The sequence below is a fragment of the Oncorhynchus mykiss genome, chromosome 18 (assembly GCF_057628025.1).
Source record: "Oncorhynchus mykiss isolate SJ-2025 chromosome 18, ASM5762802v1, whole genome shotgun sequence".
In the NCBI taxonomy this organism is placed as follows: domain Eukaryota; kingdom Metazoa; phylum Chordata; class Actinopteri; order Salmoniformes; family Salmonidae; genus Oncorhynchus; species Oncorhynchus mykiss.
Window position 1 is genome coordinate 33,157,811 of NC_143039.1, and position 71,399 is coordinate 33,229,209.

General features: G+C 44.0%; 4 protein-coding genes and 1 long non-coding RNA gene across 12 annotated transcripts in view; 1 reads left to right on the plus strand and 4 right to left on the minus strand.

Moving 5' to 3' along the window:
* LOC110495911 (NGFI-A-binding protein 1) overlaps positions 1-4,276 on the minus strand; it is a 7,215-nt gene extending 2,939 nt beyond the window's left edge. For both annotated transcript variants that reach the window (XR_002469488.3, XM_021571431.3), the window contains exons 1-5: positions 3,819-4,276; positions 2,036-2,853; positions 1,639-1,772; positions 1,180-1,351; positions 542-710 (exon numbers count right to left, since the gene is read on the minus strand). Coding sequence is in view for 1 of the 2 variants with exons in the window: in XM_021571431.3 (XP_021427106.1) it covers positions 542-710; positions 1,180-1,351; positions 1,639-1,772; positions 2,036-2,851 (1,291 nt within the window). In the remaining variant the exon portion in view is untranslated. The remainder of the gene's footprint in view (positions 1-541; positions 711-1,179; positions 1,352-1,638; positions 1,773-2,035; positions 2,854-3,818) is intronic.
* Positions 4,277-10,427: 6,151 nt separating this feature from the next.
* Positions 10,428-27,716, minus strand: LOC110495912 (major facilitator superfamily domain-containing protein 6-A). Of its 6 annotated transcripts, XM_021571434.3 has the most exons (12): positions 27,400-27,716; positions 18,344-19,671; positions 18,152-18,222; positions 17,865-17,919; positions 17,412-17,734; positions 16,377-16,474; positions 12,402-12,563; positions 12,044-12,142; positions 11,774-11,853; positions 11,464-11,664; positions 11,209-11,259; positions 10,428-11,019 (listed from the first exon to the last, which is right to left on the minus strand). In XM_021571434.3, the coding sequence occupies exons 2-11, from the start codon at positions 19,667-19,669 to the stop codon at positions 11,257-11,259; spliced, it is 2,418 nt and encodes an 805-aa protein (XP_021427109.3). In that variant the 5' UTR covers positions 19,670-19,671; positions 27,400-27,716; the 3' UTR covers positions 10,428-11,019; positions 11,209-11,256. The 6 variants fall into 6 exon arrangements, 2 of the variants coding, with proteins under 2 accessions (XP_021427109.3, XP_021427107.3); XR_016488404.1 differs by lacking the exon at positions 16,377-16,474; XR_016488402.1 differs by lacking the exon at positions 11,209-11,259 and having other exon boundaries at positions 12,044-12,161.
* Positions 27,717-27,902: 186 nt separating this feature from the next.
* LOC149975476 (uncharacterized) lies at positions 27,903-30,033 on the minus strand. Its single transcript, XM_090208234.1, has 3 exons — positions 29,820-30,033; positions 29,058-29,480; positions 27,903-28,892 (listed from the first exon to the last, which is right to left on the minus strand). Exons 2-3 carry the CDS (start codon positions 29,120-29,122, stop codon positions 28,319-28,321), a joined length of 639 nt encoding a protein of 212 aa, XP_090064360.1. The 5' UTR covers positions 29,123-29,480; positions 29,820-30,033; the 3' UTR covers positions 27,903-28,318.
* Positions 30,034-52,162: 22,129 nt separating this feature from the next.
* The window catches only part of LOC110495916 (aryl hydrocarbon receptor), a 77,881-nt gene continuing 58,644 nt past the window's right edge, over positions 52,163-71,399 (minus strand). The window contains exons 1-6 of one of the 2 annotated variants that reach the window (XM_090208235.1): positions 70,545-70,816; positions 69,092-69,201; positions 61,545-61,686; positions 58,592-59,095; positions 57,132-58,368; positions 52,163-54,686 (exon numbers count right to left, since the gene is read on the minus strand). In XM_090208235.1, coding sequence (XP_090064361.1) covers positions 54,519-54,686; positions 57,132-58,368; positions 58,592-59,095; positions 61,545-61,686; positions 69,092-69,201; positions 70,545-70,627 — 2,244 coding nt within the window. In that variant the 5' untranslated portion in view covers positions 70,628-70,816 and the 3' untranslated portion in view covers positions 52,163-54,518. Of the gene's footprint in view, positions 54,687-57,131; positions 58,369-58,591; positions 59,096-61,544; positions 61,687-69,091; positions 69,202-70,544; positions 70,817-71,399 lie in introns of those variants that run through there. The other variant, XM_036952418.2, reaches the window with a different exon arrangement.
* LOC149975477 (uncharacterized) overlaps positions 69,720-71,399 on the plus strand; it is a 5,264-nt gene continuing 3,584 nt past the window's right edge. The window contains exon 1 of the long non-coding RNA XR_016488407.1: positions 69,720-69,958. This is a non-coding gene — a long non-coding RNA (uncharacterized LOC149975477). The remainder of the gene's footprint in view (positions 69,959-71,399) is intronic.

Genomic DNA, 71,399 nt, shown 5'->3' on the forward strand with positions numbered 1-71,399 from the left:
ACTTTTCTTCTCATTCAACTTGAATAAAGTTGCTTTTAATGGCTTATGAAGGAGAGACAGGATGAGAGAGGAGAGAGACAAAGAGAGAGAGAAAGAGAGCGAGAGAGAGAGGGAGATATGAGAGAGAGAGAGAGAGAGAGAGAGAGAGAGAGAAAGAGAGAGAGAGAGACGCCCCTGGGCAGCAACATGGCGGGGGAAGTAAACAGTCGTGGGAGAGTTAATGACAGGTGCAGAGAGGGGATAATTATGGGTAACATGAATATAATGAGCTGTCAGGAGTATGGGCCGTGCGAGAGAGAAAAGGATGAAGGCGGGATGAGTCCCCGAGGATTGGCTAACGGCTTAACACAGCTATGAGTCCGCCTGACTTTGACATGTGTGAAGAAAAAAAAAACAGATACAAAATGATTCCCTGACTTACAAAATAAGATTTGAAGGCTGGAAATGGTGATTCACAGAGCTGTGAATTTGGAGCACGAGGACGGCACTCATGTACGAGCGCACTCCGAAGAGAGACGCAGAAGACGGACAGTACCGTTACCTTGGTGCTCTGTGCTTTTATCTACCGACGTGCCGTTGGTGCCTGGAGCCTCGCTGTGGTACTTCAAAGCCCCTGCAGGTATCCTCCAGTCCAGAGCGTGTAACCTCTCCTGTACTGCGGCATCATGGAGAATCTCCATCTGTCTGGCTAACAGACGGTCCAGCTGCACCTGTTAAAACACAATGCATTTACAGTTCGTTAGCAACTGCTCCTACTCTTGTCAAAAAACATGGCTTCAGAAATGACAGTGTAAAATAAACGTGTCTTCTGTAATGTTTACTTTATTTCAAAAAAAATATATATAACCCCTTTTGCTCCCCAATGCGAGCCAGCCGCACCAATGTGTCAGAGGAAACACTGTTCACCTGACAGCCGAGGTCAGCCTGCAGGCGCCCGTCCCACCACAAGGAGTCGCTAGAGCGCGATGAGCCAAGTAAAGCCCTCCCCTAACCCGGACGACGCTGGGCCAATTGTGCGCCGCCCTATGGGACTCTCTATCACGGCCTGTTGTGATACAGCCCGGGATCGAACCCAGGTCTGTAATGACGCCTCTAGCACTGTGATGCAGTGCCTTAGATGGCTGCACCAATCGGGAGGCCCATGTTTACATTTTATAATCCACTTTTCAGGCATGTTACCTGAAGGTTTCTCCCAACTATCTCCTCTCCTTTGGACTTGGCGCAGGCTAGCTGTTCCCTCAGTATGCCCTGTCTCATGTGGATGGCCTGCAGAGCCTCCTGGATGTCAAAGAGGTTCTCTTCTGTTTTTATTCTTTTAGGAGACGGCTCATCTCTGTCGCCGCAGCGAGACCTAGTGTGGAACAGAAAATAAATTCAGTTTGTATGCGGAGAAACATTGAAAGATATGGAAAGCTTAGTCTGAACATGACATTAATCATAACTTGCGATCATTTACATAACTTAAAAATGTGTCTGTAAAATTTAACACATTACAGTAATTAGTTACATAGTAATAACCACGAGGAGAAAATGTATTTAGCAAGTAAATAAGTCACCCATGCTTCCCAGCTTCCCTTAGCATCGTTAACTCTAACGAGCAAGGTTGCGTGAGGTGCAGTGGAGGAGAGTGGCCCTTACTTGCTGGTCCTGTAGGTGTATTTGTAGGTGACCTCTCTGGAGATCTGCCTGGCCAGGCCAAACAGCTCGTCTCTACGGGTCAGTAGCACCACGTCTCTCATACACAGCTGGGCTGCTGCTTCGTTCACTGTCAGCTGAAAGACAGAACACAGGCGATAAGTCATGTTGTCAACTACAACCGCTGATACACAACTCTGTCAGTGAACGCTTCCGTTGTAACTTCCACTACTGCCGACCTACTTTTAGACGGCTGAAGCAAAGCATTTTCTTCAGATGATTTACCTTTTGCGGTTTTTCTACCCTTTTTTTGCGGAACTGAGGTTCGTCACTTTATTTTGCCCCGCCACTGAGCAGACTAGCCTAGTACCGCAAAAAGGATCCCATCTCTTATCCCTACCTCATGAAGCGTCAGTTGTTTGCCGTCCCTCCTCTTCGAGTCGAAGCGTCCGTAGATGGCGCTATACTTCCTGACCTCCTCCTCTCTCCTTGGATCATCATCACTCATATCAAAGATGTGGCTAATCATCTTGGCAAGTTTCTTATTGGTCTTCAGCTGCTCTTTGACCTCCGCGGGGTCGCTCTTGGCCAGGGCCGGGGTCATCCGGTCTACACACTCCAGGACAGACTGCAAAGCTGCAGCGTCAAGTGCCTCTAGACCCTCTCGGGGGGACGACGGAGACCCCCGGTCGGACGGAGAGAGGCTCTGTTCGCTGTCGTTGCTGTGACCCGACCAGAAGCGCCCCTCGCTGCCGCTCTGCAGCGGAGACCCCCCTGACACTCTGTCCCTGGCCACATCCAGCTTTCCTGGATCCAGACATGTCGCAGCCATGATTTTGGGCACTTTGACATGGGTCTCGCCACGGGCGCTGCTGTTACCCCCTCGCTCCGCACCGACCGGCGTGGGTGACCCCTCAGGTAACTTATAGACTGGTATACTACACACCGGTACAGATGTCAGGGGCTGATTAAACAACGTTGGATTGGTGACCCAGTCTCGCAGGGATTTCTGGAGCCTCCGGACGTGCAGGGGCTTGCTGGCCATGCCCACCAGAGCCATAATCTCTAGGAACTCCTCCTCCCCGGCCTCACAGAGCTGCTGCACGTCATCTCCTCCCTGCTGGATGAAGGCCTCGTAGTAGTACAACAGGTTGGCCCTCTGGAGGATTCGGTAGAGCTGCAGCTCCCCCAGAGTTCTGGGCAACGCCGCTGCCATGCCTGGGAGAGAGAACACAAGACGGGATGGGCAAGAGGTTCTGCCTGACAAGAGAGTGCTGGTGTATGTGTGTGTGTTTTGGGGAGTGGGGGTGTGTGTGTCTTTGTGTTTGTGTGCGACTGACTGGCTGGCTGACTGACAGAGAGGAAGAGGCACTCCCTCCACTCTGTCTGAGTTTCCTTTGTAAGTTCTGCAGTATTAGGGCTGTAGAAGGAAGAGTGGCGGTTAGCAGTTAGAGTCCTGTTAGTTGCTGATGGGACCACATGCCACAATCCTCCTTTGCAGCATGCGTAGGTGGCCTCTATCTCTCTCACACACATAGGCTCCACTCGCTTTAGCCAATGGATTGTTAGCTACGCATTTCTTGAAAGTTAGAGGACTATGTCACAAATAATTAGATATTGCTGATTGACCTTTAGTTAGGTGAATAAAATAATTTGATTGTTTATCATCAATGTGATTTCAGAGAGTGTTCGCCAACAACTGCACAACCACCACCTGCTAATTCACTATCCCTCAGTTCAAGACAGGTCTGCACTTGCAGTCCTACAACTACTTGTTGTCAGAACCTCTGGGGAAAAATGCAAAGCAACCTGATAAAACTCAACCTTCCACATAACAGAGAAAAAATCAAGAGGCACACAAGACATCACAGTCACACAGGCGAATCAAGACAATACGAGCATGGAATACTTGCACAAATCAATCGAGCTAAATAGAAAATAAAATAAATTCGTTTCTAAACACACAACGTAAAAAGGTAAACGCAAAATGCAGTAACCCAGCACCAGACTAAATGTAACTCAAAACCGGTCTTGCAAGTAAATCCACATCAGGACGACGAGTAAAAATACCATTGTCGGCAATAATAGAACAGTGCTGCAACATTGTATCAAGGCTACAACTTGTTACATTATTGTCATAGCCCAATAACATCTTCCAACTATGTATTTTAATTGCTACATACCTGGTGAACGTTGAACCACGTTCGTTTCCTTTATCTAGTTGTTTCAATGTATCAACTACAGTATAGCCTGAACTGCCATAAACTGTAACTGAATGAACTGGACAAAAATCGATGGATTCAAAAGACGCTCTTTAATTTCCTAGTAAGCGCGCTCTCTGGCCTGAAAAGTCCTCGCGTTCTTTGACAACGTTTACCTTCCCTCCTTCGCCTCCTTGAATAGAAATAAGATTGTGTTGAACGTCTCTAGACTAGATGAATGTGAGCTGCCTGCTTGCTACCCTACCCCCCTCCTCCTCGGCTATTGCAATTGGGATATTCCGCGGTTGCTACAGTGCTCACTCCCACGCGCCTGCGTGACGCAAATCCTGGCGTGGGCGGACAGGGGCGTGGGAGGCTTCTGCATGGAATACCAAGCACCACATCTCAGCAGTGGCAGAGGCAGGCAGCGCCGGTCAACTGGGACTGTGTGAGTTGAGAGTAGAGTAGACCCTAAAACGCCCTATAGGCTATATGACTGTACAGAAGTGAAACTGTTGACATTTCAGATAGACTAATAAGGATTGTCTCATATCATCAATGATGTAATTAGGTTATTTGATCATTTAATTTCTTGATTTACATGTTTTTTTTACTCCTTCGCTCTTTGGATAAAACATATTAGTATATGCAAATTTATGTTTCTATGCACACATTGATTTGGAGTTTCTTGCCATAACACTTCAGTGTCTCCTTGTGTTTTACCCATCAGAGTACTCTCAGAATTGAGGCAGTAAGTGGGAATATAGGCAGAGAGAGAAGGGGGACTTTGTCCTATGTGTGCATGGGAACCACAAACATTTCTCTAAGGACTTACACACACCCACACAAATCTTTGGCTGGCACCAGCCCCTTGTCCTCCCTTTCCAAATATACTCTCAGACTTGTGCATTGCCCATTTTACTTTGGGCGCGGACTGTCTACAATACACATAATCAACTCACAGAATGAGAAGTTCATTCTGTGTCCTTCACTGTCCTGTGAATATAAACTCATATTTTCACATTATTATCACAAATTATAGAAAGGAGGAAGGCTTGCTCTCTCTAGAGACACAACAGAAAGCTTCCTGCTTACTGTTATATTAACTCAATCTGCTTCTGTATCAATGAGCTATTTCTGGCAAGTAGGCCATGCAGCCACAGCACACAGTACAGCCTTGGGGAGATGATGAGGCTTTGTTTTTATCCTGAAAAATAGATCTAGAATATCTAGAATCTACACACGCTGCTACTGAACAAACTCTCAGCGCACATTTCTTGTACTCATGAGAAAAGAGACTCAGAAGCATGGTACACCTACTAACTACTGTCTATATTTGCAGAGCTACTTTTTTCAGCTGCTAATTCTTTTAATGAAAAAGTATAATTATGAGTATCTATTTACAGTGCTAGGCCACTACTTTAGCTGCTAGGTTTTTATTTTTTTAACAAGAAGATGAATTATCAGGATAATTGAGTAGAGGAGTATATACTGCATTTCCCATCCTTGTGAAGCTATGAGACCAGAGAACAGAGAAAAGAACCGACTAGCTACTATTTACAGTAGTTTACTACGTTATATTTTATGAAGAAGATTAATGATGAGGATAGGTAATTGAGTCAGAGTATGCGGCCCAAATGGCACCCTATTCCCTATATAGCGCACTACTTTTGACCAGAGCCCTATGGGGAATAGGGAATAGGTGGCCATTCGGGACATAGACAGAGTATAGGAGCAGCTGTTGTGTGGTTTTAAAGATGTGTTTTCCATACAGCCAGGCAGGGCGAGGGTAACAGGGAACAGGTAAGTTCAGCCCAGATAGTTTCCAGCAGCACACCCACTCTTTTAATCCTGTCTGTGGATGGCCTTGACCTGTCAGAGCCCACGCATGCACGCACACACACACACACACACACACACACACACACACACACACACCGGATTGGGGGGCCTTACATCAGAGACAGCAGGGCCACACAGACACTCTCCGAATACACCCGGCATTTCTGTCATGCACCCTATTACAGGGTTACATATAGGCTATATATTTTCCATTGAATACGTCCACTTTTAGAGATGAGATAACATATCTTCCATTGAATATGTCCACTTTTAGAGATGAGATAACATATCTTCCATTGAATATGTCCACTTTTAGAGATGAGATAACATATCTTCCATTGAATATGTCCACTTTTAGAGATGAGATAACATATCTTCCATTGAATACGTCCACTTTTAGAGATGAGAGAACATATATATTTTCCATTTGCCTCTGATTGTTTTATCGGTACTGTATTTCAGATTTACATACGTGCTCATTTTAAAAGTGCTCTGAACATTTTCACTGTTGTACCAATTACAAACACATTTCACCGACACGCACGCAAGTGTGCGCTTGTCATCCCCTCGCCTTACCCTGTGATAACAACCTCGCACACAACAAAGGAAGCTTCCTGGTCTCAAAATGGTTAAGATGCAGGACATGAATATAACACATCATTTAGAATAAGATCCATTCAATATTGACAGACATGAACACGTATGGATGTGTTAACACACGATTACATTAGGAAAGTGAATAGCTTACTTTCAATATTTTGTTATTAAGTGAAAAATAACATTTTGTCGGTGAACCCTAAGCAGTGTGTAACGTGTAACCCATTACTTTGTGTGTGTTTCTGTGTTCGATGCCATGAGCATCTTATGTCTTTGTCAACGTGTGTCTGCGAGCTAAGTGTGGGTGGAAGTGTGTATGCGGGCGGCAGAGTGTGCTGTGTGTGTGGGCGGAAGTGTGTGTGTGGGTGTTTTTTGTGTGGGTGGGGATTGTCTGAAAAAAATAATAATAGGTACTACAATCTTAGAAATTATGGGGTAGAATTACTACAAATACCTTCAGGACATTTTTAGATCAATGTTACTATGTTGATTGTGCATCTATAATGTTCATAAATGGAGCAGCTGAAAATTCAGTGAATTTTCCCAGTAAATAGCAATCTGTCTATACAAAACAGATACACCAAACTGGTACCTAATGACGAATACAGAGGCAGGCTAGGAATGATCGACCCACACTCAGGGTCCGTAGTGGGCTTCTCAGAGTCATAATGAAACGAGATTACATTTCTAAACCCCGGGGGATTTACCCATGTGGGTGGGCCTACGATCACGCAGGTTCCAGAGACCCCCCTTATCGCCCACCGCCTAGCCCAGCTAATGTGTGTCAGATTATCTTCCAATGTACTCCCTCACTCACTCACTTATCCCCATCATGACTGGGCTGGCTCATAGGGCAGCAACAAAGGCTCTCCACTTCTGCCAGTCTTCGGACATCTTCCCCACTGTACACCAGCTCTGATGGTGTTGGAGCTCAATCTGCTAACGCAGGGGGGGATATTTCTAACTATCGCCTCATGCAGATGCCAAGTCTAGACTCATAAATGACAGTTTAAATGTATCATTTATTTCAGGGACATTGTATTGTATCCTCAGTCTATCAAAGATAACCCAGTTCCCTTTATAAAAACTAGTAGAAAGTGATGAAACAAACTACACAAACAAGAAAAGGAGTAAAACTAATGTTGGTGTTCTCTTTGAAGCGAAAGCCAGACAATTTTGCATGATTATTGCCGTTAAGTTTTTGATCTCAACCCAACAGGCATGAAAAACAACAGCAGACGCTAGGGATTAGGATCCCCCCTACTCACACGCCCACCCGCAAAAACAAGTCCCTGACTCAATCACAAAACCTCAGCAACTTAGTCTGCCTCACATGTACTTTACAGTACTTATCATATGCACTTAAACCAAAGGGATGGGTCTGTTTCTCGCTCTCTTTCTCTGCACTTGATAAGAAACTGACATACTAATTATATAAGTGCAGAAATGTTTTAAGTCAAAGATCAACTGCTTAGACCTCAATGAACCACTACAGTACTTAGGCCTAAACGGATGTGAAGTCATTCGTCTCTTCCACGCTGCTCTTGCTCCTTGTATCCTATGGCTTTGCTGCCCAACAGGGTATTGGTGGGAGTAACCATGGCTCTGAGCTCCCCTGCTGTGCCTCCTGCAGGCCAAGGCTGGGGCTGCTGTGGGCTGTGGGCTGTACTGATCAGCCCACGGAGAGGCTGGCCCTGTGGGCGTTATGTATGGTTGTATTGACGACGGTAGAGACAAAGGCTCGCACTGTGTCACACAGGGCACTTTTTCCTCACTCTGCAGGACATCCTGGGTCATGCTTAATAGGGCACACAGACACCGTAGCAAAACTGTCTGCAACGGAGAGCAGTGATCTGTGCTCTAATTTGACACATTCAGCTAGTAGGCCTAGACTATCGCTTTCAATCTGTTTTAAAACGTTTTCCACCATCTTAATCCTGTTGACTGTATGAGCGCTCATGTGTAGAACTGCATCAGTTGCGTTGGAAATCAAAAAACAGGCATTTTAAATTTACTAGATGTTGTCAAAAGGTCCTAGGCCTACAATATACACAAAACACATAATACAAATAAACATTTTACTTGCACAGCGCTTTTCGTTAAATAAAATAATCTCAAAACGCATAAAAAGCAAAAGGAAACAAACACCACATTTAAAATTGATGGTAGAGATGGATATTGAATCTCTATTTGGCTTCGGATGAAAGGCTAGGAGTTGAGGCAGTTTGGATTGGAAAGGCAGTGTAGCTTCTGCGGAGGGAGAGGGCATCGATGGTACAGCCAGAGAGAAACCAACACAGTTGGAACGTTCCAATAATCAATTCACTGCCTCTCCGCTATAGCACATGTTGTACTATCCTGGAGTGTTTTTAAAAGATCGCCTAGGCCTACACCATATCACACCTATCATTCCAATGATCAGCATGACTATTGTGTAGCTATTTCATCAGTGCAGCATTATCAGTGTACTGTGTAAATAAAGGATGCTGCAACAGTCCCATGATGCCCTACTGAACATGGCAGCTGTTTGGTCCTATCACGTCCTAGCATGTTGGAGTGTCCACACCACAGGCATAAATAGGACCATTCCATGACTTAACACTTTCAGCAAAGCCATACGTACCCACAAGGCATTGCAGCGGACTAATGTATGTGCGAGTCCGTGTGGTCAAGAGTAAACAAATATTATACTGGTGCTTGCCTCAATAAGATCATTAAAGAACATGAGAATATCATTTTTTATTAGATTTTCAAATGAACTGATTCATAGAGCACTTTCAAATGAACTGATTCATGGGGTACCTTCAAATGAACTGATTCATGGGGTACCTTCAAATGAACTGATTCATGGGGTACCTTCAAATGAACTGATTCATGGGGTACCTTCAAATTAAATTGATTCATGGGGTACCTTCAAATGAACTGATTCATGGAGTACCTTCAAATGAACTGATTCATGGGGTACCTTCAAATGAACTGATTCATGGGGTACCTTCAAATGAACTGATTCATGGGGTACCTTCAAATGAACTGATTCATGGGGTACCTTCAAATGAACTGATTCATGGAGTACCTTCAAATGAACTGATTCATGGGGTACCTTCAAATGAACTGATTCATGGGGTACCTTCAAATGAACTGATTCATGGGGTACCTTCAAATGAACTGATTCATGGGGTACCTTCAAATGAACTGATTCATGGGGTACCTTCAAATGAACTGATTCATGGGGTAGCTTCAAATGAACTGATTCATGGGGTAGCTTCAAATGAACTGATTCATGGGGTAGCTTCAAATGAACTGATTCATGGGGTAGCTTCAAATGAACTGATTCATGGGGTAGCTTCAAATTAACTGATTCATGGGGTAGCTTCAAATGAACTGATTCATGGGGTAGCTTCAAATGAACTGATTGATTCATGGGGTAGCTTCAAATAAACTGATTGATTCATGGGGTAGCTTCAAATGAACTGATTCATGGGGTAGCTTCAAATGAACTGATTCATGGGGTAGCTTCAAATGAACTGATTCATGGGGTAGCTTCAAATGAACTGATTGATTCATGGGGTAGCTTCAAATAAACTGATTGATTCATGGGGTAGCTTCAAATGAACTGATTCATAGAGTGCAGCTGATGGAGAAATCTTAAGGTCAAATTTACAAATGATTAATTCCTTAGACAACATAACTATATTGGATAAGACAGCTGCCACGGTCAGTGTTGTCTCTTGAGACTGTTATAGTGTAATAACTATTTAGAGTACACTAATCATGATAATGAATTACATTATTTATTTCTGTGTGTTGAAAACAAAGACGATTTGGGGGAAACAATAAGTCCAATTAATTAAATCTCTTTTCCAACATCAATATTAGCTTATATTTTCTGCCGAGACAAGGGATGTTGCAGATGGCATTGTGGTGTATTTTCAGAAGAAAACACCATTACTGTCCTCCCACGCACTCCCATCAGCAGCAACAGCAAGCACACCCTGACCTCAACCTTCACACAACACGCACGCTTAGGGTTAGTACGTCAATACGGTACACTACTGCCACCAAGTGTCTACTCTTGGGCTTTTAAAAACATGGCGGAATACAGACAGCAAAAATATAATTGAGACACCAGAAAAAGCAGTGAAAGTTAAATGATTTATCTACAAAATACATTTTTATTGTATATACACATCATTTCATCCCAAGAGTCAAAATAATAACATGATTGTCAGAAGCTCGTGCAGGAAGACACAGAGGAAATAAATACATTGCATTCTAGAAGGCAACAATCCCTTTGGACCCTTTCGAGATCAAATTCTATTTACACCATGTCAGATGACACACGCACAGAAAACAATCATTCTGTACTTTTTTTTAGAGCACAGTCATCGATGTGGAGTACCTCTTCCCTGCTGTACATGTCGCAGGAACCAAAAGGAGGCCCGCGACAATATAAGTACCTGCTCCGTCTCTAAACTCAACTCAAGCCTTTAATCTACTGTCGGAAAGGGTTTGTACTAGACAGTTGATGTGAAGCCTCAAAATTACCAGGTAAAAAGGCAGGGTGCGCCACAGAGTTCCCCTGGTCTGGTAGGGGAGAGGGCTGGGATTCGGGGTGCTCTGCGGGGTGGGCCTTGCTAGATACACTGCTTGGGGAACCGTTATGGTGGTGTGGCGACTCCTGTTGCTCTGTGCTGTGTTCAGTCTCCACTGCCTGGTATTCAGAAGAGGTCTGATCATTTTGCTCCTGGCAACAGACAAGATAATAGAACATCACTGGCTGATCCATCGTGACAAAATGTTTTGGATACACTAAAGATATAACCAAACCATGCAATAAACCAAACACAGGCACATAGGACATTTGACCACATTCCCCACAGCACGTCACAAAGACAGTGTCGAATTCACCTCTACAGTGCACACACAGTCTCACCTTTCTTTAGTTCACATGAAGGCGTGGGGGGGGAAATCGTTCACATAGTCACTGTTAATCGTACGATATAAAAACAGAAAAATAAATCCCATTGAAATAAAATATTTTAAAAAAGGTTATTAAAAAAAAAAACAGCATGAATTGGCTTGAAATTCTTAAACTTTCGAGTTGCACATCCGAGGACAAGAGTTCTCATTGAGATGTGACACGTCTTTAAAAAAGGAAAAAAAAAAGGACTATCGGCCATCATCCTACCTGCAGTGGCTGTGTCTCCGAGGGTAGACTACTCTTAGCCATGCAGTACATCTCTCTGATCTGGCAGACAGCGAAGGCTATGGTGACCCAGGGGGATCCACTCAGTACCCAGGCCGGTCTGTTAACATCCTCCTGCTCCTCCTGGTGCTTGGTCTTCTTAGCCGGGGGTCTAGGGTCAGGGCGGGGCACCATAACACCAACCTGGTAGTTGTAGTAGTAATTAGTAGTATTACATATCATTGTCCCACAATGGGAAATTGCTTCGCTGAAAGAAGCAGTATATGAGTACAACAATTTGGAGAGTTCTGACCTGGCTCTGCATCAAATCTATGGTAGCGATGGGAACTGGACTGGAAGGAACCGGAATGTTCTCTGCTAGCATCCTGTCCTCTATTGAGGGGAATACAAATTTAGGTTATTATTGTATGGTACACTGTGAAAAATAAGGGTGGTTTGCAGTTGTATAAATATGTTAGTTTTAGTGCAATATATGAAGCAATCCATTAAACCATTCTATATATACACAGAACAGGGTCTGTAAAAAAAAAAATCTGAACTGAGGTTCTCTCCCCTCCCTCACCCTTTTCCTCATTCTGTCCAGTCAGACATTGAATGAAGGAGAAGATGAGGAGTATCACCAGGGAAGCCATTCCAATCCCTCTGAACGTCTCTGCAGCTCCTGGAAAAAGAAAGACGCACTTTACAGATACACAAAAAACATAAATGCCAACACTTAAGGTGTCATTTAATAGGGTTATGAATGGTTTATACATAGTTTATTAGTGGTTATTTAGTTTAGAAATATGTAATAAACCCATAACTCATTGGTTCTCAAACTCATGGTAAAATATAAAAACATGGCTGTATGGCAGGAGTTGCTAAATTTCACTACTCAAATGGAACTGTCAAAAAAGAGGCCGTTGTTGTCGCAGCCGTACCAAAATAGTTGACGAAGACGCCCCCCACCATGGCCCCACAGCCCCGTCCCAGCCCCAGGTGTAGACCCTGGAGGATACCCTGGGCAGAGGTCCTCAGAGCTGGGGGCACCGCGGCACTCAGGTAGGAGATACAGGCTGCCCAAACCGACGCATGGGTCACACCTACAGTACAAAGAGACAGACAGAAAGAAAGACAAAACAAAAGGTTAGAAAAGTGAAATACCGTGTGTGGCTCAGAGGTAGAGCATGGCGCTTGTAAAGCCAGGGTTGTAGGTTTGATTCCCATGGGGGGGAACAGTACAAAAATGTATCCACTCACGACTAAGTCACTCTGGATAAGAGTGTCTGCTTAATGACTCAAATGTCAATGATGCCAGAGGACAAACATTGATGGAGGTGTTAAACATTACACAGCTTATAGGATAAAAATGCTTCTTCAAAGAAGGGGCGGCAGGTAGCCTAGCAGTTAAGAGTGTTGGGCCAGTAACCGAAAGGTCGCTGGCTTGAATCCCAGAGCTGACTAAGTGAAAAATCTGTTGATGTGCCCTTGAGCAAGGCACTCAACCCTAATTGCTCCTCTAAGTCGCTCTCGATAAGAGTTGTCTGCTAAATATAAAATTTTATACATTAGTACTGAAATAATGACATACAGAAGAATAAAAAGCAGTCCGTCTTGTAGTATTAGGAAACCTCACCTCGACTTTATTTAGGTCCTATGGATAAGGAAGTGTTGACACCTACACATCCGTTCATCATCCGTCAGGCAGACGGACTTCTCATTACGTGACCACAGAATCAAAATGTCAGAAGGATACAGTTGAAGTTGGAAGTTTACATACACTTAGGTTGGAGTCATTAAAACTCGTTTTTCAACCACTCCACAAATTTCTTGTTAACAAAACTATAGGTTTTAGCAAGTTGGTTGGGACATCTACTGTGTGTATGACAAGTCATTTTTCCAACAACTGTTTACAGAGATTATTTCACGTATAATTCACTGTATCACAATTCCAGTCAGTTGGGAAGTTTACATACACTAAGTTGACCGTGCCTTTAAACAGCTTGGAAAATTCCAGAAAATTATGTCATGGCTTTATAAGCTTCTGACTGGCTATAATTTGAGTCAATTGGAGGTGTACCTGTGGATGTATTTCAAGGCCTACCTACAAACTCAGTGCCTCTTTGCTTGACATCATGGGAAAACCAAAAGAAAATCAGCCAAGACCTCATAATTTTTTTTTGTAGACTTCCACAAGTCTGGTTCATCCTTGGGAGCAATTCCCAAAATGCCTGAAGGTATCACGTTCATCTGTACAAACAATAGTATGCAAGTATAAACACCATGGGACCATGCAGCCATCATACCGCTCAGGAAGGAGACGCGCTCCGTTTCCTAGAGATGAACGTACTTTGGTGCGAAAAGTTCAAATCAATCCCAGAACAACAGCAAAGGACCTTGAGAAGATGCTGGAGAAAACAGGTACAAAGGTATCTATATCCACATAACCCGAAAGGCCGCTCAGCAAGGAAGAAGCCACTGCTCCAAAACGGCCATAAAAAAGCCAGACTACGGTTTGCAACTGCACATGGGGACAAAGATTGTACTTTTTGGAGAAATGTCCTCTGGTCTAAGGAAACAAAAATAGAACTGTTTGGCCATAATGACCATTGTTATATTTGGAGGAAAAAGGGGGAGGCTTGCAAGCCGAAGAACACCATCCCAACCGTGAAGCACAGGTTTGGCAGCATCATGTTGTGGAGGTGCTTTGCTGCAGGAGGGAATGGTGCACTTCACAAAATAGACGGCATCATGAGGAAGGGAAATGATGTGGATATATTGAAGAAACATCTCAAGACAGTCAGGATGTTAAAGCTTGGTCGCAAATGAGTCTTCCAAATGGACAATGAGCCCAAGCATACTTCCAAAGTTGTGGAAAATTGGCTTAAGGACAACAAAGTCAAGTAATTGGAGTGGCCATCAAAAGACCTCAAGCCTATAGAAAATGTGTGGGTAGAACTGAAAAAAAGTGTGTGCGAGCAAGGAGGCCTACAAACCTGACTCAGTTACACCAGCTTTGTCAGGAGGAATGGGCCAAAATTCACACAACTTATTGTGGGAAGCTTGTGGAAGGCTACCCAAAATGTTGGACCCAAGTTAAACAATTTAAAGGCAATGCTACCACATACTAATTGAGTGCATGTACACTTCTGACCCACTGGGAATGTGATGAAAGAAATACAAGCTAAAATAAATAATTATTTACTATTATTCTGACATTTCACATTCTTAAAATAAAAGTGGTGATCCTAACTGACCTAAGACAGGGAATGTTTACGAGGATTAAATGTCAGGAATTGTGAAAAACTGAGTTTAAATGTATTTGGCTAAGGTGTACGTAAACTTCCGACTTCAACTGTATATACACACACATTCTTATGCTGAAGTAATGGAATGGTCATCTTACTTTGCTTTGTGGGCTGGGGTTGCAAAACACTTCTCTAAGACACAAAGCTCAGGAAGAAGCAAACAGTGCCTATCACTTATGACCAGTAATAACAAGCTTATTCTTACTTATTGAGCGCATTATCAGTTATTAAAAAAAAAATTGTCATGAGGCGTAGGCCTATAGGACATTTTATCCACCACCATTCAAAACACAACGCCATAGTTAAATTCCTTGCAAGAATCATGGATGAGTACATTCACTTTATAAGTCGACCCCTGTCCTAGAGCTGGGGCTATTTCTTTTGGACCCCCCCCAACGCTTTTAGTAATTAGTTTTTTTTATATACACTACCTGACCAAAAGTATGTGGACACCTGCTCGTCAAACATCTCATTCCAAAATCATGGCCATTAATATGGAGTTGGTTCCCCTTTGTCGTTATAACAGCCGCCACTATTCTGGGAAGGCTTTCCTCTAAATGGTGGAACATTGCTGCGGGTACTTGTATCCATTCAGCAACAAAAGCATTACTGAGGTCAGGCACTGATGTTGGAAGATTAGGCCTGGCTTGCAGTCGGCGTTCCAATTCATCCCAGAGGTGTTCGATGGGGGTTGAGGTCAGGGCTCGGTGCAGGCCAGTCAAATTCTCCCAGACCGATCTCGACAAACCATTTTTGTATGGACATCGCTTTGTGCACGGGGGCATTGTCATGCTGAAACAGGAAAGCGCCTTTCCCAAACTGTTGCCACAAAGTTGGAAGCACAGAATCATCTAGAATGTTTTTAGCGTATGTTGTAGCGTTAAGAATTCCCTTCACTGGAACTAAGGGGCCTAGCCTGAACCACGAAAAACAACCCCAGAAGTGTAAAATCACCAGGAATTCAACTAAAAATGTGTTTCATTTAGTAAGTCTGTTCCCAAGTGTTCCCACATCCCAAAAAATCTAATACCTGATTGCGTCTCAAAATACAATCTCTTTATGGGCTTAGTTGTGGTCAATTTGCAGTGTACAAATTATAATTATTCTCTGGGTCCCGACCATTCTCTTCAACAAAATTCGGCCCACTCTGGATCTAGTTGCCTACCTCTGTCCTATTGGTTATTGTGTACCCAAGGTGTCTGAAAGAGGGAGTGGAAAAATATATTCTCCTGTCCAGTGTTTGACAAGACCCATCCAACCTGCTCTTAAATAATCTCTCATCTGTAACCACAGATAGACAAACAGGGGTAACATGGTGCCTATTCACAAGTCATATGACATTACCAGGATATCCTTATTGAATTTCCTTTTGTTGATACTGTCTTTTAATATGACAGTTTTTTGAAGTGATACTGTAACGGTCCTATATTAACATTAAAAAGGTGTTTTATAAGGCAGCGATTGCTTGAAATAACAGAGATTCCTGTCCTAAGATGTACTTTACTGAGGCTCAAAAATACAGCCCTTAACTACGGACTCAAATTTCAACCTTTCCTCAGTCAGATGTCAACAGGAAGTAATGTCAATATCGGACCTGCTCTCTCTTACCTTGCAAGACCTCCATAGGCAGAACTATCCATGCATTCTCCAAGTAAGAAATGTACAGGTAGCGTGCTGTGTTACATGCCAAGCCAATGTACAAGACCCTAAGTTAGGAAAACAGGGAGGAAAGAAAGAAATTAGTGATGAGATTTTCAGAGGTTGGGTACTCCGAGCAAAAGTTATTAAGAAGAAGAAAAACAGATCAAATAGGGTGATGTATGGAATGTATAGGCTTTTCAGACTTGGAGCGTCTTTTGTTGCGTTAATTTGGATCCCATCGCAGAACACTCATCCAAGGTTTAAACAGGGGTGGACAATCCCAGCCCTCCAGGGCCTGATTGGCGGCACAGTTTTGCCCCAGCTAACACACCTGACTCCAATAATCACCTAATCATGATCTTCAGTTAAGAATGCAATTGGATTAAATGAGCTGTTTGCTAGGGATGGAGAAAAAGTGTGACACCAAATCAGGCCCTCGAGGACTGGAGTTGCCCAACCCCTGGTTTAAAGAGATGCCCTACTAGTTATAGTTAGTATTACTCATTGTGCACAGTGCCCATTGAACTGGTGAGGCAAAAAGCACAACAATTCTTCTTGAGACCTTTGCACTAATAGGTAACTGTATGACTTGCGGGGTTATAACCACCCAGGATGTTAGAGAAGAACGCTTTAAAATGGTGCGTCAAAATGACATAGGTCGCACAGAGCTGCCAGATGGATGGGCCTCTCTCCTTAAACATAACACCACACTCTCAAATGTCCCTGCTCTGTGCTAGGTCAGTCTGTCTGACTATAGTATACGCACAAGGCCTGTGTGACGTTCAAGCAAGAGGCACTCTAAACTAACACGATCGTTGAGGTGAAACGAGATAGCAAATGTGGAAATCCTCAGTTTCAGAAAATACTGTGCGCTTTGGTTGTTGTTGTTGCTGCTGCTGCTGCTGTTTTTGGTCAAATATTTGGTTAAAAGAGATGGATAATGTGATATCCCTTCCTCCACTACCCTCCCAAAAACAAGAACACCAACAACCCCATCCTTACCTGATGTGTCCCACCAGCTCGATAAACTTATGACTGGTGAAGTAAGCAGCCAGCTCCGACACATGACTCAGAACCGAACACACACCAAACAGCGTGGTGGTCCCCTTCAGGTCCTCTAGATGCCAATACAGGAAGGTGAACACAAAGCCGTAACCGAAGCCCATGAACCAGGCAACGAACAGCACCGTGCTGTACTGAACACTACACAGTAGCCTGAGGAGGTCACTGTAATAGAAAGGCTGTTCGGTGGTGGTGGACTCTGGGGTGATGGGGGTCTGGTCCGAGGTGGAGCTCTCCTCTGGAGATGCCACGTTCCCATCTACCTGTGTGCAAGAAAATGGTGTAAAATGAATAAAATAACAATTTTGTATTTAAAGCAGTATTTGCTTCGGCTAAAGAAATTAGAAAGACTATTTCCACTTAGTGTTAGTTTTCATTTTCCAGTTGATTTACCTGTGGTATCTCTACCTCCTGGGCCCTCTGAGGCAACTCCTGTCTGTAGTCCCCACTGTCAAATCAAACTTCATTTCAAAAGACATTTAAAAATCACCACACACTTTACAGTAAAATAAATCAAATAGAAGATATTAAAAACAAACTGCAATTCTATAAAATAGATGAATAAAAGAACATAAAACAAAGTCTAAAATAACAATAAAATCATTGATTTAAGGAAAAGCTAAAAAAAAAAAAAAAAAAGTGGGGTTTCAAACCGTTTAAATTGGCTCCAACCCTATTACCTGTCGAAGTAGAATTGTGTTGCTACCACCAGGGCCAGACCCATCATCACTCCAAAGACTATGAAGGCCACCTGGGGAAGGAACGAGTGAAGAAATGAACACATTAACTACATTTTTTATTTACGTATCAACTATGTTGCCCTTAACGACCCATTGCTTATTATTTGTCACATTTTCAATGTCATACTTTACCTGGTAGTTCTTGTACTCGGGCAGGATACAGCCGACCACGCCGTCGATGAGCAGCGTAATGTGGGTGTGGTCTATCCAGATACCCACTAGCAGCATGGTCACGCCCCAGCCAAGGGACCCCCACATTCTCTGCAGGCCGTAACGGTCCCGGTGCTTCCCCAGGTACTGTAACGTCACTGTGTCCACAATGGTGACCGCCGGCGCGCTGAAAAACTCCCCCACGATGATGACCAAGAGGATCAGGAGAAAAATGCTCTCGACCTGATCTTCGTTGTACTCAATGATGTACTCTTTAGGTTGGGTGGGGGCAGGGGTGGTGGTAGTGGTTGCCATAGTGGTTGTTGTAGTATTTGGAGTCACTTGAGTGGTATTGCCCTGTTCGTGAGGCATCAATGTGGAATTGGTGGTGGTGGGGGCATGGGTGGGGTTTTTAGTGGTCAGTGGCATATTTGTGGTATTCGGTAAAAGCTGAGTGGTATTGGCTTGCTCATTAGGCACCACTCTGGGTTGGGCGCCGGTGGGGGTGTGAGTGGCTGTTGTCGTAGCTGTAGTAGCATTGTTCTGCTCGTAAGGCACCCCAGTGGATTGAGTGGTATTGCTATCAGCACCTCTCCTATGCCTGCGGCGTACACTATAGCCAGAATCAAGGCCATTCAAAACAAAAGGGAAGCTAGGAAAGTAACTTTGAAACAAATCCCGGCGACTTCTCGTGTGATTGGTGGAGGCGTCCGGTAGCGAGCCGTTAATTGGTGTCATAGTAGTCAAGGGCAGTATTGGTGGGGCCACAGTGGGGATGTCCACCTTCTCCTTACAGATCATGGCAGCTGGTTTGACAAAGCCGATGCCACAGTTGAACACCAACCAACACAGCACAGAGAACAGCAACAATGGCTTCCCTTTCTTAAAACGATCGGCCACAACTCCCCAGAATGGCGCACTGCAGAACTCTATAAAGTACCGGATCCCAACCAACAGTCCACTACGGCTTGGTGACATCCCTAGCTGTTTGTAGTAGACGGCTAGGAGTGGGTGCAGGGATCCGTATGCTGCATAGAAGAAGAAGTAGAAGATCTTGGAGATGAGGAGCTGGGAGTTGACTCTTAGGCACATCCTCTCAAAGCAGCCTAGGTCTTTCAGTGGTAAGGCCATGGGTGTCTCTGGAGCAGACTGTGTGTCTGATGCTGCAGCAGACACTGGAGTGGAGCCTGGCTCTCGGTCGATCTGAAGCTCCAGGGAAAGATTGTTGAAGGGTTCGTCCAGGACGTACTTCCTCTTTTGATCTTCTTCATCATCCGAAAGGATGACCACTTTATCGTCTGCGGCCATCTCTGGAAGACAGGAAGTTAGATTCATGTTTACTGTAACTTATACAATAGACTACATTGATTATCATAACCATACAGTCTATAACCATACAGTCTATGTGTAGCAATATTGATGTTATTCATATTGATGTTACACAGGAAACAGAAACTCACTGTCAACTGCGAAGATTTTCAGCAAACTTAACATGTGTAAATATTTGTATGAACAAAACAAGATTCAACAACTGAGACAAACTGAGGGGAGGGGGGTCAAAATCAAAAGTAAGGTAGTATCTTGTGTGGCCACCAGCTGCATTAGGTACTGCAGTGCATCTCCTCCTCATGGACTGCACCAGATTTGCCAGTTCTTGCTGTGAGATGTTACCCCACTCTTCCACCAAGGCACCTGCAAGTTCCTGGACATTTCTGGGGAGGAATGGCCCTAGCCCTCACCCTCCAATCCAACAGGTCAAATAACGTGCTCAATGTGATTGAGATCCGGGCTCTTCACTGGCCGTGGCAGAACACTGACATTCCTGTCTTGCAGGAAATCATGCACAGAACGAGCAATATGGCTGGTGGCATTGTAATGCTGGAGGGTCATGTCAGGATGAGCCTGCAGGAAGGGTACCTGATAAAATAACGTATATGTTGAAAGATAATGTTAACGTTTCAGAGTGCAATTATTTAAAATGTATGAAATTGATTAGAATCGTAAAATTATAATCTGATGATGTGTGTAGTTTTAGTCAGAATTAGGTTAAACAATGCATCTGTATAGTGGAAAAACACAGACTGTCTGAGCAAGGCGTAGTTTAGGATTTGAACTTGTATGTGTGTGCCGAAGGAAAAAAAACGGAGAACAGTTCAACTGTGTTTGGACCGACCTGGCTAGGCCTCTGAGGAACCTATGATAGCATACGGAGTGCTTCTCAAGGTTCCCCTAATCTCGGGGGAATGGAACTGTCGCCTGGGCAGTGATACACAGTGGTGAGAACTATGGAGAAGGATAAAACTCACCTGGAAGTATGTGCGTAGGATACCTACTGTTTGTGTGGAAGTATGTGCGCAGCTATAAAATGGATGTCTTTGTATAATGGACTTCAGAGCGTTCTCGTGAATAAACTGTACTCTTTTTGCATAAGCTGAGTCTGACTAATTATTATTAAACCCATGGTCTTACAGATCTCAGTGATTGGTCAGAGCTATTGATTGTCAGTTATCATTGGGATTGAAAATTCTCGTGACAGTACCACATGAGGGAGGAGGATGTCTTCCCTGTAACGCACAGCGTTAAGATTGCCTGCAATGACAACAAGCTCAGTCCGATGATGCTGTGACACACCACCTCCAAATCGATCCCGCTCCAGAGTACCGTCCTCGGTGTAATGCTCATTCCTTCGACGATAAACACGTATCCGATCATCACCTCTGGTGAGACAAAACCACGTCTCGTCAATGAAGAGCACTTTGCCAGTCCTGTCTGGTCCGGCAATGGTGGGTTTGTGCCCTTAGGCGACATTGTTACCGGTGATGTCTGGTGAGGACCTGCCTTACAACAGGCCTACAAGCCCTCAGTCCTACCTCAGCCTATTGCGGACAGTCTGAGCACTGATGGAAGGATTGTGCATTCCTGGTGTAACTCGGGCAGTTGTTGTTGCCATCCTGTACCTGTCCCGCAGGTGTGATGTTCAGGTCTACTGATCCTGTGCAGGTGTTGTTACACGTGGTCTGCCACTGCGAGGACGATCAGTTGTCCGTCCTGTCTCCCTGTTAGCGCCGTCTTAGGCGTCTCACAGTACGGACATTGCAATTTATTGCCCTGGCCACATATGCCTCCTTGCAGCAGGCCGAAGGCACGTTCACACTGATGAGCAAGGACCCTGGGTATCTTTCTTTTGGTATTTTTCAGTCAGTAGAAAGGCCTCTTTAGTGTCCTAGGTTTTCATAACTGTGACCTTAATTGCCTACCGTCTGTAAGCTGTTAGGGTCTTAACGACCATTCCACAGGTGCATGTTCATTAATTGTTTGTGGTTCATTGAACAAGCATGGGAAACAGTGTTTAAACCCTTTACAAGGAAGACCTGTGAAATTATTTGGATTTTTACAAATCATCTTTTTGTTGTGACTATAACACAAAGCATATTGAAACATGGTGGCAGTGAAAAAAAGCCTCCCAGGCGCCAGTTTGGAAAAGTTCTGCTTTTACAAGCTAGTCATCGTGCCGAACATCAATGCTAGCTGATTATAGAATGACTATACTAAAAGCTAACTGTCTATTGGACATAAGCAGATTTGTGAGTAGCTAACATTCCATTCTACAAAAAAAATTGACTTTGATGATTGTAATTTAGCACTTACCTGGAAAAGATGGAAAGAGGAATTCAATTTGTACCTAGCTCTTACAATGGGAGAAAAACCTGATGACTACAAAGTGAAGCTACTGTACTACCTAATTGGGGGGGAAAGGCAGAGGGATTTGTGAGACCCTTGGTGTGGGCAGTACAAGAGACAATCTCTTTGTTGAGAAAGTAATTACAGCACAAGATGCATGTTGTGATCCCAAGAAAAATGAAACAATTGAGAGATATACATTTTTGTCATGCGGAGTCAGGGCCAAGATGAGCGATTAGACAAATATCTCACTGAATTGAGGACTCTAGCGGCCACCTGCAACTTTGTAGTAATCACCGACTTATCAGGGACTGGATTATGTGCATACAGATTGGAAGAGCTGCGGAACTGTCCAGACAAGGAGCTAAAGTCAAAATGTGCAGTAACACAGGAAGAGAGACCGAGAGGAGACTAGAGAAAGGGAGCGCTGTTACAATGCAGATACTGTGGACGGACACGAGGGAAAAAATGAAAAAATAAAATACATTTGCATATGAACAAAAATGTAAATCCTGTGTGGAGAAAAAAAAAAAATCCCTTCTCTACGGTTTGAAAAAGTGCAGGGACCAGCAAAGAGAAACAGTCCTGGCAATGTGAAATGCATCAGCTGAAACTGGAGAGAAGTGAGGATGTTCTCTGCATCACACAGGCCAAAGTCAGAGAGAATCAACGTGGTACAGGAATAAAAAATACAAAATAACTGACCGCAATGCTGCTCTCTTTGCAACCATGCTGGTCAACAAAATTATTTTTTAGATAGATTTCAGTCAGATTTCAGCCTGATTGTGGTGCTAGTTGTAATGTTATCCCTGCAAACCTCATAAAAGACAGTCACCTAGAGCCCTGCAGTCAGGTATTGGTGATGTGTAACAAGAGTAGTCTGACGCCACTGGGGAAGTGCACGCTTAAAAAAAAAAAAAAAGGTGATCAATCCACGCAATAAGAAAACCTACAGAGGTGAGTTCATCGTAGTCAACAAGAACGTGCACAGGCTCCATTGTAGGCAGCAAGGCTAACCAGGCAATGGAGTTGCTTAGTGTGCAGCATCACAGCATCCTGGCCGTCAAGAAAACAGGAGTACGCTGATGTATTCCATGGAGAGGGATGCTTACCCGGCAAACTGAAGCTGGGAGTGGACGAGCGAGTGGAGCCTGTCCAGTAGCACTATATAAACCACTCATGCCAAAAGCAGTGGGGGGGGGGGGGGGGGGGGGAAGAAAGCACAGATTGGATTGGCAGCCTGATCGCAATGCATAAACCATCTGGAAAACGAAGAGTGTGTATCGATCCAAAACCTTTCAAGGCGCTCAAGTGGAGCCATTACCCACTTCCCACTATTGAAGACGTGCTCTGTTCAGGTCTGGCACCACATGTCTTCTCTTGTTTGTGATGGGAAAAAAACTAAAAAACAACTGACATGTGGAACTGGATGAGGAATCCAGCTCTCTCACCACGTTCTCGACTGCCATGGGACACGCTACAGGTGGCTGCGCATGCCAAATCGGAATCAGTTCAGCCCCAGAGATCTTTCAGAGGAAGTTGAAACAGGGAATGGAAGGTCTGCCGAGGAGTCCATAAATAAATAAAAATCACTGCAGATGGCATCCTGATTATGGGGGAAAGAAGACAACGATGAAGCAGCAATTCTGGACGATGACAAAAACGTGTGAATGCTCCTGGACAGATGCAGGAAGCTCAATATCAAGCTGAATCCAGATACGCTACAGCTCAGGCTGAAGGAAGTGCCCTACATTGGTCACCTAACATCAAAGGGGTTTGAAAGTGGTCCCGTGAAAAGCGACAGCCATCAGACAGATGCCTCGGCCTACAGATGTGCAGGGGGGAGGGGTGCAGCGCCTCCTGGGCATGGTAAACAACCTATCCAAGTTCTGCAGCCACGCCACGGAGCACTGCAAGCCCGCTGTGACACCTAACACACAAGGACTCGAGCTGGCTTTCAAGAAAAATCAGCTGACACCATTGCACAGACCCCTGTGGTCAGTCTCAGATTCCTGGAAAACATGTGGAAGCAGGGTGTGCCTCACAGAACAGGAGAACAGAGGCCCTGTGGAATCAATCAACATGATACACTTACCTGCCTGTGTCAAGCGAGAGACTAAAGGCCATCCAGAGAGCCACTGAAGCTCCAGACGCTGAAGAATGTGATCCTGCAGCGGTGGCCAGAAGTGAAAGAACATGTACCCTTGGAAGGAGCAATGTATTCTCACAACAAAGACGAGTTGAGTGTGCAAAGTGGAGTCATTGTGCTCGCTGCCCTCAAAAGAATCCATTCCTTACACATAGGAATCGAGGGATGTCTGAGAAGAGCTTGCGAGTGCGTCTACTGACCGGGCATGAATGCACAACTGAGAACATACATGGAACAATGTAGCACCTGCACTGCATGGGGTGTGAAGCAGCAGAAAGAGACGCTGAAGCCACACGAAGCACCAAAGCTTCCCTGGGAGAAAAAGATGGACCTGTTCGAGTTCAACAACAGACTCCATGGTCACAGTTGATTGAAAACTCTCAAACTTCTGGAAAGTGGACCATTTGGGGGAACACACAGTCAGAAACGGTCATTTGAAAACTGAAGACACACTTTGCACGGTACGGTATACCTGACATCATATATTCAGACAATGGCCCCCAGTACTCTTCAGGCGAGCTCCGAAGTTTCAGCAAGGCCTGGGACTTTAAACACTAAACATTGTCTCCAGTATACTCGCAAAGTATTGGGAAATTGGAATCCGCAGCGAAAACAGCCAAACGACTGATGGAAAAAGCAAAGAGAGCAGGTGCTGACCCATACCTAGTCATGCTAGATCACAGAAATACCCCGTCACAAGCAGACTGCAGCCCTGCAATGGCACTGATGGAAAGATGTACAAAGACAATAGTGCGAATGAATGAAAATCTGCTGAGACCAGGAATGACAAAATGAATGGTCAGCAGAGAAGTTCAAAGAAAGTCAGGAGAGACAGGCAAAGTACTACAATACCTCTAAGGATTTCACAGAGTTGCAATGAGATGACAGCGTGAGAGTTGAGCCACTCACAGGTAGGGCCATCCAAAGACCTACTGTATACAACTGAAAGACTGAATGTAAATCAAAGAAAGTAAAAACAAATATAGTACCAGTCAAAAGTTGACACACCCACTCATTCCAGGGATTTTCTTTATTTTGTACTATTTTCTACATTGTAGAATAAGACATCAAAACTATGAAGTTACACATATGGAACCATGGAGTAACCCATTTTTTTTTTTATATATATATATATATATATATATATTTGAGATTCTTCAAAGTAGCCACCCTTTGCCTTGATGACAGCTTTGCACACGCTTGGCATTCTCTCAACCAGCTTCACGAGGTAGTCACCTGGAATGCATTTCAGTTAACAGCTGTGCCTTGTTAAAAGTTCATTTGTGGAATTTCTTTCCTTCTTAATGCGTTTGAGCCAATCAGTTGTGTTGTGACAAGGTACATGTGGTATAGAGAAGATGGTCTTTTACCAAATAGGACTAAGTCCATATTATGGCAAGAACAGCTAAAATAAGCAAAGAGAAACGACAGTCCATCATTACTTTAAGACATGAAGGTCAGTCAATAATTTCAAGAACTTCAAGTGCAGTCACAAAAACCATCAAGCGCTATGATGAAACTGGCTCTCATGAGGACCGCCACAGGAAAGGAAGACCCAGAGTTACCTCTGCTGCAGAGGATAAGTTCATTAGAGTTAACTGCACCTCAGATTGCAGCCCAAATAAATGCTTCACAGAGGTCAAGTAACAGACACATTTCAACATCAACTGTTCAGAGGAGACTGCGTGAAATCAGGCCTTCACGGTCAAACTGCTGCAAAGAAACCACTATTAAAGAACACCAATAAGAAGAAGAGACTTGCTTGGGCCAAGAAGGATGAGCAATGGACATTTGACTGGTGGAAATCTGTCCTTTGATCTGATGGGTCCAAATTTGAGATTTTTGGTTCCAACCAGCGTGTCTTTGTGAGACACAGAATAGGTGAACGGATGATTTCTGCATGTGTGGTTCCCACCATGAAGCATGAAGGAGGAGGTGTGATGGTACTTTGCTGGTGACACTGTCGGTTATTTATTTAGAATTCAAGGCACACTTAACCAGCATGGCTACCACAGCATTCTGCAGCAATATGCCATCCCATCTGGTTTGCACTTTTTGGGACTATCATTTGTTTTCAACAGGACAATGACCCAACACACCTTCAGGCTGTGTAAGGGCTATTTGACCAAGACGGAGAGTGATGGAGTGCTGCATCAGATGACCTGGCCTCCACAATCACCCAACCTCAAGCCAATTGAGATGGTTTGTGATGAGTTGGATCGCAGAGCGAAGGAAATGCAGCCAACAAGCGCTCAACATGTGGGAACTCCTTCAAGACTGTCGTAAAAGCATTTCAGGTGAAGCTGGTTGAGAGAATGCCAAGAGTGTGCAAAGCTGTCATCAAGGCAAAGAGTGGTTACTTTGAAGAATCTCCAATATATTTTGATTTGTTTAACACTTTTTTGGTTACTACATGATTCCATGTGTTATTTCATAGCTTTGATGTCTTCACTATTATTCTACAATGTAAAACACAGTAAAAAATAAAGAAAAACCTTGAATGAGTAGGTATATCCAAACTTTTGACTGGTACTGTGTGTGTGTACAAATAGACAGTGAGAGACAAACAAACATTCAGTTCACATTAAAATGATTGCAGACATGGACTACATGCCAAAGTTAGGTGGAGTCTGCCTTTGTTGTAGAAAAAAAAGAGAACGTGTAGCAATATTCATGTTACTCATTTTGATGTTACACAGGAAACGGAACCACTTGTTTCTTACTGACTTCGTGTACTTGATGTGCTGGTTAACAACACGCATAGTAAAATTTGCTTAACTATATATCGTGATTACAACACAAAGCATATTGAAACACTATGTTATTCAGTAAACATGTTAATCATGGCTACAATAAAGATAAGGCTACCCACAAGTTGCACAATGGGTGTAAGAAATATAGTAACATTGTTACAACCTAAGAACTCATGTTGCTCGTGAGTGGGTGTCATATCAGAAGAACCGGTGAAACCGGTGAGAAAATACATTTCACCGTCCAATGCGGTAGTATGAACTAAATGCATGTTTCACTGTCAAATAATGAACACAACACCAAATTGAAGACGTAAAAAGTACGTTTACTTTAAGCAGTGCTAAACAGAGCACTTACATCAAAATATCGTAGATTCGCAATAAAATTACAAAATTAGCGCAGTTTCTCTTTAACATGGAAATATGAGCTTGGACGCCCGTGTTCTCATCAAGCTTACCTGACAAAGTCACCGGTCCGTATTCCTATTCTTTCAACTATGACTACGCAGGTTCGACGGTGGCAGTTGTGTCTCCCAGTCGTAAATCGAACGCTTCCTGCATTGCCTACAATTCAGTTTATTTCGTCGTTTTCCTATGCATGCATGATACAGATGAACGATAACACCGTAAATAATATATTTTAAGACTCATGCAAATACTCCGACCTACAACCACACCTTCGTTCAGGCCATTTCGCTCAGATGGGAACTCCGAACTCGATACGCCCAGAGGATGGGTTTCGTGTGACGTCTGTGCTATCTGTTAAAGTGAAACCAACCTCCCAAATATTGTCCCGCTGCCCTTCAACATACACCAACTACGGTAAATGCTTAAAAGCATGTTTATAACGAACTGTAAAGGCAACATGTGCAATTGTTATTGTTTCTAAAATCTATAACATCTATAAAATATATATTTCCTACATAATAAAGAAAATATATAGAATAGAATGCAGCTTGTGCACCTTTCAATTTCGTTTAATTTAATATTTTCCACACCTGTAGTATTGTTCATATTGCAACAACCCAGGGTTTATAAGCGCGGATCATTCGACTCTGCCGCTTGAGCATGCTTTTGCGGCACAGTCGATATCGCGCTGGACTTCGGGCTAGAAGGTCGAGGGTTCGAGGCCTGCTCCCTGTCTGTTTCATTACAATATTGTATATCAAAGTATCTTATCAAACACTACAAATGCAGAAAGTGTACATATTGAGTAATTGATGAATACATTTGTGTACAATAATTGCTGAAATTGTATAATAGCCTACTAAATGTCCTTTAAAATATGGCAATGTTTCTAATAGTCTCTGAGGGATATTTTCTTCATGTTACTGTAGTACAAGTGTACAAAAAAGGATTGTGTTGCCGAGAAGAAGTCTATCCCTTGTGATCTGAGTCAGACAAGTTGCCCTGCTCTGTCCAATGCCTTCCCCTCTTCTTCTTCTTTATCTTCCTCTCCGCCATGACCATGGCCTCCAACATTGTTATCACCACTGTGATGGTGATAATCAGCACAATAACCATCTCGGCGATACACAGCTCCGTATCCACATCCATCAACCTGTAGTTCGCTAATTCTGTCGGAGCATTACAGCTAAGATTATAGTAATCATCCAAGAACAGCCTTTGAACACTTCTAAGCTTATGGAACACTTTCTGTAGGTCACGATTGCAGTTCCAGGGGTTTCCTTCCAACAGGATATGGGTACTATACATGTGGATGCTTAGGAAGGTCTTGAAGTAGATGGTGCTCATCTGGTTGTGGGCCAGGTTGAGCAGGGCCAGGGAGATCATGGCGGTGAAGACACCCTCTTGGGTCTTGTTGATCTGGTTCCCCTGCAGGTTGAGGACCTCCAGGGACTTCAGCATGCAGAACACCCCATTGTTTAGGGAGACGAGATGGTTGTCCTCCAGGTGGAGCTGCCGCAAGGTGGACATGGAGCCAAAGGACCTCACCTGGATGGAATAGAACAGACACAATAGAATAAAACCAAATAAAAAAACAATATAACAGAATAAAATAAAACACAATATAATATAGTAAAATAGAACAGAATAGAATTGCATAAGTCCTGTGTCACCTTATTTGATGTTGTTCAACAAAAGTAAAAACAACCTCACCTGGATGTTATGGATGGTGTTGCCAGTAAGGTTGAGCCTCTGTAGGCCATCCAGGTGCATGAAGCTCTTGCTGTGCAGGGTGTGCAGGTGGTTGTGGCACAGCTGCAGCTCTCTCACGAGCGTTCAGGCCCAAGGAGAAGCTCTCGCTCAGGGACGAGATCCTGTTTAATCAATCAATACATCAATACATCAGCCACAGCGCTGATTTTGTTGTCCTTTATAAGCAGAACTCTTCAGTTTGCGTTCCATTTGGAAGGAACTCTTCGGAAGGTTAGGAGGTTCATAGATAGGTCTGGGTGTTGCGTGTAAGGAGGGATGTGGTTGGGTAAAGAGGGCGTTAGTGCAAAGCGGAGAGTTTCAGTTCCTCGCGACAGTCGCAGCCTTTCTCGCACGGGGTGCCGTGAGACTTGGAGTAAACCTTCATCAACAGTAGGAGACAAAAGAAGTACTGCATTTTGGCCCCTTATTACACCGGTAAAAATGAGACAGAGAAAATGTGGTAACACATACAGCCTTAATACACAGGTACAACAACTTTAAGTACACCAGCAACAACATTCTATTTGCATGTTGTTGTGTAGTAATTTCGGAACTGGATTCTAGATAGTGTAATGGAGTTGAGCAATATAGCCCTTAAAAGTTCACGAAGTAAGCTACCATTATACAAGTATCCCTGACACAACGATCTACAACAAAGCATCCATTTTGACCAAATATGGCAATTTGGCCATGATAAAATAAAGAGAAATTGCCTTACCTTCACATCTATGATGAGGAGGGGGCTGGAGAGGGGTTTTAAAGAGATTGCTTGTAAACTGGGGCAACATCTGAGAATAAGGCGACACTTCCCTCTTTGAAGCATGAGCGTGTGGGTTACGTGATTTAAGGACAGGGGTGGAGGGGAGTAAGATGATCTTCCATTTATGTAGCCTAGTTGATGAATCAGATATTTATCTGCTGAACCTGTTGAACTGCAGCGAGAAAGATTATAGTAATTCCAACCAAATCCTTAACTTAGTTTCATGTCATATCCTTCAATCAATCCATCCACCTACATTAATCTGACATCTCAGCTTACCCACATAAGCCTTTTCCCGATCACCATGTGAAAGGCAGAAATTGCTACCTCATGGTGGATGCTTGTGTAGCTCAGTTGGCAAGTGCAATGGCGCTAGCATCCAAAATGCTGTGGGTTCAATTCTTGGGTGTATCTAATACAGGTTCAACTTTTTCAGCCTGGGACCCAAATGATAAATTCTGTGGTTTCCTGGGACCCAAGCTTACAAAAACATGCAACTATATGTAAATATCGGTACATTTCATTGCCCTTATGCCCAATAACAAATGCAACATCGACAAAGAACAATTCAATTGAATACCGATATACACAGCTACTCATGTTAATCTTTCCCCATTAAAACACTCTTACATGTGTCTAGGTTGGACCTGTTGCTGTTAAAATACAATAAATCACTGAAATAAACTGATCGATCACATCACACAGATGTAGACCATAAAACACACACACACACAGTCCTAATGGTAGGTGTGTGACTGGTTGACGTTTTCAACAAGCAGGTCTATTCTGGGCTCAGTTTTTGACAGTTGAGAACCCTGACTCGCACAGGTACGTGGTGCCAAACAGGATCAGAACATCTACTGCTTTCTCAGGCAGTTCTCTCAGCCTCAAAAAGCATCTTGCGTCTATCAGTGTATTCCAGTTCAGAATAAAAACGATTGCTTGTATTTGAACAGCAACAGTTTTCCCCTTCATCTGTACTGTTACTAGGGTTGCACTATCAGTAACGTTAGCTAGATAGCTTGCTTTGGCTAATGTTAGCTATTAGCTGTGTAAAAGGCCAGGGGGTTGTTTGAAGAGAAACTCACATCGACTACTATGAGTAGAACTCCCCTTATTTCTGCTTATCATCATCACCTGTTATACAATTACAACAATACCTTGCTAGCTGACTTACTTTTCCACTGTCAAAGCACTGCTTCCTGAAGTATTCTGCCCTGTTCTAAAATAACTCCCTGGGTTTACCGTCAAGCTGTCGATGTTTGGTCAGGACCAGTCGTTTTAATTTGTTCGATTTTGAGAGACTCATTACTAAGCACTTCCCTGCACAAAACACATTGTGGGCGCTCCTCGTTATTTCTCAAAGTTTGTATGAAACCGAGAGAGAGAAACCCATCGCTGTATTTGCGTTTAATGACAATAGATCTTGTGGCTAGCTTGAGTCCATTCGATGATGGCGAGTGGGAATTACAAGCCAGTGGCTGACAGCGCATCATCTGCTGCTGAACAACAGCACTGCAGCGTGTGTGTCGCGAAGTGATCTTCAAGAAAACTGTCGAAAAAATATATGTTAATTAAACCGCGAAGAACACTGGACATCTTCCTCTCACGCAGCTGCCAAACTGAGCAGAAACACCGCTGCAAAGTAGAGAGCGTACGGAACAGAGAGTGCAGTTGCACTTGGCCAAAATCAATTCCAGTAATTAATGAAATAATTATAAATGTACTCTGACACCTCGCGACCCACCATTAACAGGGCTGCGACCCATTACTCATACTTTAAGAAAGGCTGATCTAATACCCACAGCTTACAAAAAAGGTATGCATTCACTGAACTGTATGTTGCTTTAATTCAGGGTCCCCCGTACTACACAGTTTATTCAAATAACCAACTCATCAAGCTTTGATCATTTGAATCAGTTGAGTAGTGCTAGGGGAAAAACCAAAACGTGCACCCAGAGGGTTCCCCAGGACCAAGTTTCTAAACCCTGCTTTAGATAAGGTGTCTGCTATGAAAGAGAAGTTAAGACAGAGTTGTTTAGTGGTTTGAATTTCCTTCTGGCCCCTGGTTTACTTTCCAGCAAGGCCTGACCTGGACAATTCTATCTCTGTGACTGGAAACGAAGTATTGATATTTCAATATAACAGATATTATGCAACAATTTCTGAGTTACAGTTCATATAAGGATATCAGTCAATTAAAATAAAATCATTAGGCCCTAATCTATGAATTTCTGGGAACAAAGATATGCATCTGATGGTTACAAATACCTTTTTTTTTTTTTAAAAAGGTAGGGGTTTAGATCAGAAAACTAGTCCGTTTCAGGTGTGACCACCGTTTGCCTCACACATCTCCTTCACATAGAGTTGATCAGGCTGTTGATTGTGGCCTGTGGAATGTTGTTGCATTCTTCTTCAATGGCTGTGCAAAGTTTCTGGATAGTGGTGGGAACTGGAAGACGCTGTCATACACGTCAATCCAGAGCATCCCAACTATGCTCAGTTGGTGACATGTCTGGTGAGTATGCAGTCTATGGAAGAACTGTGACATTTTCCGCTTCCAGGAATTGTGTACAGACCCTTGCGACATGGGCCGTGCATTATCATGCTGAAAAGTAAGGTGAGGGAGGCGAATGAATGGCACGACAATGGGATCTCTTCATGGCATTAAAATTGCCATCGAGAAAATGCAATTGTGTTCGTTGTCCATAGTTTATGCATGCCTATACCATACGCCACCGCCACCATGGGGAACTCTGTTCACAATGTTGACATCAGCAAACCGCTCGCCCAAACTACACACTGCCCGATACTGTTGAAATCGGGATTCATCCATCGAGGTAGAGCATTTGCCCATTGAAGTCGGTTACGACACCGAACTACAGTCAGGTCAATACTCTGGCAAGGACGTTGAGCACACAGATTAGCTTCCCTTTAGACGGTTTCTGACAGTTTGTGCAGAAATGATTTGGTTGTGCAAACCCACCGTTTCATCAGCTGTCCGCGTGGCTGGTCTCAGACCATCCTGCAGAAGAAGAAGCCAGATGTGGAGGTCCTGGGCTGGTGTGGTGACACGTGGTCTGCAGTTGTGAGCCGGTTCGACTTACTGCAAAATTCTCTAAAACAACGTGGGAAGCGGCTTATGATAGAGAATTTAACATTCAATTCTTTGGCAACGGGATTTGTATTTGATCTAGCAACCTTTTGGTTACTGGCCCAACTCTCTAAACACTAGGCAACCTGCTGCCCCATTTGAAAGGAATAAGCTTTTTGTGCATATTTCTGGGATCTTTTATTTCAGCTCATGAAACATTTTTGTTCACTATACTCATAGAAGACTGACTGGACAGATTCTAGATCATATTTAGTTACATGCCTAAAGAAAAGTAAGCGTGTGCAATTGATAAACATTATTGTCACAGTCCTTAAAATATATACTTTTTTTACTAATGTACTACCCTAATCATGTTTGGATATCTTTACTTTTCCAATATTACTTTACTATCAATCTTACTGAAACAACATCACATTACTTTAATTTCCCCTATGGCTTTCCCATTTGTAGATGGACTTAATTTTCGCCATCAGGATGTTTTGAATGACTTCAATAGAGAGAGCCAAAAGTCAAACACATAATGTCATGTTTGTGGAGGAAAACAACAGGCAGTGTAAAGGTAGCAACACACACCTTTTCCTGCTTGTCCATTGAAACAGTATTTGATATCCAGTGACATCCAGTGTTTTTATCTGTTGTCCACATGCAAGAACAGAGAGGGGGCCGGTACTGGAAGGAGTGCATCGGTAAGCCTCCCTCTTATAAGTCCTATAAACAAAGGATGGTCTCTGGTCAGAGCCACAAGACTACAGCTATAAAAGACAACCTCACAGTGGCTTAAGTCCATGTAAATATCTCTATCAGTAGCCAGTAGCATCAGAAGATTTGTGAATTACTGTAAGAATACCAGTGATGAATTTCGAATCCCTGCCCCGGATTGCACAGACACAGTGATGGTGACGTCCCCATGCTCCACATTGCTCTTGATCTGTCCCTGTCTCCCAGAGTCCCATCTGTCACTGTGGTGTGATAGGAACAGGGGTTGTCATGGAGACACCTGCCACCTGCTCCAGCCTAGCTGTGGGATACATGATTGATTAAAGACATGACAGCTGGAGCAGTTGGATTGAGAGAATGTCCCATGGAAGCTCACAGGGGCTGGGATGACCTCTCTGAACATACTATATTATGGTTCTGTAGTAGGATACACCTCTACACACCGTGCTGCCAGACCTGTAGGGACAATGGACGTTATCAGTGGCAGCAGAAATAATGAGTGAATGAAATCAACATTAGACCCAGTTATTTCCAATTCTACCCATTCCACAGCCATCTAAGGATTAAAGACAATGGTGGATGAATGTGTGTAAAAAATATACATTACATCTACATGGATGCCTGAATCAAATCTTTATTAGAACCATCATGCAGCCCAAACAAACAGGGCCTAAATTGGTTGCGGTGGTTGTGACGTAATGACTCCTCCTGTGCTTCCGTTTTTGGCCAGCAGAGAGTATCATTCACTCGTTTACAATCAATACACACCATTCTATTTTACCTTCTACCTTTGAATTTGGTACTGCATGTAGCAACTGCTAATGCATTTTTTTGCTGTCATGTTGATCATGTCAATTGAAGAGTGTCATGTGGTATTCAGATAGTTTCCTATCCTCATTGTATCCCAGCGCAATGACACCCTATTCCCTATATAGAGCATTCATTCTGACCAGAGCCCTATGGTCCCCAAACAAAAGTAGTGCACTATAAAGGGAATAGGGTGCCATTCAAACAATGTTTAGGTTACCAGTTTGGGTCACATTTTATCAGCACATTGAACCACATTAGAATAACTGTCTGAGGACCTCTAGTCCTGTCAATGACCCTCACATACCAAGGCTCAGGAGCAGACCCAGATGCAGACAGTTTTTAAGTAAAACAATTGTATTACAGGAACAGGGGGGCAGGCAAACGACAGGTCAAGGGCAGGCAGAGGTCAGTAGTCCAGAGCAAAGTCTGTAAGGTACAGAATGGCAGGCAGGCTCAGGGTCAGGGTCAGGGCAGGCAGAGGTCAGTGATCCAATGTGGTGTGACAAGCTACAGAATGGCAGGCAGGCTCAGGGTCAGGGTCAGGGCAGGCAGAGGTCAGTGATCCAATGTGGTGTGACAAGCTACAGAACGATAGGCAGGCTCAGGGTCGGGGCAGGCAGAATAGTCAAAAACCGGGAAAGCTATTAAACAGGAACTAGAGAAAGACAGGAGCATGGGAAAAACGCTGGTAGGCTTAACGAAACAAAACTAACTGGCAACAGACAAACAGAGAACACAGGTATAATACACTGGGGATAATGGTGTGACACTCACAGATCCATCAGACCTGTTTCCACCAGCATGCATTAGCCTGAAAAAATGAGACCAGAGAGAGAGAGAGAGAAAGAGAGAGAAAGAGAGAGAGAGAGAGTGAGAGAGAGAAGGATGCAGAGATAGAAAGAGAGAGAGAGAGAGAGATAGTGGGACTCATTACACATTTGCCTTATAATGTTTGACAAGAATAAGGAACAGGGGGTCCATACAGAGCTTTATGACTGAAAGGAGGACCACAGAGGAACAAACAAAAAACAATAGGTTAAAGGTCACAATGCATTTTTAAAACAACTAACTGAACCTACCAATGACCCTGTGCACTTTCACTCAACAGACAGAAGCTTATGGTCAATTTGAGCAGTTTAATTTTAAATATGTGTGGGGTCATCAGAGTTTATGGGAATGTGTGCGAGAAAGAGCTGTGAAAACAGCCACTTTGCACAGCAAGCCAAGCTGTCTAAGCGGTCCAGGCTGTCCAACAAACTTGGTAACATTTGCAGCAGTGTAACGTAACTTAATGCAATGTTATTATTCTTAGCTGTAGGAACAGATTGGGAGCAGCAGGATGGCCAGACTGAACGTTCACACTAACCGACAGATCAAATGTAGCACCTCACACAGACAGACAGCGAAGAAGATGGTGTGTGTGTGTGTGTGTGCGTGTGGGTGTGCACGTGCGTGTGCGTGTGTGTGGAAGGAAGGAAGGAGGGAATTAACGTAGCCAGTTCAGATTGTATGCGACTCATGTCGGTCAACATCCAGCCACAACAAGAGGAGTGGGCCAGGGATCCACAGATGTGGCACTGGGACTGGGACTGCCATGACTCGTCCCTATGAAGAGTTAGTAGAAAACATGTCCCTCAAATACAGTACAGCCTTCCGTTAGAAGAAACGGTGATATAGGCTACAGGCTATGGAAGATTCAGATACAGCTAGAAATGCCAAGCAGCCTTATTTGTGGCAGTGTACCGCCTCTCCCGTGCCTCAAATCCTACAACATAAATTTGACAGAGAAAGCTCGAGGAATGTCAGCTAAGGCGGCATAGATAGGACATCCGTTTGTATGGATATGAACGGTTAGGTAAGTTGTGGTGGTAAATAACGCCCCGTGGCACCGGGCGGCTAGCCAGCCAAGCGGTAAAGAGACACTAAGGCAGGCAGCAAGCCACGCATGACTGGAGACCTGCTTCAGCTGCGCAGCGTACGTGTTGTTGTGGCCCAACAAATTATATCCGCTGTTTGAGTGACACACACCGAACACGCAGGCCCAAACGACCCACAAACACATGATCAGTCACGCTCGCATAACGCACAACACACATACAGAGAGCTACACACACACACACACACACACACACACACACACACACACACACACACACACACACACACACACACACACACACACACACACACACACACACACACACACACACACACACACACACACACACACACACACACACCATCCTCTATTCTATTTTCCAGTAATTTATTGTTGAATGTGGGTCAGAAAGACCCACAGGAGTTTGTTTTTGACTCCTCCTTATTCTATTATGTGGATACTACAACGTGTTACATAGAGACATGTTGAATAATATGGACCACAGTTTTCTTGCCCTGTGCGGCTCAGTCTGTAGAGCATGGTGCTTGCAAAACACCAAAGTTGTGGGTTTGATTCCTGCTGTGGCCACCCAATACAAAAAATGTGCGCATGCATGACAGTAGGTTGCTATGGCGTATATTATTATTACACGGTATACGATTGTGTGGAGACCTCTTGTGTGGTATTTGGCAAAGTTATGCAACAGATCCCACTGGTTTATGCATTCAGCTTCTGAGTAATGCTTTTTTTGGAGAGGATTTCCTCAAACCTGTGAAACTAATGTAGTGTTAGGTAAACTCAGGGGTAAATTGTTTGTGCAAACATGATTTAATATGGGACTATGGTATTAGGTGGATTATGGTCACACAATGTGACTCTTTCACATGGTTTTGGCAGGAAGTCCTAGCACTTGCCTTGATTGTGCAAGGTACGCACGCACGCAAGCTCGCACGCACACACACACACACGCACACACACACACAAACAAACAGGGTTTTAATGTTACCTTACATAAGTCTTAATCTTTAAGTTTTTATCTACACTGTCCTTGGAGGGAATTACACAAAATAAATCATAAGTAGATAAGATCAGAATAACAACCCTAACAGAACAACAGAGGACCAAGGAACATTTGCTCCCTCTCAGAAAGCCTTTGATAAAACCAAGAGAGATTCACTTCCTTTTGGCTAACCCAGATGGTCAGTGAACCTGACAATTCAGAGCAAGATGACACACAGAAATGGGCCGAGATCAAATCAAATCAAATCAAATCAAATCAAATTTTATTTGTCACATACACATGGTTAGCAGATGTTAATGCGAGTGTAGCGAAATGCTTGTGCTTCTAGTTCCGACAATGCAGTAATAACAAGTAATCTAACTAACAATTCCAAAACTACTGTCTTGTACACAGTGTAAGGGGATAAAGAATATGTACATAAGGATATATGAATGAGTGATGGTACAGAGCAGCATAGGCAAGATACAGTAGATGGTATCGGGTACAGTATGTACAAATGAGATGAGTATGTAAACAAAGTGGCATAGTATAGTATAAAGTGGCTAGTGATACATGTATTACATAAGGATACCGTCGATGCTATAGAGTACAGTATATCCGTATGCGTATGAGATGAATAATGTAGGGTAAGTAACATTTATATAAGGTAGCATTGTTTAAAGTGGCTAGTGATATATTTACATCATTTCCCATCAATTCCCATTATTAAAGTGGCTGGAGTTGAGTCAGTGTCAGTGTGTTGGCAGCAGCCACTCAGTGTTAGTGGTGGCTGTTTAACAGTCTGATGGCCTTGAGATAGAAGCTGTTTTTCAGTCTCTCGGTCCCAGCTTTGATGCACCTGTACTGACCTCGCCTTCTGGATGATAGCGGGGTGAACAGGCAGTGGCTCGGGTGGTTGATGTCCTTGATGATCTTTATGGCCTTCCTGTGACATCGGGTGGTGTAGGTGTCCTGGAGGGCAGGTAGTTTGCCCCCGGTGATGCGTTGTGCAGACCTCACTACCCTCTGGAGAGCCTTACGGTTGAGGGCGGTGCAGTTGCCATACCAGGCGGTGATACAGCCCGCCAGGATGCTCTCGATTGTGCATCTGTAGAAGTTTGTGAGTGCTTTTGGTGACAAGCCGAATTTCTTCAGCCTCCTGAGGTTGAAGAGGCGCTGCTGCGCCTTCTTCACGATGCTGTCTGTGTGAGTGGACCAATTCAGTTTGTCTGTGATGTGTATGCCGAGGAACTTAAAACTTGCTACCCTCTCCACTACTGTTCCATCGATGTGGATAGGGGGGTGTTCCCTCTGCTGTTTCCTGAAGTCCACAATCATCTCCTTAGTTTTGTTGACGGAAGATGGAAGATGGAAGAGAAGGAACTGAGGTGGGAAAACTACCAGGAGGGAATTTTTGGAGAAAGGTCACTGTGGTGATGGGGTAATTCATACATAAATATTTGGATGTGTCGTTCTGCTGACGAACAGGCTGCATCCGTGCGTCAGAGGCTGATTGGAGAGACTGGCTCAGTGTTCCTTCTGGTTTGAGAGGCAGAGAGAAGACAGAGCGGGAGAGAGGAGTAGGGGAGAAGGTAGAGGGGACAGAGAGGTAGAGATGAATAGGGGAGAAGGTAGAGGGGACAGAGAGGGAGAGAGGAGTAGGGGAGAATGTAGAGGGGACAGAGAGGGAGAGATGAATAGGGGAGAAGGTAGAGGGGACAGAGAGGGAGAGAGAAGTAGGGGAGAAGGTAGAGCGGACAGAGAGGGAGAGAGGAATAGGGGAGAAGGTAGAGGATACAGAGAGAGAGAGAGGAGTAGGGGAGAAGGTAGAGGGGACAGAGAGGGAGAGAGGAGTAGGGGAGAAGGTAGAGCGGACAGAGAGGGAGAGAGGAATAGGGGAGAAGGTAGAGGGGACAGAGAGAGAGAGAGGAGTAGGGGAGAAGGTAGAGGGGACAGAGAGGGAGAGAGGAGTAGGGGAGAAGGTAGAGGGGACAGAGAGGGAGAGAGGAGTAGGGGAGAAGGTAGAGGGGACAGAGAGGGAGAGAGGAATAGGGGAGAAGGTAGAGGGGACAGAGAGGGAGAGAGGAGTAGGGGAGAAGGTAGAGCGGACAGAGAGGGAGAGAGGAGTAGGGGAGAAGGTAGAGAGGACAGAGAGGGAGAGAGGAGTAGGGGAGAAGGTAGAGGGGACAGAGAGGGAGAGAGGAGTAGGGGAGAAGGTAGAGGGGACAGAGAGGGAGAGAGGAGTAGGGGAGAAGGTAGAGGGGACAGAGAGGGAGAGAGGAATAGGGGAGAAGGTAGAGGGGACAGAGAGGGAAAGTTGAGGGAGGGAGAGATGGGAGGACAGGTAGAAAGAGGGAGAGAAGGGAGAGAGGTGGAGAGAAGGGACTGACTGTGTCATCAAGGCTTAAACCTGCTTCATGTCCATTCTTTCATTTTTCTCTTATTACTTATTTTATTTTTTTGTCCTTTATTATATTAGAAAGTTTAATAGTCACATGTACAGGGTTGCAGATATAGTTACAGGGTACAGTGGAATTCTTGAGGGGGGATGTCTATAGGGGGAGCAGCCGGGGGGTAGCTGACTAGTGGTTGCTATTCAGTAGCTTGATGGTCCGGGGGTAGAAGCTATTGACCAGTCTTACACGATGCTCCTGTAATGAGTGATGGAAATGGGAAGAACAGGCCATGGCTCGGGTGGCTGGGTTCCCTGATGATCTTCCTGGCCTTCCTGCGATACCTGGTGTTGTAGGTGTCCTGGAGGGCAGGCTGTGTGCACCCAAGCGCCTTGTGGTCCGACAGAGGTGGAGTTGCTGTACCAGGCTATGATGCAGCCCGACAGTTTTCTCTTCATGGTGGTCCTGTAGAACACTGCGAGGGCCCTCGGGGACAGGACACATTTCTTCAGCATCCTGAGGTTGAAGAGTCGCTGTCGTGCCTTCACCACGGGGTGTAAGTGTGCTTTGACCATTTCAGCGCTTCTGAGACGTGTACGCCGAGGAACTTGAAGTTTTTGACCGTCTCTACGGCGGCCCCGTTGATGAGGATGGGGACATGCCGAAAGGAATTTTATAATATCTGCACATTACAGGAACACCTGTAATTACAAAAGTACAATGATCCATGTTTTGCTTTCGCTTGAGATTAAGAGTCAGCGGTAGACACTTTGTACGTGCATGAAGAGGTCAACTGTACAAAAGTCATATGCCTGTTTGTTGAAGCTATACTTTCAGTTAGTGTTGATACTATGCTCCATTCTTACTTCTGTTAGCACATGATAGTAACAGGAGGAAGAAGGATTGGGAAACTAACTGCAAATAACAGTAAGCTGAACTCCACCTAGCAGAAACATCTTTGTATTAGCAACTATTAATTATGAGCTTATATGGTATTAAAGTTATAGGACATCACCCTGGGTGGGGTGAACCTCAGTTGGGGATAAAAAGGGAATACACCATTGTGAGAACTGAGTGTCTTGTTTGCAAATTGCTGTAAGTGTATACTCCGACTAAATATCCTCTGACTAAATATGTTTTCCTGTGGTCTCTTGAGTGCACATAGGGCAGAATTCTCTAACAATGCCCAGCCTGGTTCAACCTAAAGTCCACGATCAGCTCCTTTGTTTTGCTGACATTGAGGGAGAGGTTGTTGACCTGGCACCACGCCATCAGAGTGCACTCACCTCCTCCCTGTAAGCCGCCTCGTCGGTGTTGGTAATCAGACCTACTACTGTCGCGCAATCAGCGAACTTGATGATGGAGTTGGAACTGTGTGAGGCCAGGCCACGCAGTCGTGGGTACACGGGAGAGTACAGGAGAGGACTGAGGACGCACACTTGCGGCCTAATTCGCCAGGAAGTCCAGGACCCAGTTGCATATGGAGGAGTTCAAACCCAGGGCTGTGAGCTTGGTGGTCAGCGTAGAGCACAGAACCAACCAAACCATCCTTTTGGTTGGTAGCTAGGTAAGTTAGGTCATTGTCATGGGGCTGGGGTTACAGAGGAAGGAGGCTGCCAGGCGGGCTATTAAAGTGACGGTACACATTACACAGCTGAGTGAACTGAGGTGAGACAGAGAACATCTCCAGACAGAACCACGGTCGATAAAGAAAACACCTCCGGGGGAGAGAAGGTAGAAGGGTGTGTGTGCAGTGTGTGTGTGCATGTGTGTGTGCATGTATGTGTATGTATGTTTGTGTGTGTGTTTGTTTAGTGTCTGTAACAATTTTCTGGAATTTTCAATAAATGGTGTGTGTATGTGCATACGTTAAGTGTGTGTGTGTGTGTACGCACAAGTGTTTTTGTGTGTGTGTGTGCAGGATATGGGAGGAAGACTGGACAGCCAGGTATAGATATAGGATCTTAATTTCATCACCCTGTTGCAGGGGAACCTTGATGCAGTGCAGAAAATGTCAAACTTGTAGTGTATTTGAGGTTTAAAAAGGCTTTTGAAGTTGGTAATTTCCACTTTCAAATTTCAGACTTGATTTTTCCTCACAAAATTTTATGCCTCATTTTAGATCACATGATGCAAAATACTTAATCAGGGTGTCACGTTCTGACCTTCATTTCCTTTCTTTTGTCTTTATTTAGTATGGTCAGGGGGCGTGAGCTGGGGTGGGCAGTCTGTGTTTGAGTTTCTATGTTTTTCCTATTTCTGTGTTTGGCCTGATATGGTTCTCAATCAGAGGCAGCTGTTTATCGTTGTCCCTGATTGAGAACCATATTTAGGTAGCCTGGGTTTCACTGTTGGTTTGTGGGTGTTTGTTTCCTGTGTCAGTGTTTGTGCCACACGGGACTGTTTCGTTTAGCGCCACTTTGTTGTTTTGTATTGTGTCATGTTCAGTTTATACTATTAAAACATGGACACTTACCACGCTGCGTTTTGGTCCGATCCTTTCTACACCTCTTCAGACGAAGAGGAGGAAATCTGCTGTTACACACGGGATGATTTCTGTATTTTGAAAGTTACGCATCTTGAAATTTTGATTGCTGACAAGCAAAACATTTTGGGACTACAGTATGTCAACAATGGACTAATGAAACAAATACCAAAATAACGTTTTTGGGTGGAATTGTCCTTTAAGATCCTATATCTGTAGGCAGCTGATATTTTTTAAACCTATAATTGGCTCCCAGTGCCAGTCTGAGGCACTCTGCTGTCACTTCCTATCTCATCAAGGCAACAGGTTTCTCTCTCTGCTCCCCTCCTCCTCCTCCTCTACCTCCTCTCCTCTTTACCTCCTCTCTGTGCAGCACAGCTCTGTCCTCTGTCTGTTGAAGGTGTCTTTGGTAAATAGCAAGGGCAAGGCATAGACAGAATTGATGTCTGTATGCACAGCCTGCTTTGAATGAGTACTTACAGTCACTAGCACTGAATGTATAGTGTAGACATATACCTGTATGCTGTAGCTGAGGAATGCTCAACTCAGTTCTCTTATATCGAGGCGGAGTTGAGTTTTGATACCTGGTGCCCGGGATTTGCTGGCAACAACATTGGGTCACCATCAGTCGATTCTTGTAAAAATGTCAATTCTGAAAACGCCTACCTGTACCAGTGGAGGCTGCTGAGGGGAGGATGGCTCACAATCATGGTCGGAATGGAGTAAATGGAATGGTAGCATAAAACACATGAAAACCATGTGTTTGATACCGTTCCACTCATCCTGCTCCAGCCATTATTACGAGCCAGTCCTCCCCAATTAAAGTGCCACCAACCTGTGACCTGTGCCTATGTTTGTCCTGTACAACTTGCGGTCCTCCTACGGGGTGCTGAAATTCATACTTTTAATAAAACACTTTTACTTGGAAACAACCACTAACGTTTTCCTCATTTGTGTTGCTCAACTAAGCGTGAATGTTCATGTGCCAATTGAATCTGACTACGTAGTACGAGGAACACAAATGAAGAAAAAGTCGCTGTTTCTATTTGATAAAGGTTTTTATTAAAAGGAAGCATTTCAGCACCCCCATGGAAGGACCGCAGTTGTACAGGACAAACATAGCTACAGGTAAATTGACATTTTTACAAGAATCGATGGATGGTGACTCAATGTTGTTGCTAGCAAATCTCACCACCAGTTATCAAAACCCAACTCCATTTTGTGTAGTGAACATGACCTTGAAGATCTCTGAGCTCTCCTCTTGGCATATAGCAGATGGAACACGCACGCACGCGCGCACACACACACACACACACACACACACGGTTGGGGGGCCTTGCATTAGAGGCCACAGTGCTTCTCCTGTGCGCTGTCTTCAGCTCCAGGACAAAACTAGAGTGAGCCTCAGCTCAGTGAATTGTTAACATCGAGAAGCCCCATCAAAATATTATGAGTGGGGGGTATTCTCTTCCTCTTTTCTCCCTTTGTTTACGTTTCGTTTTGGCGGTCTACCAATCAGAAAGCATTACAGAGAAACCTGTCTGGGTCAGTTCCATTACGAGGCAAAACAACAGAGCAGGGCTGGTATTAACAAACTCTCCATATCATCAACTCATCTTCCACTCATCTCATCTTTCAGGGCATCAAATCTTGCACATCTTGCTCTTTGACAGCAAATAGTCTCAGAGAAATGTAATATTTACAGGTTTCACATTTCAAGTGTTAATGTCACATGCACAAGTACAGAGAAAGTCCTTTCTTGTAAAACTCAAAACCCAACCATGCAATAATCAATAACAATGTATTGATAGGAAAAAACAACACAAGAAATAAGATGAATAAATATGAAATACACAATAAAGTAAGAAAGTGAACATACTATATACAATAAATATTTAAAAAGTCAGTTCCAATGCCACATTTACATGCAGGAACAGTGGAGTGGTGGAGGTAGATACAGTATGTGTAGGGATAAGGCGACTGCTCAACAGGATATAAGATAACCAGAATAGCAGCAGCTTGCATGTGAGTGGGTGTACGGGTGTTTCGAGTCAGTATAAATGTATATGCATATTATGTGTGAATGAGCAGATGACGGAGTGAATGTTTGAATGTTTGTGTTTGTGTTGGAGTGACAGTGTCTGTGAGTGTGTAGGCCCCTGTGGGTGTGTAGGCCCCTGTGAGTGTGCATAGAGACTGAAATAAAAGGTCAATCAAGATACAAGGTAAACTCGGTCCTTGTAGCTATTTTGTTAGCTATTTATCAGTCGTATTGCTTGGGGATAGGAGCTGTTTAAGAGCCTGTTGGTGTCAGACTTGATGCACCGGTACCTTGCAGTGCGGCAGCAGAGAAAATAGTCTATGGCTTGGGTGGTTGGAGTCTTTTGATATTTGATCATAGTCCGTGAAGAGAAGCAGGAGCAAATACAATGTGTATAGAGAGGCTGATGGCTGTTTCAGGATATCCTGTCTGTACAAAGGGTCTCACCAGATTGAATTTGGATAAATTATCAAGAAAAAAGATTTCAATTGGCGAAATTTACAAATGATTGCATCATGAGTGGAAGTACACAGAGTTGATTGCTTATGTCAAAATCTCTGCACAGAGAAGATCTCAGACCAGCATGGTGGTCAATTCAAATTATCAGTCAATTCAAATTTACATTAAACTCTAAAAATGTTTTAAAAAAACAATTACATAAATGCCTTCAGTTAATGAGAAATCATTTAAAACATATGCTCCTTTCTCCTTTCTTTATTGGAATTTTAGTTTACTTCTTGAATTGACTGCTTTCTATTTGAGTTGACCCCCAACCCTGGTTCGTTCCACACAATGAATATTTCATGTTTCCTCCTGTATCTGACTGCCTCCCTCCACATCCACTGGGGCTCACCAACTGAGCAGCGGATCAAAACCTGTTGTGGCATATTGACACAAAAGACAAGCTAATGGTTGCCCGCTGCTTTGAGTCACCCATAACACACTGCCAGAGAAGGTTATAAGTTAAACCGTGCTGCAAAATATGCTCACTGAGGCATTATACAAAGGCAGAAGGAATGTCTCCTATTGTCCAACGGACAAACAGTGTACTGTTCACAACATGCACAGTACGTGTGACGGTGGGCAATTGGACATAGGCTTAGGCTAGTTTTCCTGTCGGCTCCCATAGGTAACTTTAATCAATGTTATTTCGTATTGCTTTATGTGAGAGTATGAGGTCAGGTCCCATGGTTTGCGTCCCAAACGGGGTACTATAAAGGGAATAGGCTTTCATTTGGGATGCAACCATTGTGTGTCAAGCCAAGGACATCCAATACAGCATCTACTCAAGCAAGGTTTCCATGATGCTGGGTCAGGTTGATCTGTGGGATCCCTGTTTTTCCCATTTGGAACCATCCTTCTCGCTAAGTCAAGCGCTCTCAGAGTGCTGCCGCTGGTCTCTCGCTGAACTGCAGGGAACAGAGCTGTGACAGAGAGCACATATGACAGACTGTCTCTCCACCTGGGCCACAGAGGTGAGGTGCTAAGAGTTAACCCCAGCAGCAGAAGATCTCTTAGAGTCTACACCTTTCCTACCAAGAAGTCCTCTCTCTATATCCTGCTGGTTACCCATCTGGAGTACATTGGGATTCCAGGTCTATCAGAGAAAGTACTCACTGACCTTTGCAGAGAAAAAAAAAACTGCCAATTTGATTTGATCTGTGTCTATTTAAAGCACTAGGCTGGCTGCTGGCTGGCTGGAGAGCGGGACAGGGTTATTATTGGCACAGCCTCCGTTTGCTGAAGGTGCCCCCTGGATGTGCTAACTCATTGAGTGGACGGTGGCTGGGCTGGGCCGCCCCCCCCCTGCTGGGAGGAATAACATTGCATTAGCTGATGACACATCCAGATACTGCAGAGCCCCTGGGCTGGTTGGATGGCTTCCTGCTTCCCGATGATGATAATGTCTTGTATGACTTCATTAAGATGCCACAGGAAGTGAAGCTGTTGAGTGATGTCACTCTGTATCCTGAGGCATCGCATCGTATTAGGCTGTTCCCATCGGATGAGGAGGATGAAGAGTGACATTTACATTTTAGACATTTAGTAGACGCACTTATCCAGAGCGACTTACAGTTAGTGCATTCATCTTAAGATAGCTAGATGGGACAACCGCATATCACAGTCATAGTAAGTAAATGTTTTCCTCAATAAAGTAGTTATCAGCAAAGTCAGAGCTGGTAAGTGGGAAAAGAGTCAAGTGTTAGTTCACGAAAGGCTTAAAAAAACACACTTTAACAAAAAGAAAAGGGGACAACAAATGATTTTGCTGATACAGTGAGCTCCAAAAGTATTGGGACAGTGACACATTGTGCTGTTGTTTTGTCTCTGTACTCCAGCACTTTGGATATGAAATGACACAATGACGATCCATATCGGGTGAAACGTTTAGAAATTACAGCACTTTTTGTACATAGTCCCCCCCATTTTAGGGGACATAAGGCATTGGGACAAATTCACTTGTGTATTAAAGTAGCAAAAAGCTAAGCATTTGGTCCCACGTTCATAGCCCACAATGACTACATCCAGCTTGTGGCTCTGCAAGTTTGTGAATGGTAAATAATGTATTGTGTAATTTTGGAGTCACTTTTATGAATAGAATATGTTTCTAAATACTTCTACATTAAGGTGCATGCCACCATGATTATGACGGATAGTCCTGTATGAATTGTGAATAATGATGTCCTCCCTTGTTATTTTAAGGTTGAAAGGTTAGCATGTCTTGGGGGTATGATATTTGTGTCACTGTCCCAATACTTTTGGAGATCACTGTATATGCTGACTGTTAGCCATTAGTTCATTGTCTGTACTGCAACATGGACATTACGTGGCCCAAGTAACCAGTGGAGGCTGCTGAGGGGAGGACGGTCAAAACAATGTCTGGAACAGAGCAAATGGAAACCATGTGTTTGATGTATTTGATACCATTCCACCTATTCCGCTCCAGCCATTTCCACAAGCCCGTCCTCCCCAATTAAGGTGTCACCAACCTCCGGTGCAAGTAACATTTGGCACAATATGCTTGAGTTTATTTCAGCTCTATTCTACACATCATTAAAGCTGCTATTAAAACTGTGTGGTCTTTCTTAATGTACATTTCTAATTATGTTCAGGACATTCCGTGGAACCACTACCTGGTCTCTCTACATACGACATTTAAATGCCGTCCCTACAGTTTAGCAGAGTATTGAGTGCTGCTGAAGTCTACACACAGGGGAGCTAGTACAAGGTCAGGAGAATGGGTGTCCAACTGGCTTGGTGGATGCTAGCTGACTGATGACCAATTCAGACTCCCTTAGCAACCACCCCCACACCCCGCCCCACCCCCTGTGGGCCCACTAGACACTAAGTGCAAGCTTTCAGTTGGCCACCGGATAATTTCTGACCTCTCCCACACAGCCAGGATATGGACCATCCAAGAGGCATATGTTTAGAACAAATAAATACATGGCTCTGGACCGTGCTAGTTCCTGCCTGTCTGGAATTCTTCAGTCACCAAGACGGTGTTTCTGATGAAAATATTACTGTACCTTTTTTAAAGTTAACATTTCTAAATTGGTCAGTTTTTTTCCCATTCATTTTCATTCGCAATTGCAAAATGGAAAACACATGGATTATGACAAATATACATTTCAAGGCTCTGTTCCATCTGTATCGCTGAAGAGTATATTTGAAATGTATATTTGTCATAATCCATGTGTTTTCCATTTTGCAATTGCGAATGAAAATGAATGGGAAAAAAACTGACCAATTTAGAAATGTTAACTTTAAAAAAGGTACAGTAATATTTTCATCAGAAACACCGTCTTGGTGACTGAAGAATTCCATATAGAAATATAAAGGTCATTTCCGATTGAGCCGACATGTAGCATTTACCGCAAACGCGGGGTGTCTGTTTACTGCATTAGCAGCAGTCTAGAAGGCAGGCTAGCTCCACTGTGCTCCACACCTCTCAGGGGGGGGGGGTCTCAGGATCTAGGTTAAGGTCTGTATACTCCGAGGGAGGGGTGCATCATGCCCTGGAGGGGATGTCCATAAGAGCTTTCCTCCCTCTCTTCCCACACTGGCCGTGCCTCTTCTTTAAACCTTCATGACAGCTCCCTCTTTCACATGTGGAGGTGTGGCAGACCCATGTCTGCTTTATGCTTTGGCTTGTTGAGCTAAAGGGGTTTGATCTCTTCGTGGTTGATGTTAAGAGCAAACAACATTCTGTACAACCTTCGGGAGCCAAGAGTCTCGGCGCACAAGTCTTCTGTTTTTCTGTTCTTTGTGTGAGTGAAAGCGCATTCCATTAGAGAAAACATAACATGGAACGCTTGCTTGTTTCTGCTGTTAAAAGTAATGTTGTTTCTAAACACTGTGTCAGCATAAATAACTACTGTTGTGGCTTCGGGTTATTGGTGCTCTACACTACAGTTGAAAAGTACACAGAGAGAGAGAGAAAGAGAGAGAGAGAAATCCCATTAGCCTCTGCCTCCACCACACTTCCCCGCTACAGAATTGAGTCACAGTCAAACACCAAAAGTGCTCCAACTTCTTCATTGTTTCAACTCTACGACTTTTCAGTTGAGTTAAAAAGAGTCAAAATGATCTGTATATATATATATATAACCCCAACAAAAATCAATATTGCTATGAGTAGGAGAGAGAAAGGGGAGTGTGTGCAACAAGCTGGAAGTAATATGCATTGACAGCCCATGGGGCGGTGGGGGGGAACGGGGCGTGTGTGTGTGTTGGGGGGGGGCTGAACGACGGGGCACTAGTGGGGAGGGAGGGATGGATGAAGGGGGGGAGGGGTTCGATGGAGAGATCTGTCTCCAGCAGCAACACTCTTCCTGGGCAACACAGTGTGTCAAGTGCCCAGAAGACAAATAAAAAGAGAAGAGAGAAGAAACAACACAGAAACCGATCTATAATGCACTCAGAGTCCCTGGAGTGGACAAAGGAGAGAGGATACTCCAGGACACAATGCACGGCTCAATGATAAAGTACTTGAAACCAGGATCAAACTCGATCCTTACTAAAGCAAACACACCCTCTTTCTGTTGCTTTTGGAAAAAATAACTGCAGCATTTCTAAGGCCCTCTCAGTCCTACTCTGCAGTTCTCATTGATTGTCTGTGGTCAGGTATTGGCGTATTGTATTCTATTCAAGTAGGGCGGCAGGTAGCCTAGTGGTTAAGAGCGTTGGGGCCATCTGTCGATTTGCCCTTGAGCAAGGCACTTGACCCTAATTTCTCCTGTATATCTCTCTAGATTAGAGCGTCTGCTAAATTACTCAAATGTTATGTAAAATGTAAGCATTGCTGTCACCAGGTCACTCAACAACCAGGTCACCACTCTCTTTCTCAAGATTGCTGCTCGCAAAGCATAGGTACAGAACCTATATTTGCCATTAGGGAAATGGCCTGCCCTGAATGGTATGGAGCAACCGTTTCATATTTTATATGCTTTCAATGCACTAGGCTGCTGTGGTGACAAAAAACCTGGAAAGCTTCCTAATTGAGGAGTGGGTTGTCGTGACCTAATGGGGGAGTGCTCAGTGGTTCAGTTCCAGGGCTGATGGTGAATCTATAATGCATATAGTTTTGTGTGCTACGGGCTGTGTCCAAATGGCTTCCTATGTAGTGCACTACACTTGACCAGGGACCATTGAGCTCTGGTCAAAAGTGGTTCACTTTGTAGGGATTAGTGTGCCATTTGGACCGCCTCTGTTGTCAACTGTTCACACAGGGGCTAGGTATGGTGTAGAGAGGGATCATCTGCCTTCTATACATATGAGCTCCATCCACACCTTGAAAACATTCCCCCCTGGAATGGAGTGGGACATGCAGGAAAACACTGGGGAAGACCTAGGGGCTAGCCCTGCTTCTTCCTGTTGATCATGCTACAAGCATGCATGGCTGACTGAGGAAACCAAAGGAGAAGAAGAACTCTCAGAAAGGATTTCATGTGGGTCATTAAAGATGAAAACGGGCTAGTGAGGGAGGCAGACCGGAGGGATTGGTTGGCTTGGGTGACCCTGCACATCTGTCATTGGGCATTACATCCCTCTTTGGTTTCTGAACACTCTCCCCATCATTCTAAAGTAGATAAACATGTACAGGATATACGCTGCCGGGGACTGGAATAAAACCCTGTTATACTTACATCCATTTCTAAAGGCAAATGTAAAGGAGAAGCTTTGTAAAGCAGGAACTACTTCCAACATAATATTGCATGTAAAAGTCCCCCAGTGAAAGATTGACATATTCCTGAATTAATGCTCCCAAGAGGGTTCATTCAAAAATTGCGTTTCTATTCAATAAACTTTGTCAGGCTGTCACACTTCATTAGACAGAGATTGTTTGTAACTTGGCAGGCATTAGAGTGACGAGGCAGGGGGCTGTTTCTGTCTGGACTCTGGACTGTCTAGCTACGCCACAGAGGGTCTCTCTCCTGTCTCCACCAACCAACACCTTGTCTATTATGGTCCATTGTGTTCAGTAGGGCAAAGCGTACCAAAAAGGTTTGCCACAGAAATCCAGGTCTAACTCACTCAGTTTCAAAATGTGTTCTCCCATTTCGTTGCTTCTGAACACAGAATACACATACAGATGATATGATACACATACAGGAGACATATAGGAGAGAGACAGAAAGGAGATAGGAAGTGATGGAGAAAATGGCGTGCTAGTTTCGTTGAGGGAAGTCAGTCAGACATGCAGAAAGAAAATGGATGCCTGTCACTGTCTGTCCCCGCTGTTGCTAGGTGTAGTTATTCTAGTCTCCAGCGGGGGATATCAATATGTGTTTGTTTGCTTGCTCCTAGGTCAGTGTTCACACATTGCCATTGTGCAAAAAGGGAGAGATTGTCCAGGGGATGAAGGGGTGAGAGAAGCGATCAATGAGGATGGAGATAGAAGCACTCTCAGAGAGACTGTCTCACTTTCTGGTTGGGTGGTGCATAGTCACTCCCGTCTCCAGGGCAAGTCTGTCTGTCTCCTCAAACGTCTGTCTGTCCCACTTAGGTCTGGAAGTATTGGAGACAGCGTCCAAGATGGACGCCCATTGTTTTCAACGTAATCTACTCACGTTCGCATATGCCGTTTCGTGGTTGTTCTTTTTTTGTACCGGGACTACTATGCCTGCGCACTAGTCCGGATGAGACGGCAGGATCGTGCGAACATGCTCCGGAACCTCTGCCAGCTGGGCTCATGACATCGGAGCATGAATATGAAATGTAAATATCTTCGGCTGAGTGATTTAAAAAAATAAATTGGCCTCAGCAACTAATATTTGAATAATTCAATGGATTTTTTGGGTGCACAAAGGTGATGACTAAAAGTGTTTTATTATGAATTTTCGAATTATTGGGCCGTCGATGGGAATTGTCTTTCTGGGCCGTACTTCAGTTGAAATGCAATACCGAAGCTGTCCTCTGGGAATTCGAAAGCACGCTTCCAGTCTGGCGCCTTGGTTTGTTCCCCTACAAGTCTGCCTGTCTGTCCCTAAATGTGTGTCTGACCTTCAGTCTCATAACTGTCTGTCCCCTCAATGTTTGTCTGTCCCCCACAAAGTCTGTCTGTCTGTCTCATAACCTACTGTCCAGACAGCACAGCAGCCATTGCCTTTAACGGTGTTTCTGTATAGGCACAGGAGTGAGCTGTGAGACTTGTGGATGAAGAAATGATGAACCTTCGTATTAGAACATACACAGCCCATTTTCAATTGTGATTTTAACACCCAATGTTTTAAAAAAAAAATCAACACCTTTAAGTTCATAGTGTACATTACAGAACCAATCAGAAATAATTGTTCAATTAACACTTTTCAAAGAAACAAAATAATATGAGCACAAACATACTATGATTAGGATGAACTGTGATTGCACAAATCCTTTATTTCCAGGATCAAATAGTATATTTTAACATTTGAACTGCATTTTTTGTTTTTTTGACATCTACAATAACTTTGTGTTAGAATATCAAAATAAATTCAATAAATTCAACGTGATAAAAAAAAAAAAAGAACATTGACACCATTGTATCTTTAAACATAAAAATCTGGGATGTGAGTCTGCAGTTTGTCACCACTATGGCACCATATCCTTGAGAGTAAAAGTCATAAAAAGTTCTCCAAACATGACTTTGAAATAAAACACAGAACTGTAGGTATTGTAGTCAATATAATATTGAGTCCGAAATTATTTTCTACAAGCCTACTTTCTGTGCTAGAGAAAAATGGCTTGTAAGGACCAGTGCTTTTAAAGTAGTGCTTGCAACAAATGTCATAAAAAATACCTTACTATTTACACAATTTTTTTTAAAAGCAGTTGTTGTTATTGATTGTCACCTTGCTTTTTTATTTTTTTTTTTACATACATCTCCTGGTTGATTTAAATAAATCTATTTTATATAAGAAATGTCTGTATACAAAAAAAGACAAACAAATATAAAGAGAGGCAAGTCTGTAAATGCGTTTGTTTGTGACATTTATGTAATAAGTTACATCCCAAATGGCACCCGTTCCCTATATAGTGCACTACTTTTGATCAGGGTCCATAGGGCTCTGGTTAAAAGTATAGCACTATGTAGAGAATATAGTGCCATTTTGGATGGAGATAATTCTAACGCTACCAATATTAATAAAAACTATTTTCCAGCACTTTTTAATAACGAAATACTGCAAATAGGATATTTTTACAACTCTTTTACAATATACACAACACATTCAACATTGCAACTTTTCAATACAGAATCTCTTTAAAAAGACTTGTCCTCTCATTTGGATCAATGCCCGTGAGTCTGCGTGTGACCAAGTCAATCCTCATGGAACAGGGTTTTCAGTGCGATACACCAGTGTTTCCACGCTTTTGACCTATTCTAAAGCTAGCCCAGCTGACTCAACTCGTCAACTAATCATCAAGCCCTTGACTAAGTGAATCAGGTGTGCTTGTTCAGGGCGACAACAGAATTGTGAATCTTCTGGGGGTCCCCGAGGAGAGGTGTGAGATCCACTGTGATAGATGACCATGACGGAATCACCTGGGGCCCTGTAAGAGGGGAGGCCCACTGAAACAACCTTTCTCGTCACGACAGAAACTGCCGTTCCCGTTCCTCTTGCCCTCGGCAGCGAATACAGTTTGTTTTTTTAGCTCAACTTCATTTCAATTCAGGAAATCAACTTGAATCCAAATGTATATTTTTCTCAAAGCTTTTCAATGAGGAATGATGGATCTGGAATTTGCTTGTTTACTTCTGAATGTAAGCCATCTCCTGCTGTATTACGGGACTTGATGTAATGAGTGATTTCACACTGTAGCCAGTCAAGAAAAGAAGAAAATGCTTCGTTTGATTTGAGTGCCATTTAAATAAATACACAACATCATTGCACTGGTAACGTAAACTTCTTCCAGGCTAAAATGCAGCATGGAAGTAAACAAAACCCCAAAACGGTCATCCCTTCCTCCGATCTGCTCTCCCTCTTCATATTCAGATACCATTTGACCATAATATGGGATCTGTTTCACATATCCAATCTCAATAACCCGTCAGAGGACAACCTATATACTCTTTTACCAACACGTAGATCACCAAAGCCGGAATCAATTCCTCTTCCTCTCTATGGGCAGATGACACAACAAAACATAACATTTGTAAATCTACCTCACAATAATTTCAGACATCCAGCTCCTTCAAATCAATCAAATCATGTCTCATCATTCTTCATAATGAATATTAATCTCCATATCAATCCTTCTCCATCCTTTCCATACTCACATTCACTTTCCCTCCTTTAACAAGTTATACTGTACTGAAGCGCAGTACTGTAGCTATGACAGTGGTAAAACACGTCTCTTATCACAGTCTTGTTAATCATCTTTGTCCGAAACTGTGTTTTGTACACCCATAAAGAAAAACAATGAAATTCACAGTGGTGAAGAAATCGCCGCTCTCTCAACCATACCCTTCATAAAAAATGTGTAACATGAGAAGATGCATTTGGTTTCCCCTGAGCTGTGTGCCAGTGGGGAAACTACTGTCATAGTGCAGAGAGACACTATGCTGAGCTCTTTCACTGAGTCCTGAGTCCGCCGTACACAAATGAAATGGAGAGAATGTTACATAGAAAGTCGTAACATCCACAGTTCAGTTTAAATTCTCCTCCTCTGTTAATTTTTTTGTGCCCCCTGACAAAATGGTCCAATGGTCTCTCTTTGCACTGACCCCCCCCGTCTCAGAGGTAGAAGCCAGTAGTCTGTGGGTCTCGAAGGGTGGGCAGGGTCTGTAGGGCGTCGGGCTGGGGTTGGAGACTGTCGCTGGCTGTCTGGCCGTTCACATTGGGCAGTAGACAGCTCCCTGTGTGAGCCACATTGGTGTCGTTGAGGATGCAGCCGCTCTCCATCTAAACACAGAACAACATTAAAAAATATCATTGGAGCTGTATGCATATGATAGGACACAACAACCCCCCCCCCAAAAGACAAACTAACTCTAATCACTACACTGGGCTCTGTTCTGTGGCATGTCTTTGACACCATTCACTTAACCTTTCACTGCAGTGGGCTGAATCAGGGTCGGTAGTCTTAAACAAATCTACTTTCAAACAGAAGTGTCCACCTCACACACACATGGTTATGAGCTTAAACAAGAAGAAGACACCAGGTCAGATATAGAGTTGAAACATATTACATTTTGAGTTTGCATCCCAATATGACACTTTATATACATCACAGAAGACTGAAATATAACAAAACCGTGACATAAAAACATATTTTCTGTCGGTTTTTAGAAATAATGTTTATTATGAAAAATATGAATAAACATTGAGGACACTAGGTCATTTGACTGCAGGTCAGGTCAGCCAGAGAGCGGAGTTGGGCAGAGCGGACACACACACACACACACACACACACACACACAGGTCAGTGGACAGGATGGATGGAACTAGACAGCAGAGATAAAGTAGCTAACTGTAGCTTGTAGTAGTTGCTAATACACTAGCTAACTACACAAAGTAGCATATCCGCCAAACCAACAGAGTACTGACACTGGTACACACACTGAGCTCCACTCTCTATACTCCATAGGTGTGAGTATGTACTTTGTGGCTTCCCTGTATGAGGGAATCCCCTGTGTGTGTCTGTTGTGACAGTTTCTACCATCGGCCTAATTGTAATCCTGCTTAGTGGGCCCTAAATGGATTAGCTAGGCATCATCCATGTAGAAATCCTAATAGGGCCACCTTATATAGGCCCCCCATAGGGGCAGGCCAGCAGGACACTGCGCACCTGCAGCAGGACAAACCCAGCCAGGTTAAGGTAGGCCAAACTCAACTAATCTCTTAATGCTACTCAATCCCAAATCACATCAACACCCCTAGCTGGGGGGGTAACAGCACCCCCTGTGGTGGGATGTGACACTGCACATGTAGGCACGCACCCATGCGCATACACACAACATTGCCACACATTCTTCTGCCCCTCTATGTATTAGGTAATGACGATGGGAGAATTGTAGGTCAGGACAGCTCATGCTTGACTGGCTAGCTTGGCTGTATGTTCCTCTGGGGCGTGGTCGCTGACCCTGAAGGAAAACACAGGGAAGGCGGAGTGGGATATGGGGGGCAGCAGTCGCTGCCTGGGAGCTTTAGCTCTCATTGTGGGACTTCAACCTTGTTCTATTCATTACAGTTCTTCACCATCGGCTCTTCTCTCTCTCCCTCAACAAAGAGACCAACCAACTCTATCGTTCGTTACCCTTCATGGATCTTGAAACATTAATTCAGCACAACAACAAACAAGGAGAGGAAGATGGTGTCCAGCATGCAGAATGGACTGTGTGCTGTACTAATGTCCAGTTCGCCTTGTCCTGAGGCCTTGTTTTGACCGACTGGGCCCCTGTGTCCCTCCCTGACAAGCCTCCTGTACTGTATTAAAAAATAAAAAGTTACAAATGCACAGAGGCGCGCGCGGGTCCTAATCTCACCTTCGTCTCCAAATGTATGGAGGCTTGTTGTGCAATTAAAACCGAGCGTCTTCACTTCAACACGTTAGCAACTGGTACAACTGGTACAAACGTGTGTGTGTGTGACACACACACCGCGCTTGATACACTCTTAAAAGCAACCTCATTCAATACTCAACGGAGCTGGGACCCTACATGACCCGAACACAACATATACAGCAACTGTACAGTATGAGACACCCTGAAGGAGCAGCCATGGACATAGCCGACACTAGTTCACTCCCAGTCAGTGTCCTGATCTGAAGTCATGCTTGACATTATCAGCTTTTGAACAGATTGTAAGGCGGTCCCTGCAGACCAGAGCTGCTTCCGTCACAATCACACTGCGGTAGGATCAGACCCGGGCATTTAGGTCAAGGCTATGTTGTGCTACCCGCAAGGAAACAGCCCTGGCAGGAGAGGGTATTCCTACTGCAGTCGATGCTCACGTCGACAGAATCCCTTCCAACGGTTGACTTGATCGTGGCGCAATCCTGAAAGATCCAACGCCACTCCATGGGAGACCTACGTTCCTCTCCGTTGACAGATTCTCCACTCATCTGTTTCACATCACACGTCCGCTCACGGCGATTGATCTTACATTGAACTGTAAAGCAGCAGCCGAAACAAGCCCGAGGCAAGGGCTTCCCAGTGCTATATCAGTGCCTTCACAGAGAACCATCGCTTTCATGACATCGAAATAGTGCTCCCAATGCTGGGATGTCAACCATTAGCAAGACAGTCCCACAAACATACAGTCACAGAAATTCACCAAATATTACAAAAGAAAAAGACATAAGAATTATCCATCTATGAGCATCTTGCTTTATTCTTTGACTCTTACCTTGCGGTGAGTGGCATCTTGGGAAGCGGGGCGATTCAAAATGCCGTAGGCGCCCAGAGAAGGCATGGTGTGTTGAGGCTGTGACAGCCCCAGGATGTAATCTAAGGAGTTCTGTGTGGTGGGGTACTGGCGGTGAAAGTAGGCGGATGGGACCTGTGGAGAATGTTGTTTGTGATGCTCCAGACGGTCTGAGGGGTTAGCAGTCACCCCTCCTTGTCCCTGGTAGTGACCTGTGCCCCCCACCGTACCCCAGTTCATCACCATGCCCACGGTAGTCGAAGCACCCGTACCGTAATCCGTGAGAGTGACCTCACCTCCTGTAGCGTGTGAGAGGGTGTCCGCGCGCCCGTTGGTGTAGGAGACGGTGCAGGCTCCGTTAGCGGTCAGTTTCAACTGGTCGTCGTAGCCGTACCTCTGATAATCGGGATCAGGGTGCACCCCGTTGAGAGCGGCACCGCTGTTGCTACTTGCCTTCTGCTGTTTGAAATGGCACTGAGGCTGAAGCTGGACCTGTAGGTGCTGGTTCTGCTGCTGCCACTGGCTCTGAAGATGGATGATGTTCTGGTGCTGGTGGTGTTTGAGCTGCCCGGACCCTTGAGGCCCCAGCTGGGATGTCTTACCGTTGACCAGGGGGTGAAGGCTGTGGCAGTGGTCGTCCAGCCCCGCATGCAGATGCTCCTGCTGGGGAAGCCAGTGACCATTATCGACCACGGTTAGTGAGTTTGTGTGCTGCAGTGTGTCTGGCTGGCTTGGCGTGGGGACGTCAGTTTGTGTCGGGGGCCAGGGGTATTTTGCCAGAACGGGCTTTACTAAGTTGAGGTGCTGCTGCATCTGCTGGGAGAGCTGCACTATGGGTGGCTGCTTTGGTAGTCTGTGAGGGGGTAACGTGGGTTGGGGGATAGGAGGGTTAATAGCCTGGGGGTGGAGGGTAGAGATATGCATAGCGGGGGTGGCTTGGTTATAAAGGTTAGGGATAAGGGTAGAATTAAGGATAGGGCCAGGGGGATGGGTTGTGGTTGGTGGTATGGACACGTGACTGTCCCCACCCTGGCCCTCCTCGGTCTTGTTCTCCAGCGAGTCGTGGATGTAGGCGAGGATCTCGTTGTTGGTGAGCAGGTCGTTGAGCGAGGGGATGTAGTCCGGATCCATCTCCACTCTGATCATCCTCTCATCCAGCAGCAGTAGCTCCAGATCCTCTGCGTTCAGACCCAGGTTCTCCAGAGCAGAGAACAGCTCGCTGATAGGAAGACATTTATTTTATTTGACAAATTCAAAATACATATAGACTTGGGAGTACAGCAATGCATACATGAAAAAAATATTGGAATTAAAAACAGAAGGGCAAAAAAATGGAAAGCTTGGGCAAGACTGGCTGTACATTGGGCAGTCCAAAGGGACATTACACTCAATTCAAATTGAAAATACTTATATATATATAATACATACAAATATACAATCACCTGTTAGAGCATGTCTCGTCCCCCTCCAGAGATAGTGAGTCCAGGGTGGCGAGTAGTGGGTCGAAGCTGGATGGAGGCTCCCCGTTGGGGCCAGTGGAGGAGGTGGTGACCACGTTGGGCACGGAGCTCCAGCTCTTTCCCACACCACCACCCAGAGGGCCACCGCTATAGCCTCCACTGCTCTGCCCTTCCCCCTCCCCTCGCTCACTAAACAGACTACTGTGGAAGGACATCTTGGGCTCGACGGCTGGTTGGCACACGTACACGGACTCATCCTGCCGCATCAATGCCCCTAGCAGGGAGCTGGGGTCCAGTCCACCGTGATCCTTCGACGAGTTCTTGTCCAGCTTGGCCTTCTTGGACTTGGTCTTGCCTTTAGTCTGGAGTGAGTCGGTGAGGCCGTGGATGGGGTAGCTACTCTGGTAGAGAAGGGCCTCGCCCGTGGCGAAGGTGAAAGGGAGGTGCATGGAACGCTTCCTCAGGTGCTCTCCTCCCTCCTCCTCCCTGGGTACGAGAGGATGGAGAGAACCAATCAGAACACACTTTCTGTTTAGGATAAAACTCAAGCAAAGTTAAGGCTTTGTGTCCTTAAAGTTGGTGGCAGCTTCATTTTAACAGTGTGCAGCAGTGGTTCCCAAACTAGGGGTTGTGACCCATGTCGGGTTGCCTGATATGAAAATGGGGTTGTGGGAGAATTACCAAAATCCCGGTAAAAATAATAAATAAATAAAATATATATATCTTCTTTGTCTCTCAAAATCATTATAATGTGGTTAACTTAAAAAATCTGAATGAAAATTATTCATATCTAAAAGTTAAGATTCCAGGACAGAGCGCCCTTAGATCGTGGGAAAAGGCCGCCCTTGACGGTTGCACTTGAATCATTTCCACGGTGAATGGCTGAGCCCGCTACGCTATGAAACCACACACTATTGCAGAGACGGACATTACTGGCCGCAATTGATATGGGGAAAACAATGTGTGGGGAGACAGAGGCACAGAAACTCACATCAATACCTTTGTCAGATAACACTGTGAAACTAAGAATTCATGCTATAGCAAGCAATCAAGAGGAAACTGACTGAACGACTCAAACCTCCCCATGCTCTCCAAATAGATGTTAGCTGTGCGGGCCGAGATGCCCATGCATTAACTTTGGTTCGCCGCATGTCGGGGGATGCTATTGACGAGGGCATATTGTTGTCTCACGATTCTCAAGCATGATACGGCACAGAGGACGTTCAATGTGCTGAAAAACAGACTCCAAATGGGATCGAATGGTGGGCTTTTGCACAGATGGGGCTCCATCTACCATGGGATGGTGGGCAGGCCTCTGCACTTTAGTTATGACTGCGTCTCCCTTTGCCAAATGGACGCATTGTATGATACACCTATCAGGAATCAAGGTAAGACCCAGATGCAGACTGTCGAAGTAGCAATGGTTTAACGTTCCAGAGGCAAGCAGAAGACAAGTCAAGGCAGGCAGAGGTCGGTAATCCAGAGGGAGGCAGAGGTACAGGTCGGGGGGCAGGCTCAGGGTCAGGCTTAGGGTCAGGCTCAGGGTCAGGCTCAGGTAGAGTGGTCAGGCAGACGGGCCCAGGGTCAGGTAGAGTGGTCAGGCAGGCGGGCTTAGAGACAGGCCAGGCAAGGGTCAAGTCTGGGAGGAATAGCAAAAGAGAATAGAAGCAGGAGTACGGGAAAACGCTGGTTGACTTGAAAAACATACAAGACGAGCTGGCCCAGAGAGACAGGAAACACAGGGATATATTCACCAGGGATAATAAGTGGCACCTGGAGGGGGTGGAGACAATCACAAGACCAGGGCGTGACAACACCCACTGAGCTATATTGGATACACAGAGAGCAACTGGTGGCAAAAGAGCTGAGCGTAGAACATTGCAAACTACATTGCGCACACCTGTTCACAAAACTATTTGGGATATGGGATCAGAGCATGACAATGTTGTATTTCACTCCGAAGCTTGGTGGTTATTGAGGGGGAGTGTTGGAAAGATTTTTTCAAATTGAGAGAGGAATGGTTGTCATTCGCAATGGATTTAAATGACAAACTTTGTTTACTTTCTGTGTAATGAAAAGAAAATGTGTCTCCTTGCCTATGTAACAGACATATTTGGGGAACTGAACAAATTGAACACAAGCATGCAGGGGAAATACAAACAAATGATATAACAAAATCAGCGAAATCTGTGTGATCCTGGTTCAGTTGACATGCCGGGAAGTGAAATTGAACAGCTGTTCAAGCTGCCATGTGACCGAATGCTGCAGACAATGCATTCACCGGTCACTATGGAGATGTTTTGGTTCTTGACTCAAAGGGAATACAATGCAGTCTCCCTCAGAGCATTAAAACTCATGGTGTGCTGATTCAGAGCCCTCATCTGCATTAAAACCAAATATCGATCCAGGTTGGATGTGACAGGAGAGATGCGGTACGCACTGTTGACCACGCCCCCTGACCCTGAGACGCTCAGACACAACATGGGGATATGGGATATATATATATAAGATAAATGATTTAAATGATTGACTGCCCCACATTAAAAAAGTAAACATTTCCTGTGAATTACATTTTTGCCCCCCATTTATTTGGGGTCGCGAGAATTTTATTAACATGATGAAATCCAATCTACTGTCCTCCCTCTTACTCACTGGGAACAAGAGAAGGACAAGACATAGCTTACCAGAACACTAGGGACTACTATTTGGACAAAAGTCCCTAACACTATGGACTAAAGAGCTCTGACTGTTTAGGATTACACATTACATTCACCTCATTGAAATCTTTCATACAAACCAAGACCGCAAATTCTACAGTGCTAAATCAACTCTATAGTGTTACATTTAACACTCAGAAAAGTGTTTAGGGTTAAAAATGTATTCAAAACATCATTGGGTTATGGATGGGGGGGGGGGGGGCTAAAGCTGCACTTACACCAGGGGCCTCTGGGTGGCGATAATGTAGTCAGGCTTGCCGTTCTTGTAGACCAGTCTGGCGTTGGCTTGGACCCACCTCCAACGGTTATCCTTAGTAAGCAGTCTGAACACAGTCAGCCCGCTCTCTCCTGTCTTGATCACTGGAACCACATAAGACACTGAGTCAGGGGGATGTTTCAGAACCAAATTATTGTATGGTCATAACTGAACATAGGCTATTATGCACATAGGCAACACAGTGCATATGTGCACCCATGCATGGAACCAACCCCTACACACTCACGACGCTTACAAAAGCAAGTCTGCCGAAAGATGCTGTTTGCATGCGAGTGTATATGCACCATCACACCTCTAAATGTACACACGCACACACACACACACACTCCTTGATCCTTCACCCAATTGGCCTATTGTTGTCTTTGCAAGGCGTGTTGTGGAGTAGAGCACGTCTCCATTGTGCAGCTTTCCGGAGTAGGTTCATGGTGGCGCATGGACACAGGTGTGAGGCGCTGTCGACCCATTGTTCTAAAGAGAGGCTTGCAGTAAAGAGATTTGCAGACACGGCAGATTTACACCCAATGTGTTCCCCTGCAGTGCTGCTGAAACTCGTGTGTCACTTTCAGTGGACACTGGTGGACTTTGGATCTGTATTCCATTCCTGATATGGATATGTGGCCCCAGTTCACCACTCTGCTCTGTTCACTGGTACTCTGCTCTAATCTGCTCTGGGTTTTGCACAATCTCCTCCATAATCTGGATTATGTGTAAACATATTCTCCACTCTAACCAACCATGTGTCCCACAGAGACGGGTTGGTTGTTTAGCAACAAAAACCGTTGAGCGCGCAACTATGGGGCAAAACAGACGGGATCGGCTTAAATTGCTGACAACATGTAGACTACATTTTGTTTCCAAATGTTAATTGAAAGCATGAATTAATTTGCACAATGAGCACCTGACTCTCAAAGACATCGTTAGAGTTGCTGGTTAGCTAGCTAGAGAATTTTTTTGCCATATTAGAATTGACATGAAATCTGTCAAAACACCTCATAACAAGACATGGTATCAACAACAAGATAAAACTAGCTGGAACACATTCACCTACGGTTCCCCACAAGGAAGCTTTTAGCCACTGTTGCTAGTTACCCAACCGCTCATAATCATAAAAACCGCGTGGCTTCCGGCCACGTCGATGTGCGCGCATCATTTTTGTGACGTTTGTCAGCCAACGCCGTCTATATGGTTTGTCCCAATAATCCCTCCTGAAGTGTGCACTGGTTCACTACTCTCAACCAATGTAAAAGCATTGGATTGCTGTAGGCATGGGCTAGAGGGAGTTTAATATACCAGTCATTTCCTTTCAAATCCATGAAGGGAAGCGAACAAGTGTACACTTTGGTAGAAAGGAGAGACTATTAAGGACGCAACCAGACTTCCACTAACTCTCGGACAGTTTGCCAATCAAAGCTCTGCCTACATGTCTTTTAGACATACCGACCTACTACCATGGACTACTTTCTAAAAGAAAAGAAGGGTTGTGAGTCAAAAGTTTTGAAAAGGCAGCATATACTGTACTGAAATAACCATCTGTCCAACAATGAATACTGGATTTTTGTTGTTGTTGATATTAACATCATGCTTGTCTTTGCACTCACTAGACTATTTTAACACTTTCATTAGGCAAATTGTCCCCTCCAGTATTTAAACTCAGAGAGCTCAATTTGTTATGTACTATAAACTCAGAGAGATGGAAGGGGAAGTGATATTGTAAACTTAGAGAGATGGGGGAGTTACATTTGCCATCGACCACTGAGCAGTATGGAGTGTGTGCAGAGCAGTGAAGCTGATGCTTAATGTTCCATGGTTAGAACAGGGTCATTGTGTTTACATGCTACTGTAAGTAGGACACTGTTACTGCTGACCTCTCTCTCTCTCTCTCTCTCTCTCTCTCTCTCTCTCTCTCTCTCTCTCTCTCTCTCTCTCTCTCTCTCTCTCTCTCTCTCTCTCTCTCTCTCTCTCTCTCTCTCTCTCTCTCTCTCTCTCTCTCTCTCTCTCTCTCTCTCTCTCTCTCTCTCTCTCTCTCTCTCTCTCTCTCTCTCTCTCTGAGGTGTGTGTGGTGTCAGTCTGAGTCTGAGATAATATTTCTCAGAGGCAGACTATTAGATAGCTCTATGTAGTACTAATATTTAATTGTTTTTATCTTTATTTAACTAGGCAAGTCAGTTAAGAACAAATTCTTATTTTCAATGACAGCCTCGGAACAGTGGGTTAACTGCTTTGTTCAGGAGGTAGAAGAACAGATTTTTATCTTGTCAGCTCGGGGATGCGATTTTCCAACCTTTCGGTCCAAGTCCAACGCTCTAACCACAGGGCTACCTGCCGCCCCACAAGTATACACTACATAAGTATGTGGACACCCATTCAAATGCGTGGATTTGTCTATTTCAGCCACATCCGTTGCTGAGAGGTGTATAAAATCGAACACATAGCCATGCAATCTCCATAGACAAACATTGGCAGTAGAATGTTCCATACTGAAGAGCTCAGTGACTTTCCATGTGGCACTGTCATAAGATGCCACCTTTCCAAGTCAGTTCGTCAAATTTCTGCCCTGCTTGAGCTGCAACCGGTCAACTGTAAGTGGTGCTATTGTGAAGTGGAAAGGTCTAGGGCCACACAAGCTCACAGATGGGACTGGCGTAAAAATCATCTGTCCTCGGTTGCAACATTCACTAACGAGTTCCAAACGGCCTCTGGAAGCAACTGTTCGTCGGGAGCTTCCTCTTCAGAGGGGAGACACTCTTGACCCAAACTGCTACAGACCTATATCTATCCTACCCTGCCTTTCAAAGGTCTTCGAAAGCCAAGTTAACAAACAAATCACCGATCACTTTGAATCCAACCGTACCTTCTCTGCTATGCAATCTGGCTTCTGAGCTTGTCATGGGTGCACCTCAGCCATGGTCAAGGTCTTAAACGATATCATAACTGCCATCGATAGGAGACAATACTGTGCAGCCATATTCATCAACCTGGCCAAGGCTTTCGTCTCTGTCAATCACCACATTCTTATCGGCAGACTCAACAGCCTTAGTTTCTCGAATGACTGCCTCGCCTGGTTCGCCAACTACTTCTCTGATAGAGTTCAGTGTGTCAAATCGGAGGGCCTGTTGTCCAGACCGTGTCGTCTATGGGAGTGCCACAGGGTTCAATTCTCGGGCCAACCGTCTTCTCTGTATACATCAATGAAGTCGCTCTTGCTGCTGGTGATTCTCTGATCCACCTCTACATAGACGACACCATTCTGTATACTTCTGGCCCTTCTTTGGACACTGTGCTAACTAACCTCCAGACAAGCTTCAATGCCATACAACTCTCCTTCCATGTCCTCCAACTGCTCTTAAATGCAAGTAAAACTAAATGCATGCTCTTCGATCGCTGCCCTCACATGCCAGCTCGTCCAGCATCACTACTCTGGACGGTTCTGACTTAGAATATGTGGACAACTACCCAGGTGTCTGGTTAGACTGTAAACTCGCCTTCAAGACCCACATTAAGCATCTCCAATCCAAAATTACATCTAGAATAGGCTTCCTATTTTGCAACAAAGCATTCTTCACTCATGCTGCCAAACATACCCTCGTAAAACTGACTATCCTACCGATCCTCAACTTCGGCGATGTCATTTACAAAATAGCCTCCAACACTCTACTCAACAAATTGGATGCAGTCTATCACAGTGCCCCATATCCTACCCACCACTGTGACCTGTATGCTCTGGTTGGCTGGCCCTCGCTTCATACACGTTGCCAAACCCACTGGCTCCAGGTCATCTACAAGTCGTTGCTAGGTAAAGTCCCGCCTTATCTCAGGTCACCATAGCAGCACCCACTCAGAGCACGTGCTCCAGCAGGTATATTTCACTGGTCACCACCAAAGCCAATTCCTACTTTGGCCACCTTTCCTTCCAGTTCTCTGCTGCCAATGACTGGAACTAACTGCAAAAATAGCTGAAGCTGGAGACTCTTATCTCCCTCACCAACTTCAAGCACCAGCTGTCAGAGAAGCTCACAGATCATTGCACCTGTACATAGCCCATCTGTAAATAGCCCATCCAACTACCGCATCCCCATACTGTATTTATTTATTTTGCTCCTTTGCACCCCAGTATCTCTACTTGCACATTCATCTTCTGCACATCTATCACTCCAGTGTTTAATTGCTATATCGTAATTACCTCGCCACTATAGCCTATTTTATTGCCTTACCTCCCTTATCTTACCTCATTTGCACACACTATATATACTTTTTATTATTATTTTTTTCCCCCTACTGTATGTTTGTTTATGCCATGTGTAACTCTGCATTGTTGTATGTGTCGAACTGCTTTGCTTTATCTTGGCCAGGTCGCAGTTGTAAATGAGAACTTGTTCTCAACTAGCCTACCTGGTTAAATAAAGGTGAAATAAAAATAAAAAGTGGAAACACGTTCTCTGGAGTGGTGAATCACGCTTCACCATCTGGCAGTCCGACGGACGAATCTGTGTTTGGCGGATGCCAGGAGAACGTATCTTAACGCTACATCCATACAATTACATTTTAGACGAGTCTGTGCTTCCAACGTTTGGGGAAGGCCCTTTACATGTTTGTTTTTTTATAAAACATTTTTTTTTGGGGGGGGGGGGGGGGGGGGGGGGGTAGATCAGCTTTAATATTGCAGATAGATTGTAGATTCCATCAATTTAATTGTCTGCATTATTTTCAATCTCAAATATATATTTTTAAAATAGATTTTCCTTTTTTTATTTTGCCGTAACCCTACTACCCCTCTCCTAATTTGAGTAAACTAGTGGACAACAACACCTAGGCTTCTACTTCCAGCTTATTCATAATATATACAGTACCAGTCAAAAGTTTGGACACACCTACTCATTTGAGGGGTTTTCTATATTTTTACGAATTTCTACATTGTAGTATAATAGTGACGAAACTATGAAATAACACATATGGAATCATGGAGTAACAAAAAAAAGTGTTAAACAAATCGAAATATATTTTATATTTGAGATTCTTCAAAGTAGCCACCCTTCGCCTTAATGACAGCTTTGCTCACTCTTGGCATTCTCTCAACCAGCTTCATGAGGTAGTCACCATGAATGCATTTCAGTTAACAGGTGTGCCTTGTTAAAAGTTCATTTGTGGAATTTCTTTCCTTCTTAATGAGTTTGCGCCAATCAGTTGTGTTGTTACAAGATAGGGGTGGTATACAGAAGATAACCCTATTTGGTAAAAGACCAAGTCCATGTCATGGCAAGAACAGCTAAAATAAGCAAAGAGAAACGACAGTCCATCATTACTTTGAAGGTCAGTCAATCTGGAAAATGTCAAGAACTTTGAATGTTTCTTCAAGTGCAGTCGCAAAAACTATCAAGCACTATGATGAAACTGCCTCTCATGAGGACCGCCACAGGAAAGGAAGACCCAGAGTTACCTCTGCTGCAGAGGACAAGTTCATTAGAGGTACGAGCCTCAGAAATTGCAGACCAAATAAATGCTTCAGAGTTCAAGTAACAGATACATCTCAACCTCAACTGTTCAGAGGAGACTGCGAGAATCAGGCCTTCGTGGTCTAATTGCTGCCAAGAAACCACTACTTAAGGACATCAGTAAGAAGAAGAGACTTGCTTGGGTCAAGAAACACAAGCAATGGACATTAGACCAGTAGAAATCTGTCCTTTGGTCTGAGGAGTCCAAATTTGAGATATTTGGTTCCAACCGCCATGTCTTTGTGAGACGCAGAGTAGGTGAACAGATGATTTCCTCATGTGTGGTTCCCACCGTGAAATATGGGTAGAGGAGGTGTGATGGTGTGAGCAGTGCTATGTTGGTGACACTGTCAATGATTTATTTAGAATTCAAGGCACACAACCAGCATGGCTACCACAGCATTCTGCAGTGATATGCCATCCCATCTGGTTTGCGCTTTAAAGGACTATCATTTGTTTTTCAACAGGACAATGACCCAACACACCACCAGGCTGTGTAAGGGCGATTTAACCAAGATGGAGAGTGATGGAGTGCTGCATCAGATCACAATCACCCGACCTCAAACCAATTGAGATGGTTTGGGATAAGTTGGACTGCAGAGTGAAGGAAAAGCAGCCAACAAGTGCTCAGCATATGTGGGAACTCCTTTAAGACTGTTGGAAAAGCATTCCAGGTGAAGCTGGTTGAGAGAATGCCAAGAGTGTGCAAAGCTGTCATCAAGGCAAAGGGTTGGTACTGTTAGCAATTTATGTCATTCTTCAATAACGCAAACTCCAAAGCAAATCAGGGGGAGAAAAATAGGTTTATTTGAGAAGGACATACCATAGATGTTATGCTAGGAGGTAGATGTTCAGTCTCCCGTCCTCAGCTTTTCTCCACAGAACAAAGGACAGGATGCCATTTATAACCCCCCCCACCCTAGCCTGGGGTTGACCAATCAGAAGTCCTTGCTGTACATCTGGGCCAAATACCATTAGTACTCTAGTTTTTATTCCTCTCATCCTCTGCGTTGTGTATTTATCTTCAAAATATTCTTATTCACCTTTGAAGAATCTCAAATATAAAATATATTTTGATTTGTTTAACACTTTTATGGTTACTACATGATTCCATATGTGTTATTTCATTAGTGTTGATGTCTTCACTATTTTTCTACAATGTAGAAAATAGTACAAATTAAGAAAATCCCTTGAATGAGTAGGTGTGTCCAAACGTTGCACTGGTACTGTACATTTTACAGACACAATGTGTTTTACAATAGTTATTTTTTGTTGGTTTTCAATCCCGTCCTTCAGCTACCATCAAACCCCTCCCATCTATCGCTGAAGCTCATCCAGTTTGATTTCTATTTTGCTATATAACTGTGCTGTTTCACAAAAGCTCTGAACCTATACACATTTTATGGACACAGTATATTTGACATGAGTCATCTTGTTGTTATTAATCCCACCCTGTAGCTCCACTCATCACCTCCCATCTGTCTCTTAACACCATCTCTTTTTGATTTCCATTTGCCATATATTTTTCAACTGTGCTGTGATGTTTCACAAAAGTTTCCTGTTTCAGCATGACACAAAGAGAGGTCCATACAGAAATGGTTTGTTGAGATCGGTGTGGAAGAACGTGGAAGAGATCGGTGTGGAAGACGGGCCTGCACATAGCTCTGAACTCAAATCCATCTTTGGGATGAATTGGAACGCCGACTGATCAGTGCCGACCTCACTAATGCTCTTGTGGCTGAATGGAAGCAAGTCCCTGCAGCAATGGTCCAACATCTAGTGGAAAGCCTTCCCAGAACAGTGGAGGCTGTTATGGTAGCAAAGGGCGGACCAAGTCCATATTAATGCCCATGATATTGGAATGAGATGTTCGACGAGCATACTTTTGGCCATGTAGTGTACATCAAGTTAAATTGTCAAGTTACTGTTCTAAACCAATGTTATTTGGAATATTCCATGATTACTATTAAAGGTAGAGATGTCATAGTAAAAGCCTTACTGCGGACGTGGTTCTCAGCACAGTAGAGCATATCAGCTGCATGGATAAACTGGTATCCAGAGCCTCGAACCCGGAGCTCAGCCTCAGTGTAGCCCAGCACGATCTTCCCCCTGCAATGCAATAAGATACACAAAAACACCATTATTATAGACGAGACAATAGTCGTCTATTATAGGCATTGGTTAAAGCTCAGTGTTAAATATATGACACCAACCTCAATGAAAATCCCAAATCAACTTGTAGGTATGTACACAACACACTCATCTGCCTCTCGTCATGAGCCTTTCGTCCTTTACCGAGAACCACATGCCGGATTTTTTTTTATAGGGCAGTTAGCAATTGATTTTTAAAAGTATTTATTGCGCCTACATATCTTAAATTCTAGACGCTGGATTAAAACAAGTCTAAAGAGTCCATAAAGTGACTATTGGGCTTTAGAAAAACGCCGGCTTGACTAAGTTTATTAAATGTATAAATTATCGCTCTCACATGCACATTTGCGTCTGTTAAGAAACAACGATCATCTACCTTTTTTGTAGCTGACAATACTAACATCTTTAGCCGAAACTCATAGTCCTAACACTGGGTTGGTTGCTCGGCAACAACATAGCTGGTTGCCCCACCTGCCAGTCATATGAAGTGTATATGAGCAAACGGATATTTTGATTAGCTAGGTAGCTAACGTTACTTGTACAAAGTCCAGCTGCTAGCTTCTGTAGCTAACACCAGTCCGCTGAAAGCTAACTAGCTAGCCAACAGGCAAATACAGGTAGCTAGCCAATGAACGTGGTTTTGTTTTGATTAGATGGGTAGCTTAGCTGGCTACCGTAACATTATACGAGTAAGATGAGCGCTAGCGTTGGTAAGGTAAGTTAGCTAACCAACAAGTGATGAAAGCTAGGGTTTTTCCACATAAGGCTAAAGTCATCATGTGTAAACTGCTGATCTAGACACTTGCGTGTAAATTGGAGCACAAACAAATATGCACAAATAAACTAGCGAGTGTCCTTGGCAGCTATGATAGCCAATTAAATGTATCTAGCTAAGTAACCTTAGCAAACGTTATACTGTAACATTAGATAACGTGTATGGTCAGTTCATGCACCACAATATATAATTAATTCTTACACAAAACATAACTAGTTAGTTAACGTTAAGTTTAAAACCACCGAACTTTGGGAAAACTGCCACGCTAATCACATTCATCTGCATTGTACGTACCAAGCTACGGTAACGCTAAAACGAGGTAGCCAGATTTCAGACAGGATAAACACTGCAGTTAGTTACGCTACATTTCCCCAGACTAAGAACAACCAAGACCAAAACAGAAACCATAGCCAAGAAAACAAATAGCATTGTTAAGAAATAGTAAGTTAGCTATGTTGAACTTCATATAGTAAATGGTTGAACCCCAAACACACACGCAAACAGAACCTCGGTTGTGCATGCTTACCAGACTGACAGCATCGCTGTTTCAAACACTTCTCGTAAAAATTCCAGCTCCAGCATAAACTGCCTCTCCTGCCGTCTTGACATTTATAATCCAAATGTGTGCTGACTGATCAACACAGTGTCATATTACTTTTCCGTGTGTTTACAGAAAATCTGAAATTGCCATCCACAAGTAAAACGTAGTCAGGGGGCTCCAAGCGCTGCACCAGGTTAAAACAACAACATCATAATCATTGCTTGCTTAGTGACTTCTTGTGTGCCAGTCAGTCTCATAGACTAGACGTAACATAGTGAATGTTTATCCAGGACACTGAAATAAGTATCTTATGTTACGTTTGGTATGGTTACATCAGACAGAAGGTTTACTTGAAGGAGACTTTTCCTATTTCTGATGTAAATCTCTATTTTTGATGTAAATGGCATGTTCTCAAAAACAAAACCAAATCACAAAAAAAGTGTCTGGACCCTTCTATAACATGCCATCACAAATAGAGATTTACTTCAGAAATAGGAAAAGTCTCGAGGGTGGTTGGTCGGGGTGGAAGGATGGGCATATAACGCAGATGTCTAGCAACTCAAAAGTTGTTCAAATCTTGAACAACTTTAGCATTTTAGCTAACTACCAACTTTGCAACTACTTACTACTTTTTAGCTAATATACTTTGCAACCTTAACCCTTTAACCTCACTTCTAACCTTAACCCCTAGCCTAGCAAACGTTAGGCACCTAGCTAACATTAGCCATAACACATTGGAATTTGTAACATACCATACATATTTTGACCATTCTTTCTTTTATAGTTTTGACAGCCCCCTCCCTCCCGACACACACACACTTATTTACATTTATTAGGTAG

Bases quoted from the DNA above. Each gene is read 5' to 3' on its own strand.
- LOC110495912 (XM_021571432.3), bottom strand. From the start codon at position 19,669: ATGGCCGCAGACGATAAAGTGGTCATCCTTTCGGATGATGAAGAAGAT. The intron at 11,854-12,043 runs GTGAGGGAGGGG...TCCCCTCAATAG, and splicing joins TGGACAGAATGAGGAAAAGG to AGGACAGGATGCTAGCAGAG. The intron at 11,020-11,463 runs GTAGGATGATGG...GTCTGTTGCCAG, and splicing joins CGGAGACACAGCCACTGCAG to GAGCAAAATGATCAGACCTC.
- LOC149975476 (XM_090208234.1), bottom strand. From the start codon at position 29,122: ATGCACCTGGATGGCCTACAGAGGCTCAACCTTACTGGCAACACCATC. The intron at 28,893-29,057 runs GTTGTTTTTACT...CATCCAGGTGAG, and splicing joins ATCCATAACATCCAGGTGAG to GTCCTTTGGCTCCATGTCCA.